Source organism: Anomaloglossus baeobatrachus, chromosome 3 (genome assembly GCF_048569485.1).
Source record: "Anomaloglossus baeobatrachus isolate aAnoBae1 chromosome 3, aAnoBae1.hap1, whole genome shotgun sequence".
NCBI classification, from domain to species: domain Eukaryota; kingdom Metazoa; phylum Chordata; class Amphibia; order Anura; family Aromobatidae; genus Anomaloglossus; species Anomaloglossus baeobatrachus.
The window spans coordinates 61,812,601-61,884,689 of record NC_134355.1 but is presented as its reverse complement, the minus strand read 5'-3'; positions in this window follow the sequence as shown (position 1 = coordinate 61,884,689).

Sequence of the window (72,089 nt, the reverse complement as noted above, 5' to 3'; positions counted from 1 at the left end):
CGGCTACGTATCTAATCCTCTTCTGTGTCATACTGTCTGCATGGCCGTGTATCTAATCCTATCCTGTGTGATACTGTCTGCACGGCTGTGTATCTAATCCTCTCCTGTGTGATACTGTCTGCACGGCCGTGTATCTAATCCTATCCTGTGTGATACTGTCTGCACGGCTGTGTATCTAATCCTCTCCTTGTGATACTGTCTGCACGGCCGTGTATCTAATCCTATCCTGTGTGATACTGTCTGCACGGCCGTCTATCTAATCCTATCCTGTGTGATACTGTCTGCACGGCTGTGTATCTAATCCTCTCCTGTGTGATACTGTCTGCTGAGCCGTGTATCTAATCCTATCCTGTGTGATACTGTCTGCAAGGCCGTGTATCTAATCCTATCGTGTGTGATACTGTCTGCATGGCCGTGTATCTAATCCTATCCTGTGTGATACTGTCTGCACGGCTGTGTATCTAATCCTTCCTGTGTGATACTGTCTGCACGGCTGTGTATCTAATACTCTCCTGTGTGATACTGTCTGCACAACTGTGTATCTAATCCTATCCTGTGTGATACTGTCTGCACGGCTGTGTATCTAATCCTCTCCTGTGTGATACTGTCTGCACGGCTGTGTATCTAATATTCTCCTGTGTGATACTGTCTGCAGGGCCGTGTATCTAATCCTATCCTGTGTGATACTGTCTGCACGGCTGTGTATCTAATCCTCTCCTGTGTGATACTGTCTGCAGGGCCGTGTATCTAATCCTATCCTGTGTGATACTGTCTGCACGGCTGTGTATCTAATCCTAACCTGTGTGATACTGTCTGCATGGCCGTGTATCTAATCCTATCCTGTGTGATACTGTCTGCTGAGCTGTGTATCTAATCCTATCCTGTGTGATACTGTCTGCTGGGCTGTGTATCTAATCCTATCCTGTGTGATACTGTCTGCACGGCTGTGTATCTAATCCTAACCTGTGTGATACTGTCTGCATGGCCGTGTATCTAATCCTATCCTGTGTGATACTGTCTGCTGAGCTGTGTATCTAATCCTATCCTGTGTGATACTGTCTGCTGGGCTGTGTATCTAATCCTATCCTGTGTGATACTGTCTGCACGGCCGTGTATCTAATCCTATCCTGTGTGATACTGTCTGCTGAGCCGTGTATCTAATCCTATCCTCTGTGATACTGTCTGCTGAACCGTGTATCTAATCCTATCGTGTGATACTGTCTGCACGGCTGTGTATCTAATCCTATCCTGTGTGATACTGTCTGCACGGCTGTGTATCTAATCCTCTCCTGTTGTGTGATCCTGTCTACTGAGCCGTGTATCTAATCCTATCCTGTGTGTTACTGTCTGCTGAGCCGTGTATCTAATCCTCTCCTGTGTGATACTGTCTGCTGAGCCGTGTATCTAATCCTATCCTGTGTGATACTGTCTGCTGAGCCGTGTATCTAATCTGTCCTGGCTGATGTTGTCTGCTGAGCCGTGTATCTAATCCTATCCTGTGTGATACTGTCTGCTGAGCTGTGTATCTAATCCTGTCCTGGGTGAAACTGTCTGCTGAGCCGTGTATCTAATCCTATCCTGTGTGATACGGTCTGCTGAGATGTGTATCTAATCCTGTCCTGGGTGATACTGTCTGCTGAGCTGTGTATCTAATCCTATCCTGTGTGATACTGTCTGCTGAGCTGTGTATCTAATCCTATCCTGTGTGATACTGTCTGCTCAGCTGTGTATCTAATCCTGTCCTGGGTGATACTCCTGCTGTCTTCAGTGACACTTTAGACATTCCTGGTCACCAACAAAATGGCTGTGCACTATGTCCCTACATGTCATTCTCTGTTATCTGTTGTAAACACTCAGATTGGTAGGGGGAAGGCGTGCCAGCACACACAGGAGAGCAGACTCCACCCACTTTACTGCAGCTGTAATGTGAGCTTTTTCTACAGTTGGATTTCTGTAGGATTTCATAAGCTGTTCCCCCTAGTGTTTAACAGTGGAAACAGTGGAAAATATCAAACTTTTTAATTTTTTTTTATATTTTGCTCAATTAAAAAAAATAATAATATTTAAACAAAACATTAAAATATTATTACTTTACATTTTTTCAGTTATTTAAATTTTTTTTCTGACGATACATTCCCTTTAAGAAACCGCCTCTCAGAGCATGTGTATGATGCACAAAACCCTGCTACACGAAGCTGCATGCCATTTCCTACATTCTGGTGCTATTACTTGCAATACAACAAGTTCATCTGCCCAAAAAGGGAGGAGATAGAATGAGATATTTACATAATAGGAAAGCAAAATAGATATGATTATTTGAAACAAGTATGCCAAAAGGAACTGATCTCATGTACATCAATAGATAATTACGGTATGTTCAATATTAGTGTTGCTTTATTTTGTGATCGTTCTGCTATTAGAAAGTGTCTGAAGATTAAATGGAACTGCCGTCATCATTAACCTGTACTGGTAGGAGGGTACATATTGTTTCAAATTATCTGTAAGGCAATACGTCTGTGAGTAAGGACCCCCTATGGTTCGAAACGCGTAAGTCTTGACCACATGGTTTTCTCAACAAGTCGTTTTTAACATGAAGAAATAAAGGCCATTTTTATCGTAATACATTTTGGAATGTGATGCTGGATCTTTTTCGCATTATATTTACATAGGTGGCTATGTGGGGGTTCATACTGTGTATAGTGGGCTGTGTTTGAGTGGACTTTTACTGCACATAGAGAGGCTGTGTGTGGACTCGTACTGTATATTGGGGGCTCATTCTGTATATAGAGGGAAGTGCGGAGGCTCATACTGTATATAGTATGCTGTGTGGACTCCATGAAGATGCGGGGGCTGTTTGTGGGATCATACTGTAGAGAGGGGACTACAAAAGAAAACAAGTGAGCCGGAGTATGAGCTGGTATACATGCAGCTTGTAAGCTCATGTTCACACTGGCCAAAAGACATAAAAACCAAAAGCCTGTTTGCATTTAGCCCAAAAAGTTCTACATTGATCTAATGTGACCATAGCACATTCTTTCACATACCAGCTATGACACTAACATGGCTTTTTGTAAACTGGACTTCTTACGTCTTGCTTTCAAAAATGACTTTCTTCTTGCCACTCTTCCATAAGGCCAGTTTTGAGGAGTATAGCCATCCTATGGACAGATCTCCCACTGTAGCTGTGGAACTCAGCAACTCCTGCAGTAACCATGGGCCTCTTAGCAGCTTCTCTAATTAGTGCTCTCATTGCTTGGGATGTCACTATAAGTATGCGGCCATGTCTTGGAAGCTCTGCAGTTGTGCCATACTTCTTTGATTTTTGCTGATGGATTGAACAGTGCTCCATGAGATGTTCAGTGCTGGGACTATTAATTTTTAACCTAACCATGCAACTTTATCCCAGACCTGTCTGGTGTGTTCCTTGGCTTTTATGCTGCTGTTTGATCCCTAATGTTTTCAAACAAACCTCTAAGCCCAGTTTCACACATCCGGCTGTTTGCCTTTTTGGCGGATGCGTTGCACTCCCGTACAGTGTAGACAGTACAATGACAGCGCTGTAACTTCCTCGTCACATGCTCCGGTCACATGAGAGCATGTGACCGGCGCTTGTCGCGCTGCCATTGTACTGTATACATTGTACTGGCGTGCACCACATCCGACAAACCTCCGAAAAGCCGGATGTGTGAAACTGGGCTAAGGCCTTCACATACAGTCAGGGCCAGAAATATTTGGACAGTGACACAAGTTTTGTTATTTTAGCTGTTTACAAAAACATGTTCAGAAATACAATTATATATATAATATGGGCTGAAAGTGCACACTCCCAGCTGCAATATGAGAGTTTTCACATCCAAATCGGAGAAAGGGTTTAGGAATCATAGCTCTGTAATGCATAGCCTCCTCTTTTTCAAGGGATCAAAAGTAATTGGACAAGGGACTCTAAGGGCTGCAATTAACTCTGAAGGTGTCTCCCTCGTTAACCTGTAATCAATGATGTAGTTAAAAGGTCTGGGGTTGATTACAGGTGTGTGGTTTTGCATTTGGAAGCTGTTGCTGTGACCAGACAACATGCGGTCTAAGGAACTCTCAATTGAGGTGAAGCAGAACATCCTGAGGCTGAAAAAAAAAGAAAAAATCCATCAGAGAGATAGCAGACATGCTTGGAGTAGCAAAATCAACAGTCGGGTACATTCTGAGAAAAAAGGAATTGACTGGTGAGCTTGGGAACTCAAAAAGGCCTGGGTGTCCACGGATGACAACAGTGGTGGATGATCGCCGCGTACTTTCTTTGGTGAAGAAGAACCCGTTCACAACATCAACTGAAGTCCAGAACACTCTCAGTGAAGTAGGTGTATCTGTCTCTAAGTCAACAGTAAAGAGAAGACTCCATGAAAGTAAATACAAAGGGTTCACATCTAGATGCAAACCATTCATCAATTCCAAAAATAGACAGGCCAGAGTTAAATTTGCTGAAAAACATCTCATGAAGCCAGCTCAGTTCTGGAAAAGTATTCTATGGACAGATGAGACAAAGATCAACCTGTACCAGAATGATGGGAAGAAAAAAGTTTGGAGAAGAAAGGGAACGGCAAATGATCCAAGGCACACCACATCCTCTGTAAAACATGGTGGAGGCAACGTGATGGCATGGGCATGCATGGCTTTCAATGGCACTGGGTCACTTGTGTTTATTGATGACATAACAGCAGACAAGAGTAGCCGGATGAATTCTGAAGTGTACCGGGATATACTTTCAGCACAGATTCAGCCAAATGCTGCAAAGTTGATCGGACGGCGCTTCATAGTACAGATGGACAATGACCCCAAGCATACAGCCAAAGCTACCCAGGAGTTCATGAGTGCAAAAAAGTGGAACATTCTGCAATGGCCAAGTCAATCACCAGATCTTAACCCCTTCAGCCCCGGGGCACTTTCCGTTTTTGCGTTTTTGTTTTTTGCTCCCCTTCTTCCGAGAGCCGTAACTTTTTTATTTTTCCGTCAATCTTGCCATATGAGGGCTTGTTTTTTGCGGGACAAGTTGTACTTTTAAATGAAACCATAAGTTTTACCATATGGTGTACTGGAAAGCAGCAAAAAAATTCCAAGTGTGGAAAAATTGCAAAAAAAGTGTGATGGCACAATAGTTTTTGGGATGTTTTATTCACGGTGTTCACTATATGGTAAAACTGATGTGTGGGTATGATACCTGAGGTCGGTGCGAGTTTGTAGACACCAAACATGTATAGGTTTACTTGTATCTAAGGGGTTAAAAAAATTCACAAGTTTGTCCAATAAAAGTGGCGCACGTTTTGCGCCATTTTCCGAAACACGTAGCGTTCTTATTTTTTGGGATCTATGGCTCAGTGAAGGCTTATTTTTTGCGTCTCGAGCTGATGTTTCTAATGGTAGCATTTTTGCGCAGATGCTACGTTTTGATCGCCTGTTATTACATTTTGCGTAAAACTTGCGGTGACCAAAAAACGTAATTTTGGCGTTTGGAATTTTTTTGCCACTACGCCGTTTACCAATCAGATTAATTGATTTTATATTTTGATAGATCGGGCATTTCTGAACGCGGCGATACCAAATATGTGTATATTTATTTATTTGTTAACCCTTTAATTTTCAATGGGGGGAAAGGGGGGTGATTTGAACTTTTAGGTTTTTTGTTTTTTTTTTTAAATTTTTTAAAACTTTTTTTTACTTATTTTATTTTATTTTACTAGTCCCCCTAGGGGGCTATAGCGATCAGCAATCCGATTGCTGATCGCTATCTGCTGATCACAGCTATACCGCTGTAAACAGCAGAAATAGTCACTTTCTTTCTTCCTCTGCTCCGTGCCGAGGAAGAATGAAAGTGAAACTTCGTAGCACCAGGCGTCATCACATGACCCTGTGCTACGATGGCAACCACCGAACGTCACGTGATCACTCACGTGACGTCCGGAGGGGGCGGCGGTAAGTAAAAAAGATGGCCGCGCGCATATAGATCTCGCTGCCAGACTTTGGCAGCGAGATCTAAGGGGTTAATGTTCCGGGTGGAATGCGATTCCACTCGGAACATGTAGGCACACATGTCAGCTGTTGAAAACAGATGATATGTGTGCCGATCCACGCCGCCTGCCCGCGGCAGGGGGCGGGGCTTACCGGCACACGATCCATGACGGATATATCCGTCCATGGTCGTGAAGGGGTTAACCCAATTGAGCATGCATTTCACTTGCTCAAATCCAGACTTAAGACGGAAAGACCCACAAACAAGCAAGACCTGAAGGCTGCGGCTGTAAAGGCCTGGCAAAGCATTAAGAAGGAGGAAACCCAGCGTTTGGTGATGTCCATGGGTTCCAGACTTAAGGCAGTGATTGCCTCCAAAGGATTCGCAACAAAATATTGAAAATAAAAATATTTTGTTTGGGTTTGGTTTATTTGTCCAATTACTTTTGACCTCCTAAAATGTGGAGTGTTTGTAAAGAAATGTGTACAATTCCTACAATTTCTATCAGATATTTTTGTTCAAACCTTCAAATGAAACGTTACAATCTGCACTTGAATTCTGTTGTAGAGGTTTCATTTCAAATCCAATGTGGTGGCATGCAGAGCCCAACTCGCGAAAATTGTGTCACTGTCCAAATATTTCTGGACCTAACTGTAGCAGCTGTAGTTATACTGAGAATAAATTACACACAGGTGAATTCAATTTACTAATTATTAGGTGACGTCTGGAGGTAATTGGTCTCTCAGGATTTAATTCCGAGGGCTGAATACAAATCCACATCACAATTTTGAGATTTTCATTTTCAAAATATTTAAAAAACCATGTATCCTTTCCTTTACACTTCACAAATACTTGCTACTAATGCGGGCGTCACATGGTATGATCTATCGTGCGATCGCATGAGCAATCGTACCCGCCCCCGTCGTTTGTGCCTCACGGGCAAATCGCTGCCCGTGTCACACAAAGTCGCTAAACCGCCGTCACACGTACTTACCTGCTGAGCGACCTCGCTGTGGGCTGCGAACATCCTCTTCCTGAAGGGGGAGGGACGTTCGGCGTCACAGCGACGTCATACAGCCGCCGGCCAATAGAAGCAGAGGGGCGGAGATGAGCGGGACGTAAACATCCCGTCACACGGAGCGATGTGTGCTGCCCCGGGTACAATGAACAACCGGCGCAAAGAAAAAATAAACGATTTATTAAAAATAAGCAACGTGTACACGACTCACGATTTGTAACCGATTTGTGAACGTTCAGCGTCGCTCGGAGGTGTCACACGAAACGACGTTGCAAACGATGCCGGATGTGCGTCACGAAAACCGTGACCCTAACGACATATCGCACGATAGATCGTCTCGTGTGACGCCCGTATTAGTGTTGGTATATCACATAAAATCCAAATAAAATACACTTACGTTTGTGGGTGGGGGATATGGAAAAGTTCACAGGGTATGGATACTTTTTGAAGGCACTGTACATACAGTACATGACTACATTCATAGGATGGTATTATATGATGGATGGTGTACAGAGCACAATCTCCGAATTAACATCAGGTTTCCTATCCAAAACTAACAGTCCCTTTCTGAGCACCGACCTTGTTAAATGTGAACCCCAAATTTGCATTTCCAAACCACAATGTGTTCTGGTTTGTGACCAAGGGAAATAGAAATAGCACACACTTTCTATATTTTGATTGTGGTTAAACACGTTCTGTAGAACAGGTGCACATTGCAAGGTCTAAGTTAAGGGAACACACAGCACATTACCCATACAACACTTTACAGTCCAGCCTTATGCATATGTATGTACATTATATGGATAAAAGTACTGGGATATGGGGCACACCTTTTAACTGTTCCCGCCTTGGCCAAATTTTATTTGTTTTTATGTAGTATAATTTCCAGGTCATTATGACGATTACGCTGAATCAAACTTGCAGAATTTTTTTAATTTAAGTGCTAAGAACAAAAACAGAAATGTGTAAAGAATAAAATATATATATTTTTTTTTTTTGCATTGGCATTTTCTGAGATTCGTACCACCAAACTTTGATAGAGCTGTAAGAGAGCTTGTTTTATTTATGGAAGCTGATGTTATTTTCTTGATCTCATTCTGGAGTATATACAATGTCTTGATTGCTTTTTATTGCATTTTTTAGTGAGTTGCAGCAACTAAAAAACAGCCAATCTGACCTTTCAACTCTTCAGAGTTTTTAAGTTTCTAAAACTTTTAATTTATTAAAAAATCTTTAAAAATCCATTATAGGTCTATGTCACTCAAACATGTTTCAGGCACTGGGAAAACATTTAAAATACAAACAACCAATCATGGAGAGACTGCTCATAATCAAAATACATTGAAAACAGGTTCTGAACTTCACATTTAGAAATACAAAATAAATAAATAAAAATCAATAAATAAACAAAGTATCATTCCTGAAACATCCCTCTTGGGTATTAGGCTATGTGCACACTAGAAATGTCCTTTTTCTCAAGAAACTTTCTTGAGAGACATTCTTTCTGGGAGTTGAAGATTCCCGCACTTGCGGGAAAAAAACGCACCAAATCCGCGGTAAAAACGCATGCGTTTTTACCGCGGATTAGCCGCAATTTTACCGCAATTTCACCGCGGATTTTCCGCAGGTTGTTCCTGACACATGCAAGTAAAGAAATTCCGGGGGTATTCCGCAGGTAATAATGGACATGCTCATTTTCTCAAGAAAGTTTCTCAAGAAAAGTTTCTCAAGAAATTTTCTTGAGCAAAATCCGCAGCGTGCGCACAGCTATTTTTTTTACACATAGGTTTTGCTGGGAAATGTCTGCAGAAAGATTTGTAATCTTTCTCAAGAAATTTCCGCGGCAAATCCGCGGGTAAAACGGTCTAGTGCGCACATAGCCTAAGTGTTCAAATGTGTGATCCAGAAAGCTTCTCTAATTAGAATTTTAACAGGATTTTAATGTTATTTAACTGAAGATTACCCCTGGATCTGCAGGTAGCTATAATTTTTGGAGGTGACAGATTCCTTTTCTAAAATGTTAGTGTGTATTAGAGATAGAGCTTTTGCCCACAAACTGAATGTTCATTTCCCTACCATGAGCCATCTCCAAAGGCGTTTCAGAGAATTTGGCATTAGACCCAACCGGCCTCTCAACCGCAGACCACGTGGAACCACACTAGACCCAGACCTCCACATCTAGTATCTTCCCATCCATGATCATCTGAGACCAGCCACCCGGACAGCTGCATGCTCATTGTCCTCCTCAGGGTCTCCACCTGACTGCAGTTCATCGTCGAGTTAAGTTGAGTGGGCAAATACTAACTTTTGATGGCATCTGGCACATTGGAGAATCCCGGTTTTCACTGTACTAGGTAAACGGTAGACTGGCAACTGGTGGTTGCACCAGATGCTGACTGGTTTTCTGACCAAAGGACCATTTATTACTGTAAAACTGCACAATTTAGAGTGGCCTTTTATTGTGGCCAGCCTAAGGCACACCTGTGCAATAATCATGCTGTCTAATCAGCATCTTGATATGGGACACCTGTGAGGTGGATGGAATTATCTCAGCAAATGAGAAGTGCTCACTAACACAGATTTGCACAAATTTGTGAACATAGAAAAAGTCTTAGATCTTTGAGTAAAGTTAATGAAAAATGGGAGCAAAAACAAAAGTGTTGTTTATTTTATGTTATATTTTTGTTCAATATATGTTGATTTCTAAACTTTTACGTATTGCTCCAAGGAGGAAGAAAATAATGCTACTTTTTTCAAACCTACCTGTAAATATTTTAGGAGCTACATCTCAATGATGATAATTCAGAGATGTTCTGCTCTATATTGAAACAGAAGATGCCGCCATCACTCCGTGCGCTTGGTAGACGTGCACTTTTCAACATTACAATGATCCAAAACACAAATCACAAAACACATCTGCTGCATCTCTGAAGAAGAACAGGGTGAAAGAGATTCAGTGGTCAAGTGTCTCCTGATTTGAGCCCAACCAAACTCTTATGGGGAATACTTGTTATCACTCTCCATCCGGCATCCAGGCTCTATAAGAGCTTGATCATAGAGAATGGAAAAATAATAAATGTTGTAATGTGTCGCCAACGTGTTCATTCCATGCCTAAAGAGTTACAATATTTTTAAGTGAAGTGATGTGACTCGATTTGTGAAGTCTTTGCACAGCTCTCATTTTAATGAACACCATTGTGAAAGAGTTTACAGCAAAGGATAACAGCCTAGGATCATATGAGTATGGGGAGATAAGGTATGCACACCAGTGACTATGGAAGGGGAATACATGTAATAGCAGAAACTGCTGTGTGAATACTGACTTGAAAAATTCAATAGCTATACGTAAGAATGAAATGTGAAAAATGGAACCTGCATTATTGCCATGAATATATGAATAAAGATAAATTTAGCTACTGAATTGATCAATGCAATAGAGCCCCAACACTACGCCAAAGTATTTCTCTACGTTGGGGTCCCTAGCTTGTGTGTGTCCTCTCATGCAGTTAAAAAACTTACCGTGTATGGGAAGCTGAGACCCAGGCTATATATACGATGTGGATTGGCAATAGGTGTGTATGGGGAGGGTTCCCAAACGAAAAACTACTAACATTAAGGAATAACGTTTGGAACTCCATTCTATGTCTGAACTGGGTGCAAAAAACCTAAAAAAACATCACTATGGGGAGATAAGGTATGCACACCAGTGACTATGGAAGGGGAATACATGTAATAGCAGAAACTGCTGTGTGAATACTGACATGAAAAATTCAATAGCTATACGTAAGAATGAAATGTGAAAAATGGAACCTGCATTACTGCCATGAATATATGAATAAAGAGACATTTAGCTACTGAATTGATCAATGCAATAGAGCCCCAACACTACGCCAAAGTATTTCTCTACGTTGGGGTCCCTAGCTTGTGTGTGTCCTCTCATGCAGTTAAAAAACTTACCGTGTATGGGGAAGCTGAGACCCAGGCTATATATACGATGTGGATTGGCAATAGGTGTGTATGGGGAGGGTTCACAAACGAAAAACTACTGGTGTGCATACCTTATCTCCCCATAGTGATGTTTTTTTAGGTTTTTTGCACCCAGTTCAGACATAGAATGGTGTTCCAAACGTTATTCCTTAATGTTAGTAGTTTTTCGTTTGTGAACCCTCCCCATACACACCTATTGCCAATCCACATCGTATATATAGCCTGGGTCTCAGCTTCCCATACACGGTAAGTTTTTTAACTGCATGAGAGGACACACACAAGCTAGGGACCCCAACGTAGAGAAATACTTTGGCGTAGTGTTGGGGCTCTATTGCATTGATCAATTCAGTAGCTAAATTTCTCTTTATTCATATATTCATGGCAGTAATGCAGGTTCCATTTTTCACATTTCATTCTTACATATAGCTATTGAATTTTTCATGTCAGTATTCACACAGCAGTTTCTGCTATTACATGTATTCCCCTTCCATAGTCACTGGTGTGCATACCTTATCTCCCCATAGTGATGTTTTTTTAGGTTTTTTGCACCCAGTTCAGACATAGAATGGAGTTCCAAACGTTATTCCTTAATGTTAGGATCATATGAGAGCTGCTTAATTAGAAAAGTATATGAAACTTTTTATAATTTTTTTATCCAAAGTCTCCTTTACAATATCGGGACTCATGTTAGTTTTGTACTAAATATACGGCTTCTACTTGAAATCTTATTACAGTGGTGTGAATTTGCCATAACAATGTTAAATCAAATGCTCTGAATAGCAGTTCATCACAGTCTCCACAAGAGGGCGCACAAAACTAAAGAATCCATTGCTCAAATTGATTTATTCAGCCATCATGGTGTCATCCTGATTGCTGTGCACTGTGCTTGAACTCAGATACAGAACCCGATGATTATGCCTAGTGCTTATTATTACATCAAGATATATTTTTTACAGTGTTTTATAAGACTTGTCTCCTAATCCTGCAATGGTGCTTTGTATATTGTACAGTAAAGCCTTTGATCTGTATATACTTCTGCATTCCAAAAAGATAATTCTGTATTTCGAATATATATCATATATATCATTGCATCATATATCACATCACGTCCTATAATATACAGTTAAACATTAACGCTCTGCTTAAAACACGAAAAATTACCATCTTATTAGATTTGTCAATAGTGACCACCAGGGATCACTGCAGGCTCTATGCATTTAGAAAAATGAATGTAGAAAAATGTATAATGCCCACAGTGAAACATGGTGGTGGCAGTGTCCTTATGGGGGCTGCATGGGAGATGCTGTTGTTGAGGAGATACATTTCATTGATGATAATTCACAGATGTTCTGCTCTATATTGAAACAGAAAATGTCGCCATCACTCCGTGCGCTTGGTAGACGTGCACTTTACCAACATGACAATGATCCAAAACACATGACTGCTGCATTTCTGAAGAAGAACAGGGTGAAAGTGATTCAGTGGCCAAGTGTCTTCTGATTTGAACTAAACTGAACACTTATGGGGAAGTCTGAAGAGACAACTTGTCATCACTCTGCATCCAGCATTAAGGCCCTAAAAGAGATCATTCTTGAAGAATAGAAAAAGTAATGTGTCACCAACTTGTTCATCTCATGCCTAGAAGACTTGGCGCTGTCCGACTCCTTAATTCACGGAGGTCATACAAAATATTTGATGTAGTAGTTGTTATGTTGGGTGTACTCATTTTTGCATCAACTAATAAGAGTAAAACAGAGGTTTTTGTAATGAAAGTTATATTATTAACTTACAATATTAAACTCACTATATTGAAAATGTTCTATAGAACTGTCTTGCCAAAATTTTGAAAATTGTTATTATGTTCATTGAGATATTGATTAAATTCTTACTTTTCAAAGGGGGTGTACTTATTTATGCTGAGCACTGTACATATATACAGTATATATATTTGTCTTTACACATTTACATTATGACCTAGGATAAATTTGTTAACAATAAATAAGTCCACTTGTACATGTCATTATTATGCGGCGATACCAAATTTTATCTACTTTTACGTTTTTGTGATTTTTTTTTCAGAATAAAACAATTAATAATTGACAAAAAGGTGTTTTAGCCCTTTAAGGTTTATTTTTTTTATCAGGAGACTTGAAATTGTAATGCTTTGATTACTTTTATAATACATAGCAGCACTCCTCTATGCCCGTAAGGGCTTGCTCACAATAACGTATTAATCAGATGAGTGATATCTGATTTTTTTTATTGGATACCACTTTGGACTAATGATATTCTATGGGGAAGTGCTTAGCAGTGTTTTTTTCTTCTACCGATTTGGCATGAGAAAAAAAATTGCAGCAAATCGAATGAGACTCACAAGTTAGTCTATGGGTGCGTGGAAAATATCAGACTGCGCTGAGATGACATCCGAGTGCAGTCTGACTTCCACAGACTCACAGCAAAGAGAAGATGGAGGAATTTTGTTCTCCATCTTCTTCTCACCTGTGCTATGATTCTCTGGGAGAATCATATCTCACTAAGCTGATACTCTGATCAAGCTCAGATCAGAGTGTGATCGGAGTGTGATTAGCATAATCCATCAGATTGATGAGAGACTCTGTGGCCATGTGCTCTTAGCCTTAGGGCACTTTGCACACTACGACATCGCAAGCCGATGCTGCGATGCCGAGCACGATAGTCCCCGCCCCCCTCGCAACTGCGATATCCTTGTGATAGCTGCCATAGCGAACATTATTGCTACGGCAGTTTCACATGGACTCACCTGTCCTGCGACCGTCGCTCTGGCCGGCGACCCGCCTCCTTATTAAGGGGGCGGGTCGTGTGGCGTCACTGCGACGTCACACGGCAGGCGGCCAATAGGAGCGGAGGGGCGGAGATGAGCGGGATGTAAACATCCCGCCCACCTCCTTCCTTCCGCATATCCTACGGAAGCCGCAGTGACGCCGGTAGGAGATGTTCCTCGCTCCTGCGGCTTCACACACAGCGATGTGTGCTGCCGCAGGAGCGAGGAACAACATCGGACCGTCGCGTCAGCGTAATCATGCCGACGCTGCACCGCCGACGCCGACACCGCCGATGCCGCCGACCGACGCGTCAGCGTAATCACGCCGACACTGCACCGATGATGCGATTACGACGCTTTTGCGCTCGTTAATCGTATCATCGAGCCTTTACACACTACGATGTCGCATGCGATGCCGGAAGTGCGTCATTTTCAATTTGACCCCACCGACATCGCACCTGCGATGTCGTAGTGTGCAAAGCCCGCCTTAGTGTTACATTGGCTGACAAAGGCAAACCTGGGAGCCATTGTTAGACCTTTGAATTCCATATGTTCGGTGGCGTAAATTGAAGTTCATGGGCCCCAATGTAAAAGCTCCAATTATTGCAAGTCGTTAATACGGTGGTATTGGTCTTTTCATATAGACAAAAGGGACTTTCTGGGCCCCTTAGACACCAGGGACTAAGTACGATTACAACTCCTGCGCCTATTGTAGTTACACCCAGAATCGGGCTGGCTATCAGAGAAACCTCCAGCAATACCAGGCTTGGCTGCGGTTACTTGCATTGAACTCCAGAGCTCTCACCTGAGCTCCGGAGTGCAGCCTCGACTGAACTCAGGGTTTGCAGTCCTGAACCACGAGCACCGACTGATTCCCCGGCGATTGCGGTTCAGTTCATGTCACAGCTGCGGACAGACCAGGCTGAACTCAGAAGCTCTTGTGACGTCCTGGCAAAACCAGGTTGTCACAGAGACTGTACAAATCTTCCAGGTGCAGGACTCCATCCTCCTTGGCATTTTGTATTTTCAGGTGAAAACCTGAAAAAGACATTGTGTGCAAGTGCCCTTACGAGTGGAGCCTTTGTAAAACGACCGTTTACTACATCTAACCTAAACCCACCCCCCTCCCCCAGGATCTGAGTTATCTCCAATCCGGGCCGCGGCAGTAAAATATTAGCTATTTATGATAGCTGACACCCACTACTGGTGGCAGTCATCGACGCTGTGATAGTTTATTGTGGAGCAGAAGGGGTTAAAAAAAGGAATAAGGCACAAATTGAATATTTTGTTATTTGTGTAATAATATAAAAGTAGAGAATTTACCAAGAAATTATGGATCAGCCTGATTATATCCAAGTTTCCATTGATCATGTGCACTTGTCAGCCCTTTTCAAATCCCACGTATATTGATTTTTTATTTTTTTTGTTCTTCCAGGAAATAGTTTTTCCTGAAAATGTCTTTCTGTTTACAGTATTGACAGACCCAAAATATCCTCCAATTTCTATATGGATAAATTCTTACCATCTGCTCATACGCCCCGGGTTTTACACATTAATATTTATTAAAATGACAGTATTAGAAGGGACATCCAAGAAATGTACTCTACCGCCATGACGGCACCTGTCATATAGCAGATGTGGGGGACAGATTCATTCATGGTTCTAAAAGGAGACATTAAATATAGGAATTCTGTCTTTATTTTTTAGAGATCTGTTTATATTGACTGGTATGATGGCGGCGTATCAGCTTTTTGGTCCTGTGTTGTAATCTGACCACTGAAATACTTTTTTTTTATAGTGATATCATATATGTTGCAGTTTTATTAATGAATAAAAATAATAAAAGAGATACAAATAAAATATAATTATTTTAAATAATTCTGCTTGAGTCATTTAACACTGTAAAGGCCAATGACAAATATATTAATTATATGGTCATTAAAGGGTTATTAAAAATATTATTCTTCTCAATCCTCAAAATAGGAGATAACTTACGGATCACTGGGGATCCAACCACTGAGTTCAGCTTTTTCCAGCAGTCCGATAGACAGCGAATGGTGGGAGATAGAGTATGCGCACCCCCATTCATAGTTAATAGGTAGATAATACAGTTAAAAAAAAGACAAATGTGTATCACGATCCTGTTGCCTGACAATACTAGGGCCCAGGGGGCATACACTGCGAGTAGAAGAAAAGCGATTCTGGCAGCTAAATAGGAAAGGGTTCTTTACAGTTAGAGCAGTCAGACTGTGGAATACCCTACCACAAGAGGTAGTAATGCCAGATACTATAACAGCTTTTAAAAAAGGGCTGGATGATTTCCTCAGTACACAAAACATTGTTGGTTATAAGTGATTTAGTGACAAAATGTAGAATTGGTGGAGGGAGGTTGAACTAGATGGACCTAGGTCTTTTTTCAACCTATATAACTATGTATTCCAGAATTTCAATCTAGACCTCCAGCAATCAGTAAATTATCCACTATCCTATGGTACTTAATATTGGTAATAATGTCAACAGAGTCTCCCTTAGGCCTCCTTCACACTTCCGTGTTTCCGGTCCGTGTGCTGTCTGTTTCATACGTATCGGGCCAACACGTTCACACGCATACTAATTAAAGTCAGTAGAGATCTTCACACCTCAGTGTTTTCACCTGGGCTGTGTGTCCGGGTCTCACCCGGAGACAAATCCGTTTTTTTCTGGCAGCATGGGTCTAATACGGACATCACACGAATGGCATCTGTGTGACACATACCGGAAAAAAGTCCTCCCACGCCACTTATAGCTTGTTGAGATACTGGTCCTTGTGCTGTGGTGTTCCAATATCTGGAGGTCTTCTGTGCGTTATTTGGTGTGTCGTGGAAATATTGTCTGTTTATTTCCTCCCTATTCTTTATTTCCCCCTAAGCACATATTGTCTAATATCTCTGTGAATGATTACGGTGAGTTTTGAGTTTTCCCTGTCTGTCTTTCTGTGTGGGATTAATCACTCCTGTCATTGCTCTCCCCAGATGTGGGAAAGAGGAGGGTATTAGGCTGTGTGCACACGATGCGTTTTTTACCGCGGAAACACATGCGACAGAAAACTGTTCCCAGGCCCTGCCCGTTCACCCCAATTCCCCCCGGTGTCATACATACCTGTCCGGTCGCAGCGCTGATCCCCCGCGGCTCCCTCCTCCTTCACAGTGCACGGTGGCCGGTCACATGAGCAGAGCAGCTGACAGCCAGCACAGTGTTCAGTGTGAGCTGTCCTGGCTGCTTGGCAGTCTGCAGCTGTGACCCGGGGAGAGTGGGTGCAGATTTTTGCACCCACTCTCCTCAAATGGAGGGTCTGCCCTCCTAGAAAATGGGGGATACGTTTCCTGAACGTGCCCCCATATTCTAGAAGGTCCAGAGGCGACGTGGGACATCCATATGGATTTCTGCGGACCCATTTTTTTTTATTAAATTGGAGAACAAGGGAATGATTTGGGGAGTGTTTTTTCTAATAAAACATTTTTTGTTGTCTTTTTTTGCTTTTGTTTACTGTCAATTAGTTATGTCGGGTGTCTGATAGACGCCGTGACATCACTAATTGCTGGGCTTGATGCCAGGTGACATTACACATCTGGTATCAACCCCATTTATTACCCCGTTAGCCAACGCACCAGGGCGCGGGATGAGTTGGGGCGAAGCGCCAGGATTGGCGCATCTAATGGATGCGCCACTTCTGGGGCGGCTGCGGCCTGCTATTTTTAGGCTGGGAAGAGTCCAATAACCATGGCTCTTCCCACCCTGAGAATACCAGACCCCAGCTGTCAGCTTCACCTTGGCTGGTGATCTAATTTGGGGGGACCCCACGTTATTTTTTTTTTATTCTTTATTTATAAATAAAAAAAAAAACATGGGGAGCCCTCCAAATTGATCACCAGCCAAGATGAAGCTGCCAGCTGTGGTTTGCAGGCTACAGCTGTCTGCTTTACCCTGACTGGCTATCAAAAATAGGGGGGACCCCACGCCATTTTTTTCATTTTTTTTTTTTTTTTTTTATTGGATAAATACTAAGCTAGGCACCCTTTAGTGCCACATGAAAGGTACTAAAGGTGCCAGCTTAGAATATGCAGGCGGGGGTGGGACGTTCTATATATTTGACATCCCTTCATCCATTGACGCTTTTTAGGCTGTGTGTCCACAATCAGGGTTTGCAGCGTTATGGGCGCTGAGTGTTTTCCCTGCGTCCATAACGCTGCGTTGTGCAGTAGAAGCACAGTGGAAGGATTTTTGGAGATCCCATGCCCACTGTGCTTCTTTTCTCCGCAGCATAAACTGACCGGTAGCGTGGCTTCCCGAGCCTCAGCATGTCAATTTATGCTGCGGAGACGAGTGTTCTCTGCAGGTAGTATAGAGCTCCACAGCAGCCTGAACCCAAATCGTGGGCATGGGCAGCTGCAGGAAGGCTGACACTGTGTACTAGACGCCGTGTCGCTGGATCATGGCCACATAGCCTTAGGCCCCTTTCACCCGTCAGTGATTCTGGGACGTTTGTGCTTTTTTTTAAACGTACCAGGATCACTGACATACGCAGACCCATTATAATGAATGGGTCTGCTCACACGTCAGTGATTTTTCACTGCACGTGTCTCCATGCGGCGTACCCGCGTGTGCGTGATTGCCGCACGGAGACATGTCCATTTTTTTCTGGCATCACTGATGTCCCACGGACCACACAGTGGTGTGATCCGTGAAACACGTGCCAGAAAAAAACGTGCTTTTAAAATAAAAAACATTTTAACTCACCCGGCGTCCAGCGATGTCCTCTGCAGCCCGTCCTCCCTGTTCCTTCTGTGCCGGCTCATTATTGTTGCGCATATTCATGATGCACGACACAGCCAACCCGGAAGCAGCTGCTGCGGGGGTCAGCGCCGGCCGGATGCTGCACCGCGGGAGCGATCAGCACCATGGAGAGCGGGAGCGGGTGCAGGTGAGTTAATCTCTAAGTGCAATCACGGCACACGGAGGGACATGTGCGTGTTTTACACGCCAGTGAAAAACGTCAATGTTTTTCACTGACATGTGAAGCGGGCCTAAAAGTGAGAATATTGTTGCTACAGCAACATTTTGGGTGAAGTAGCTGTGGATTCAAAATGCTTAATATACTCCTGAATAAAATCCTTGAGGGGTGCAGATTCCAAAATGGGGTCACTTGTGGGGGTTTTCTGACGTATAGGTACCTAAGGGGCTTGGTGCGCGAAGTTTATTTCAACTTTTCCAAAATTCAAATGGTGCTCCTTCCATTCCAAGCCCTCCCATTTATCCAAACAGAATGTGGAGAAGGAAATGACATCACAGGTTTTTTTTTCCAAAGGTCTGTGTTCAACCAACTTTATTATCACTGACAAGTCTTAAAAAACGCACCTAAAAAAACGCATGAAAAACGCATGAAAAACGCATGAAAAACGCATGAAAAACGCATGAAAAACGCATGCGTTTTCGATGCGTTGTTTCTCAAAAAGCATTGTTTACAATTCTCCCCTCTGCCAGAGGGTGCGTTTTTTTCCGCGCGGAAAAAAAAGCAACGTGTGCACATACCCTTAGAGCAGGGCTGGCCAGGAGCAGGGCCAGGCTGGTGGTTCAGACCTCTTCACCATTAGAAGAACCTCAGGGGTAATGGACAGCTAGGCCCCCTAGCCTGAGGGCCAGTCTAGGAGCCTCGGTCCCCGGTTATCCCCTTACTGCACATGACACCATCATACTTATTAGACTGCTGTTTCAAGAGGCTTGGTCTAATGTAATTTGATCCTTAAAGGCATTGCCTCATCTTATCAAATGTCTAAGATTGCGCAACTGTAATTTACCTCTTATTAAAAATCTTCTAGGTTCTCAAGTACTTAGGGATTTTTAATTCCATAGTAATATGTCCTTAGGCATGGCCGGTCTTCTAGGCAAGGAGCAAGTTTTAGCTATACAGCTTGCAAGTGCTGCTCTGAAGTTGGTTGGATTACTGCACCCCTGCGTTCCTCCAGTAGAAGCAAAGCTGCCTGTGCTAGCAACATCGGAGACCATACAGTTGTGGTCAGCGGCTCAGCCATGCTGCTGCCTAAAACTGTCACTCAGCAGCAGTGTACCACCCCGCGAGGAAGGGGAGCAATGCTCCTCTTAAAGAGGTTGTCCGGTCAAAAGCGACAAGTCTATAGTCACTGTATGTGTCACTCTATGTAACTGCAGACTTTTGAATCCTCGCATTGTATGCACTGTGCGCTGTGGGGATTCTCCGGTGTCAGCACCAGTAACGTCAGTCACATGTCCGCAAGTATGCAATATGCAAACTCACGGACAGAATCTGACTATAGACTGTTTCCGGTGCACTCAATGCACGTTTCGGCACTGACACCGGAGAATCCTCATAATACACAGTGCGCGCGATGTGAAGATTCACAAATCTGCAGTCATATCGAGTTACACATACACAAAGAGTGACTGCAGACTTGTCATTTTAGACCGGACAACCCCGTTATTAGACCCAGCACATCTACAGATTGCAACAGGGGTGTCCAGCTCAGAATATTAATGGCGTGCACTGCACAAAGATTTCAATTAGTGCATTGTATGTGATAACTTATTAAAAGCTAGTTATAACAACACTCATGACAATATATATCGCTTATGAGAATAATATTCATAGCAAGCAAATTATTAACCAGCCGAAATAAATGTAGACGTTCTGTGAGCAGCAGCAAAGAAGTAAAACAGAATCTATTATTGTGCGTTTTTTAGAAACTCTGAATAGGCTTCTGCAGGACAAAAAAAAACAAATAAATTACATTACATCCAATGAAATCCAAGCATACAACAAATACATTATTTAATGTTTCCAAACATCAGCAAAACTGTAAATGAAAGCGCTTGCAAAACCTTCATCTTACCTCCTCGCATTCTGCTTCTCCCACAAAAAATGACATTTACTATACGAAATAAATACAATAAATATTTATGCACACATTTTTCTCTTAGCCCGTGAAACTTTTAGTATTTTTTTTACTCATTTAAGCATATTTCCAGAGATTTGGACAAAACCTGTTAAGAGTTGACTTGGGAGTCTGAGGATGTATATTGCAACATATTAAAACTCCTATATGTAACCATCCTTGTCATGCAGTCATGTGAATATCTATTGCCACCCAGGTGTGATGGGGGGAAGCGTTCTCCTTCCTGTTTGATATTTTACCATTATTAGAAAATGTATCACTATAAGCTTTTGGCTTTAGTCTTTCTGAAGGAGATATTTGCTTCACTTGTAAGAATTATGATGGGTTATCTACTTTGGACCCTTCATTTTTATTAGAAAGGAAGCCCTGACAATAAGCTGAATGCAGGGTGGTCTTCTACTGGATCTCCATGATCACCGGAATTCACGGAGCAAGCTGGCAGCAAGTATTCAGTTCTTTTGCAGTGCCACCACCGGGGAAATAACATATTATGAGCCTCCTGAATTGTAAAGCGCTGCGGAATATGTTGGCGCTATAGAAATAAAGATTATTATTATATTATAGAGTGCCTATTGTAAAAGTAAACTTTTTGTCACTTTTCTTATGTGCAGAACATTCTGTATTGTTCTGCCATACTCTCCTGCAGAGCCAGTATATGTTGCCTATGGTGCAGAGCGTTTTGCAGGATGAATGCTCTGCGGGTTGTTTCACAGCACTGGGTTTCACACTGGTCCTGGGAGGTGCTCTCGCAGATTCTTCTTTAGGGAGTGTGTTAGCTCAGGACGCCGCCAGTCATACTTTCTCCTTACCGTTGTGCTGTTGGCTCCTGTGGTGCTCAGTTGTCAGATCTTGGTCTCTCAACTCCAGGCTGCTGTTTACCCATCTCTCCCTGTCCTCCCCTGTTTCTGTTTTGACTTCGGGGCTTCTGACCTCGGACTTCCTCCTGACCACGTCGTCGCCTGCTCCCTGTATCTTGTATGTACTCTCCTGGAACCATGACCTTCAGCTTGTACCTCAACCTCGTCACTGTCTGCCCTTGTGTACTGTCATGCCCTCCTGCTTTATGATGTCAGCCTGTCTGACTACCTCTCCATTTACTGCATACTAGTAGTAGATACATATTGAAAAAATATGTAGGAGGCTGATGAAAAGGTTTCCTTGAAACGTGCGTCGAGGTGTTTTGGTGGTTTTCTGACCTTGTACTATGTAAGTATTGCACGGATGATTAATGTATGGAGAGACTTTAACCTCTGGTAATAGGTAGCCGGTTTTAGGTTGAAATTCGGTGCAATTTAAATATATTCTTAGCCTTAATAGATATATTTATGTCATCTTTTTTGCACTCAAATTGTTGGAATAGTTTTTTTACCATAATTGTATATATCTGTCAGGGCCGGGAGTACTGGTGGGCCCAGGAGGTGGATCCACCGGACCTTGCACCCCACCGGAGGGCAGGGCACACGGCAGCCGGAGCACTGGCGTGGCAGGGACAAGTATAAACAGGTCACCAGAGTCACAGAGTTCTTTAGGACAGTAATGTAAACAGGCAAGGTACCAGAGTGCAAGGACAAGAAGTCAGTAGGACACGGTACCAGGGGACCTGAGCACCTAGCTCATAAGACTAGCTACAAGACACGTTGATCAGGCCCTGCCCACATGGAAAGGCCAGTCTTATATACCCAGCACAGCCTCATGTCATTTCCTGCTGCAGGTGTGCTGGGCCTATAAGACCAGGAGAGTGGGCGCGGCCTGGTCCTATACAGAACCATGTGGCTAAGACTCAGAGTCAGACTCATAAGACCAGGAGCAGGACACAGGAGAGCATGAGCGGGAGCGGCAGCCATGACTGGTGAACACATGGACTGGATCAGTGGGTAAGGAGCAGTGCTGGGACACGGGGAGCGTGACAATATCACTGGCTGACCTTCTCATGTATTTATAGTAGTTATTTCTACTTTTGATTTCTTTAATATTTATTGCCTTTTCATATCATTGTAAAAAATATTTATTCTTATTTATAATTATTTATATATATATATTTTTGTAGAATATTTATTGAAAAATAGGAATGAAATTTATAAATCAATTGATTGGTTAGGGAGTAAAATTATACAGAGGTTTCTCATATATTTCAATTCCATTAGTGCAATATACTTATTTATTGGGGACGGTGTTGGTACGTTGCTCAATTTGTACTTTTTTTAATACATTTGATATATTTTATATAAATTTAATATTTTGAGCAGTATATTTCTTCACCTCTTATATCAATTAGTTTATGGTCAAAAATTTCTCCATTATGTTTTTTCAGGTGATTTATTTTTGTGTTTTTAATGGGTTGTGAATAAATTAATGTTTAAGAATCTTTTTGAAAAATAAAAAATAAATATTTGGTGCAATATACTCTATTCCTGTTTGTTTTTGATTGCATACTAGTAGTGTCTAGCGCCACCTTGGGACAGTTATCACACTGTTTTAAAGTTATTGATGATCAACCATTGCAAAGTCATGAATATTTATAATATATGTCATTATCTTATTTTCTCCTCTTCTCTCCAAACACTTTGCTGTCGTGCTGTTTTAACTGCCTAGCTCAAAGTCCCTCAGGAATCTGCTTTCAACTGCTGCTTAGCAAGATTTGTCACTCTGTTTATACAATTCGATTCTGGGGCCTTTCCTCTCTGAGAACAGGGTGGGAAGTAAAGGGGCTCATGCAGGAAAAATCTCATACACTGCTTAGAAATAGAGCATTGATTCTTGAAGAGCTGTAGTTGAAAAAAGATTTTTAGGGAGCTTGAAATGGGCAGTTAAAACAGCAAAACAGCATATAGAGGGTCAGAAGGAGGGAGATTAAGGTAATGAAGTGTATTACAAAAATTTACAACTTTGCTTTGTAAAGAGGGAATCAACAACTAAATTAAAAAAAAGTATAGTTTCTATTTTAAATCATTGGTGTGTAATGCACTTTTGCCGCCGCTGCAGCGGATCGAACCACTCAGATCCATGTGAGTACTTGTGGCTCGAGGGTCTCCGGACCCGGGGACTTGGGGCCACTCTAAATGTAAAAGGGGGGAGTTATTTACAAGGGAGTTATAGCTCGTGATGCCACCCGTGGTGTATGGTAAGGAAGGGGTACCCCCGCTGCCGATGGGAGTACCCGGGGTGATGGAGTGGGGCAGCAAGGTGTCGTTTCCCTCCACGGGTAGGGGAAAGCCCCAGGACTCGGTGGGAAGGCCGGGGGATGCAGGGGTCACTCAGGTACTCACTCAGTCATTAAGCAGATGCTGACAACCGGGTAAACCAAGTCTCTGGCTGCCGTTGTCTCTCAGAGGGGAGCTCGTCCGGGTCCCGTCCCCTACAGTGTTGCCTGGTGATCCGTGACCTGCTTCCTGGCACAATGTTTAACTTCAACGTGGTGGCCCAGTAGTCACTGTGGCTAAGTGTGGGAGCCTGCTCTCAGGGCTCACGCTTGGGATTTTCTTGGGCTGCTTGTATGGAAGGCCCTATCCCCCTCGTTGCGCTAGTGCCCCAATTCTGGAGCGGGTGGGAACAGATCATAAAGGCTTCATTCTCCTTAGGTTAATTGTTGGGTTGCGTGAAGCTTCTCCCCGACCTAGGGTCCGTGTACTCTGCCGTGCCTCCGGTCAAGGACTGGTGATGGGACTAGACTGCTGACTATCCTCTTTGACAGGTCCAGGCACCTAGTTGCAATCCCCTGCGACTGGGGGTCCGACTCCTCTAGGTCCCGACCACCGTCTGCAACCTAGACAGCTTCTCCTGGAGCCACCACTCCCAATCTCCTCTGAGCTCCTCTCATCTCGAGGGCTACTTCACTTCTCTCTTCTCTACACTCCTCTACTCAACTCACCTCCCCTCCCAGACCCCCCAGGTGGGCGGCTCTATTCCGTTCAAGCCATCCACTGGTGTGCCTGGTGGGTGTGGTGCAGGGTGTATCTAGGATTTGATTTGCTGTTGGTGTCAACACTGTATGATAGGGACCCAGAACCATGAGGGACTCGGATACTGCACAGAAGGACAGTTTGTGCAGTACCCTGTGACGACCTGATAGTCCAGGGGCGTCACACATTGACCCTAGAGATAGAGCCTCATTCTCTCCACTAGGACAAATGTAAATCATAGAAGGGGTTTCCCCACCCATGACCCCTTATACTAAACACAATGTAGAGCTGCTAAAAAACAGCTGATTGTCCTGGCAGACTTCACCTGAGGGGCAGTTTCACCCAGGGGCAGACATGTTAATGTGCAGCTGCACAGGGACTCAAGAAGTAAAGGGGCCACTACCACTTCAAAATTGGCAATCAGCTTCTGTCATAGACAGAAATTTTGGACTTCAAAGGGCCCATATACTGTTTTGCACAAGGGCTCTTTTCTGTCTATGTCCACCACTGGCCTGACCACTTAAAAAGTGAGTGTCACATAATTTGCACATGAACTGAAAGAACATTTTCTACAAGAACATCCACCGGATTTTTTTATTTAAATTTTGGTGGCTCCTGATTGAAGGAATCCACTAAAAAGCAAGGTACTTTTTTTGGTACAGATTTCGGAGCAGGTGTCTTTTAGAATTCGAGCAGGATGCGGGAGCAATTTACAGCTAAGCATATATGCCCCATAAGCCATAATAATAATAAATCTTTATTTCTATAGCGCCAACATATTCCGCAGCGCTTTACAATTCAGAGGTTCATATTCAAACAAGGAAGAGTTTTAGAAAATACAATAATTAGAGCAAAAATGACAACCCTGCTCGTGAGAGCTTACAATCTACACTGAGATGTGGGGGGATGAGGTAAAAGTGCTTATTTATAATGACAATCCAGCCATCTCAAAGAAATGGGGGATTTATAAAGGCTGCCTGAACCAGTCAGCCAAAACTCTGAGATGCTTTGGGCTGCAGTGGAGTTTGACGGGGATTGACTTTCTGAAAAGTCGTAAAGGTTCTATGTGAATTTAGTTTGGCTAGGGATTGTGATAGGCCATCCTAAAAATATGTGTTTCTAGGGAGCGTCTGAAGCCGAGTAAGTTGTGGATTGTCCTAGTTTCTTTGGGTAGAGCATTCTAGATGATTGGTGTAGCTCGGGAGAAGTCTTGGATCCAGGAGTGGGAGGTTCAGATTAGAGTGGATGTTAGTCGAATGTCGTTTGCGGAATGTAGAAAACGGGTAGGGTGATAGACAAAGAGATGAGGGTGGAGATGTAGGGGGGTGCTGCATTGTGGAGAGCATTGTGGGTGAGTACAAGCAATTTGAATTGGATCCTGTGATATATGGGCAGCCAGTGCAATGACTGGCAGAGCGGAAGCATCTGAGTAATGATTAGCCAGATAGGTGACCCTGGCTGCAGCATTAAGGATGGACTGTAGAGGAGAGAGTCTAGTTATGGGGAGACCAATTAATATAGACAGGCATTTACAGCAGTTACTGTAGCCTGTCCATCCCATTGAGAAAGTGTAAAGGGTACTTTACACGCTGCAATATCGGTACCGATATCGCTAGTGAGCGTACCCGCCCCCGTCGGTTGTGCGTCACGGGTAATCGCTGCCCGTGGCGCACAACATCGCTTAGGGGCACTTTGCACACTACGACATCGCAGGTGCGATGTCGGTGGGGGTCAAATCGAAAGTGACGCACATCCGGCGTCGCTGTCAACATCGTAGTGTGCAAAGCATTTTTGATATGATTAACGAGCGCAAAAGCATCGTAATCGTATCATCGGTGTAGCGTTGGTCATTTCCATGAATTGGGAAAGACCGATATTACGATGTTGTTCCTCGTTCCTGCGGCAGCACACATTGCTGTGTGTGAAGCCGTAGGAGCGAGGAACATCTCCTACCTGCGTCCCGGCCGGCTATGCGGAAGGAAGGAGGTGGGTGGGATGTTTACATCCCGCTCATCTCCACCCCTCCGCTACTATTGGCGGCCTGCCGTGTGACGTCGCTATAACGCCGCATGACCCGCCCCCTTAATAAGGAGGCGGTTCGCCAGCCAGAGCGACGTCGCAGGGCAGGTGAGTGCATGTGAAGCTGCCGTAGCGATAATGTTCGCTACGGCAGCTATCACCATGATATCGCATCTGCGACGGGGGCGGGGACTATCGCGCTCGGCATCGCAGCATCGGCTTGCGATGTCGTAGTGTGCAAAGTACCCCTTACACCCGTCACACGGACTTACCTTCCCTGCGATGTCGCTCTGGCCGGCGATCCGCCTCCTTTCTAAGGGGGCAGTTCGTGCGGCATCACAGCGACGTCACACGGCAGGCGTCCAATAGCAGAGGAGGGGCGTAGATGAGCGGCCGGAACATGCTGCCCACCTCCTTCATTCCTCATTGCCGGTGGAGGCAGGTAAGGAGATGTTCATCGCTCATGCGGTGTCAAACATAGTGATGTGTGCTGCCGCAGGAACGACGAACAACATCGGGACTCACCAGACGATTTTTCATAAATGACCTCTCTCAGACAAACGATTTTTGCCTCTTTTGCGATCGTTTAAGGTCGCTCCAGCCTGTCACACGCTGCGATATCGCTAACGACGCCAGATGTGCGTCACAAACACCGTGACCCCGACAATATATCATTAGCGATGTTGCAGCAAGTAAATGGTCCTTAAGGGTCTCCAGGGCAGGGATGACTATGAAACTTCCTAGTTAGCTTAACAGTTATGACTTGAAGACATATATTGGAATTTCCTTGTGTTATCCTTGCCTGAAAAGTACAGCCTTACTTCAACGTCTTCTATGTTTGCTGCTGTTTTATTGCACACAGCATAGAGTAATTCACTGCATGCGAGGGGTGAAGCTATATTTAGCTGTGCGCTTTCTCCTGGACTCTCTATTATCTTCCATCCTAAATCGGCAGCGGTGCCCTTGAAGAAATATAATAGCAGTGGTATACGGCGTGCAGATTTGTCTGTGCGTTCTTCCAGGCAAGTGCACACATTTCTTTATAAAGTAGTAATACATTCATGTGGAATAGATTCTCTTTAGAAGAATAGAACTTCAGTTTCATTGTTTAATTTAGTTTTCACTTGATTGAGATGTGTTATCTAATATGTAGAATCTATTATAAAATCATCCTGAAATGCGTCTGACACCACATACCACTCCCCAAAGTAAGTGGGACCTCATGATGTTATTTACAAGCACCATTTTATGTAATTTCTTACCCTCCTTTTCAACCATGCAATTTTCCATTTTTGGTTTTTTCCTTCCCTTTTACATTTAAAAATGTAATTCTTGTATTTAGATTTTTTTTTTTTCAGATTATAGCATTTACCGATTGGGTTGATTTTAGGAGCTATAATATGTGTATTTTATCATTGTATTTTTAATGGTGGAATGGGTAGTGATTCAATCTCTTATATGTATTTTTATTTTTTTCATACTTTTTTTTTAAATTATTAATTTTATCTTTTATTGTGTTGTCTCCTTGGGGGACATGAATCTGTGATTATCTGATCGCTTGTACTATACACAGCAATACAGTATTGTTATGTATACCAAAAAGCACAGCATATGAACGGAAGATAAAGTACTGTCATTTCAGTAGATCCCCGTCATGACAACCCATCGGCACCCTGTGATCGCCTCGCACGGGTGTGAATGGGCCTTTAGAATAGAGTGCACTGTCAAAGTATCACACTGAGATTTTTACAAATGGAATCAACTGTTATGGTGGTGGCGAGATCTGTTCAGACTTCAGATTCTGACATTCCGCCTGATAACTTCTCTGATGTTTGTGATCACAGCAGGCAGACTCCAGTGTCGACCAACTGATTGGTAGTTCATAGGCAGCCTAGCAACAGTTAATCTCTGCTGGTGAACTTGTGAGTCTCCTTTGATCACATATTGTAGGAAAGCCAATTACATCTGCTCCCCTCCTATATATGCTGGTTAGATCCTTCCTTCTATGCCAGCTATAGTTTATCTAAGTTGATCTGTTGAGGTCTTGTGATCCATACTAATTGGTAGTTATAGTACTTGTTACTGTGTCCGGTTGTGGAGTTAACCCTTTTTCTCTTTTTGTTGCTACCTTCCTGCTCTTGCTTTTCTCCTCAGTCTCTCATTGTTTGTTTCTGTCTATTTGCAGTGTATCAGAGTTTTGGTTTTCCGCTGTCTGTTTTTATCTGTGCTTCCATCTCACTTTTACCTCTTCCTTCTCTGGTGGGAGGGTGGAATCAGATTAGTTCTGGTCAGGTGCATAGCCAGGCATGTGACTCCGACATCTCAACCATTAGGGGTAATCCTGAGTTGAGGGATGGCCTTAGGACCCCTAGCGGGAGGGATAGCATAGGAGCCCCTGTCCATCGCTTTCCTACAATCACATCGTGACACACAGATTGGCAGCGGTTTTTTACAGATTAACAGTAGCGGGAAAATCTCCCCTCCATTTGTGACTGTGTAAGGGGGCTCAAGGCTACGCCAACCCTACAGAAGTTGCTGGCACGCAGGAAGGTTCATAAAATGTATTGGTCTGTATTGTGTATTTTGGTAGATGGCCACAAGGTGGCAAGGTGGCCCTGTGACAGCTTTCCTGATACCTTTAGGTAGGAAGGGGTTAAGTGAAAGGAGGGGGTCAGGGTATACATAGGCAGGATGTGGAAGGAGGGCAGGAGAGTCCCCAATAGGAGAAAGAGATAACAAGCCCAAAGCTTTGATTATAAAAAATCCTAAGGGTCAAACCTTTGACACTGGACACATGAGGTCCTGCTCTTAAGTGGACTGTTGGAACTGCATCTCCAGAAGAGGGGTTGAGTCTAGTCAGTTGGGGTGGCTACCGTCTTTCCTGGATTGAAAACCCAACGAATTTACCTGCAAGACTGAAGGTCAGGGGGCTCTAAAAGGAGAAGAGTAGGTCCTGGCCAGAAGCACGGGCGGAGGAGTGCTGTTGAAAGAAGCCCCTTCAATAGCATCAGCTAAATCCCTGTGGGTGGGACTGAGTGGCTAAAAGACTTTTTGAATTGGCTGGTGCAGTGTGACATCAGACAGGAGAATGAGGGGCCTAGTAGTATCTGAAGGAGCACAGGTGCCAGGATAGCGGTCAGCTTGTAAATTTAATTGTGGAATGAAGTCTGGAGGGAATCCCGTCAGGGTCAGAAGCGGTGCTCATGTTATGCGAGTTGAAAGTACCCCTGTTGCAAAAGCAAGTAAAGTTCCACTGTTTAAAAGAAGTACATCTGTGTCTGATTCATTGACTCAGTGGAAGAATACACTGTGCTGAAAGCATCCCTGCAGTGCAGTGGCGACCGGGACGCAAAGGGTTACCGAACGGCTGCGCTGCGGCCTGGCAACCCCTGTTTACATGACTACTAATGCCTCACCTAGCCACCTTACAGCTGTTAGAGGCCGATGATGGTTGAATAATACAGTCATCATCTACCAGCATCAAAGACAGCGAGCTGATATATACCGGTATGTCGGTAAGGGCTTAATGTAATCTGAACTTTGCATAAAGGGAGAGATCTGTCAATCAAGCTGAATTGGGGTGGGAAGCGCCAAAGGTGAATGACTAATGGACAATTCTCCCTGACTTTGGCACTTCTTAAAAGTATGATTTCCATTTAACACTGCTTCACCTTACTGTAAAATATAAGTTATTGGAATAAGAGCGCAATGCAACTTTTTCATACTGCCCTTTAATTTTGTCCCAATAACTTGCTATGGGATTGTACGGTTCCTCTCTGTATCTCGGATTCTATACAGAATCCCGATAGCATATTCTAAAGATATGCTACTGTGGCACCCCTGAGGCTTCAGTCGCCACAGGGTACTGCACTTCCTTTAAGGTGCAGTGCTTATTCTGGTTCTGGAGGAGGTCAGTAACGGTTCTACACCACACACAATCAAACATTCAACCGGGTTGCCCTCCCAACTGGGGACCGGGTCATGGTTGAGTCAGCAGGATGCCGCCACACTTAGGGGGCTCCCAGGTCCACTGGAACTGGGACTCAGGGTCAGGGAGGGACAGTCACTAGGGGGAGTCAGGAGTCGCATACAGGAGTAGAGCATTCTCCAGCAGAAGAGAAAAGGATAGGACGTGTTCACCGGTAGCTCTGGTGGGACATAGGAGTTTTAAGTGGTTGGTGGGATGTGAGCCTCTCAGCTCCCCTGGGACCAGCGCCAGGAAGGGTTCAGAGCCCTCAGGGGGCATACACTCGAGGTTGAGCCCCAAAATCTGCAGGACAGGGAAGTTTCAAGTTTCCCCGGCCACCCCAAAGTTCCCAAAACACGGTGGCAGACAGGGTCTGGTGCTGTGATCAAAGTCAAGCCCAACAGAAACCCAAGTTACCTGCATACGGGATTGAAGAAGAAGTTAGCAAGAACCGGGGTCCCCAAGAAGCTGCATGCCATGGGGATCCGACATCTTAGGCGCATTTGAGATGAGCCCACTGACTACCACATCGGCTCTGACCTCCACTGGATTCGGGATCGGCCGAAGCCCTTCACGGCAGGTGACCGTGACCCTGCGGGCTGCATACTGACTGAGTAAAAAGACCTGGAACCGCAGCCGCTGACTGAGTCTCTTCTTTGCCGGCGCCAGCGCCAACGTCCTATGAGGTCTACTACCTCCAGCATCCTCCCTGGGGCCGGCTCCACCTGCAAGGAGTGAAACCATCTCAGCTGTGACATCATCATCCGCCCCAGAGCACAGCGACCGCAGCAGCGGTTAAATACTTGCCCGCAAACCGTAGGTGGTGTCACTCCAAACGATTACCCTCACCATCCACCCTTCTGCCCTCTTATTGTGGACACCCCGGGGCTCGGAACCGGGCCAGGCCACCTGCGACACCGCAGAGGACCTGCGTCTCCCGGCCCGGCGACGACTACAATGTAACCCCTTGCCCCCTGAGTGCTACACTACCACTTTACAAGATGTGATTAACCCTTTAAAGCACGACTCCAGCATTTTTTTATTTTTAGCGCTGTAGTGGTGCTTTTAACCTAAAGTCCTTCCCCTTACTTCTATACTCACCCTCTGGCATCTTCAGCTTTTACGGACGCCGCTCCGGTCCTGAAATGCCATCTTGTTGCATAACTTCTGACTGTCCAAAAGTCAGAAGTTATGTCACAAGGTCTGAATGTAACTCTATGAGAGCCAGAACGAGACTCTCATAGACTTTTTATTGAGCTGTGACCTACAGTGCACTCTATGAAACACTAGAGCAGCCAGAAGGTCACAAATTGATTGAGACATACCAGAACGATATTGGAAAAAGATGAAGACGCTGGGGGGTCCATATAAGATAGGGGGCAGGGAGACTTAGATTTAAAGCACCACTCTAGTGGTGAAATAAAAAACAAATGCTGGAATGGTGCCTTATATTCACTGCTTGTATTGTTATTTTTTATGTAGTGTCCCTTTAAAAATTACCCTTTTCATTTTTCTATTTTCCGTAGCTCAACTTGGACCTGATTGGTGAATGTCTGAATGAAAGGCCGAGCAGCAGCGACAATTTCTTCATTCAGTGTGGGAGTAAACATGAGGGAGACATTCCCATTTGCAGTTTGGACAGTATCCGTAAACACAGCAATTATTGCCATGTTTAATGAATTTGTGCATCACCCATAAAGCACAAATAAAACACTTTAAAATGTCAGTCCTCTTGTAACGATGCTCATTACATACTTACAGGTCAGTGTAAATCAGAGGATAGAAGCCAAGCGTGGGCCGGGGCTCTCTGTGCTGAAGAGGGTCATTATTTATTATTTTCTGTGTAAGATGCCTCTGGGACTTTAATCCCTCTTCTTCTTGAAACTGGGTTCACTGTGTATACATTTATATTTTGCCAAGATTCCCCCTGACAAAGAGCATTTTCTGGGCAATTAATCGAGAAGAAGAGGAATTAAAGTCCCAAAGGCATCTTACATGGAGCATAGTAAATAATGACCCTGTTCAGTAACACAGCGTCCACCACCTGTGCCCCATTGCTCCATATATGTATACATATAGGTGTGCGATTATATACACCTGTGGCAATGGGAGGGAATGGAAAACCTGAATTTAGTGATTAAGAGATATGTCCCAATAATATCTGATCTCTCTCTCGATCTCTCTCTCTCTGATCTCTCTCTCTCTTTGATCTGTCTTTCTCTCTGATCTCTCTCCTCTCTCTGATCTCTCTAATCTCTCTCCTCTCTCTCCTCTCTCTCCTCTCTCTCTCCCTCCTCTCTCTGATCTCTCTAATCTCTCTCCTCTCTCTCCTCTCTCTCTCCCTCATCTCTCTGATCACTCTTTGATCTCTCTCCTCTCTCTCCTCTCTCTAATCTTTCTCTGATCTCTCTCCTCTCTCTCCTCTCTCTCTCCCCTCTCTGATCTCTCTCTGATCTCTCTCTGATCTCTCTCTCTCTGATATCTCTCTCTCTTTGATCTGTCTTTTGTCTCTGATCTCTCTCCTCTCTCTCTCTCCTCTCTCTGATCTCTCTCCTCTCTCTCTCTCCTCTCTCTGATCTCTCTCCTCTCTCTCCTCTCTCTAATCTTTCTCTGATCTCTCTCCTCTCTCTCCTCTCTCTCTCCCCTCTCTGATCTCTCTCTGATCTCTCTCTCTCTGATATCTCTCTCTCTTTGATCTGTCTTTTGTCTCTGATCTCTCTCCTCTCTCTCTCTCCTCTCTCTGATCTCTCTCCTCTCTCTCTCTCCTCTCTCTCTCCTCTCTCTGATCTCTCTCCTCTCTCTCTCTCCTCTCTCTGATCTCTCTCCTCTCTCTCTCTCTCCTCTCTCTCTGATCTCTCTCCTCTCTCTCTCTCCTATGTCTCTCCTCTCTGATCTCTCTCTCTCTCTGATCTCCATCTCTCTCTCTGATCTCTCTCTCCTGTTTCTCCTCTCTGATCTCTCTCTCTGATCTCCATCTCTCTCTCTGATCTCTCTCTCTGATCTCTCTCTTTGATCTCTCTCTTTGATCTCTCTGATCTCTCTGATCTCTCTGATCTCTCTCTGATCTCCCTCTCTCTCTGGATCTCTCTCTCTCAATCTCGCGCTCTGATCTCGTTTTACAAATAAATTCAAAAAGGAATGAACGAAAGAGAAATATAAATCAAATCAATGATTGGTGTGACCGCCCTTTGTATTCTAAACAGCACTAGTTCTTCTAGGTACTTGCACACAGTTTTGGAAGGAGCTCGGCAGGGAGGTTGCTTTAAACATCTTGGAGAACTAACCCCAGATCTCTTTTTTTTCTTGTAATGCTGCACAGACTTGACTATTATAACTACACGGATAACTGACTATATTATCCTATAATTTTTTATTATTTGAATAAATTTAAAAGAAAAATCCTTTAAAAACAATTACATGAAATAACTACTGAAATAAGCACACGGAAATCACACGTGTGCCAAAACCACGGCACACAAAGGGACATACGCACCTTTGTCATGTCAGAAAAAAACGTGTGCGTTTTTCACTGATGTGTGAAAGAGACCATAGAGGCACAAGAAATCCAAGAATCTAACACCTAAAGGCCCGTTTCACACGTCAGTGAAAAACACAGACGTTCTTCACTGACGTGTAAAACACGCACATGTCCCTCCGTGTGCCGTGAATCACGGCACACGTGGGTTGTCCAAGTGCAATCCGGGCTCCGTTCTCCGTGATCGGTGATTGCACATAGAGATTAACTCACCTGTGCCCGCTCCCGCTCTCCATGGTGCTGATCGCTCCCGTGGTGCAGCATCCGGCCGGCGCTGACCCCCGCAGCAGCTGCTTCCGGGTCAGCTGTGTCGTGCATTCATGAATATGCACGACAATAATGAGCCGGCTCAGAAGCAGCAGGCAGCACAGGCTGCAGAGAGCGCCGCTGAAGCTGGCTGAGTAAAAATGATTTTTATTTGATATGCACGTTTTTTTCTGGCACGTGTTTCACGATTCACACCACTGCGTGGTCCGTGGGACATCAGTGATGCCAGAAAAAAATGGACATGTCTCCATGCGGCAATCACGGACATGCGGGTATGCCGCACGGAGACACGGTCAGTGAAAAATCACTGATGTGTGAGCAGACCCATTCATTTTAATGGGTCTGTGAATGTAAGTGATTCTGGTACGTATAAAAAAAGCACAAACGTACCAGAGTCACTGACGTGTGAAACAGGCCTAAGGCTATGTGCGCACGTGTGCGCTCTGCACCGCACAGAAAAGGTCCGGTTCAGAGCGCAGCTGAACAGCTGCGTTCTGAAGCGCATGGTGCCGTCAGAGAACATGCGCTCTGCATGCTGCCTCTCCCTATAGACAGCATGCAAACCGCACGAAAGAAGTGACATGTCAGCCAGGACGTCACAGGTACTACAGCAACACACCCCACACCCCGGATAGGCACACCGAAGTCAAACAAAAATCCTTGTTGCCTCCCTCCAGGGGCTGATGTCCACACCAGGGGGTGGGCCAGGCGGTTGGCCCCACCCACCGAGGAGTTCACAGTCCTGGAGGTGGGAAAAGGAAGGCAGTTTTAGTGGAGTTTGGAGTTTTGGAGTTGGAGGCGTGAAGTGGCAGTAGAAGAGACTGACCATGTCCGGGTGCGTGGCCCGGGCACATACAGCAAGGTTGGCAGACGGTGGTGACCGTCTGCAGGAGAGGCTGATTGGAGTGAACCGTAAGGACCGGGGACGGGTGGTGGCCCGACGGTACTGGACCGGGGAGCAAAGAGAAGCCAGCACCATTCGGCAGGGCTTACGGACCCCGACCAGGCTTGGAGTCGCCGTAAAACCGGTCAAATCCGTTAGCGAAGGGAACCTCCGGGGTTTCCCAGCAGTCAAGACCCGATTGAAGGCAACAGCTCAAACCGTGAAGGGAAATACAGTCACCGCCAAGGCTACAGTTCCCAGGGCCAGAGCCTGCGGGCAAAAGGGGCTCCCTCAGCATCCATCCAAGCTGGGGAGCGGGTTACCGGTGGGAAGCCATTGGAACCGTGAACACAACACAGGTGCAGGGAAAGGCAGTCACCACCAACCTACCGGGAGAGCTACCGCAGCCGTCTGTGGGACCCGTCCATCCAGCCGTTTGTTTTACTGGAGACTTTGCATTCGTCATTGGCTGAGTGAGTACCACCGTGCCGTGTGGCACAGCGCTGCCCCCGCGACCCTGCACCTCACCAGGCCCCGTAACCCGCCTGCCATCCCTTCCTCACCGGGCCCCGGGACAACCAACCCCCTACCCACAGAAGGGAGAAACAACATCCAGGCTGCTCCCTGTCATCAGGCCCCGGGATCCCCGTCGAGAGCAGCGGTGGTGTCACAACCTCACCACAACCGTGGGTGGCGTCACGGACAATATCCCTAAACCAAACCACCCCTTTCACTCACGGGCGAGGAGCGCCGCTCGAGTCCCCGGGATCCGGCCCACCGCTCGAGCCACCGACCGAGCGAGCAGCAGCAGCAGCCGGACCCGAGCAGTGGGTGAGCGCAGCGTCCCCTCCCCACCCGCGACAACTTGGCGTCACGAACAGGATCTTACCGCTCTGCCATCTGGTGGAGGTGCGCCTTATGACCGCCGGAAGTGTCCGGCCGAAAATTTGGAGAAGCCGCTATTTTGGGCGCGACAAATCCCCGCTCGAGCGTCTTCCCGAGCAGTGGAGGCGCGAAGGCCGAGGCCCCGCCCCGATAGAGGAGGAACCGGAGAAAGACTAAGGGGGACGGAAACAAGATGTCCGCGCCCGACGGAGCCGCTGGAGGAGCGGCGGTCGAAGCCGCAGTGGCACCCGTGGATGGGAATGGGCCTGCTCAGGTCCCGGCCGCACTGGCGGGGGGCGCCGTGGCCCCAGCTCTCGCTCAGGTGATGCCATTCTCCTTGCCCTATGTGCCAGGAGCTACCTGGCTGCCGCAGTATGATGGGAAACCTGACGCGTTGCAGGTCTTCCGGAAGAAACTGTACCCCCTAACTGATAAGCAACATGCAGCAGTAGTGCTGGGGCAGCTAACCGGCGCGGCTGAGCAGGAGGCAGAGACCTGGGCCGAGGGGGACCGGTCCTCTGTAGCCACCATCTTTGAGAAGCTACAGACTGCCTTCGAGACTCGTACCGAAGTCGAGCTGCGGATGCAGTTTTATCAATGCCAGCAACGGCCCGCAGATAGCATTCGGGATTACGCCTTACGTCTGCAAACCGCCCTCCGCACACTGAAGCGGGTAGACACCATCAACGATGCGGATAGCAACAAAATGTTAGTGGAGCAGTTTGTACAGGGGATGAGGTCCTCGGAGGACCGCAAACAACTCCGTCTGTGGGCCCTAGAACACCCTGATGTGTACTTTGCCGTGTTAAAGGAACGGGCCATTAAAGCTCTGCAGCCCCCAGCATCGGAAGTCCCTGAGACAGCCCCATGGCCAGCTGAGACGGCTCCCGTCGTGGTGGCCCCTGCCCTCCCCACACCTCCGGTACCTGCAGCCCCAAGCGGAATGATGGAGGAACTGGCTGCCCAAGTCCGCCGCATGGATGGGGACCTCGCCAAGATCCTCGCCGCACTCCAGCCTCCGACCAGGTCCCAGCCCCCGGGGAAGATGCAGCTCGCCGACAGCCCTGAGGACGTCCCCTGGATGCAGCGGAGGAGGGCCAATGACTCACGGTATGGACTTCCGATTTGTTACAGGTGCAGCAAGCCCGGCCACTACTCTCGACGGTGTCTGTTAAACGAGCAACCCCTGGGGCCACGGGCCAATCCTCAGGAGTAGAACCCAGTGGCCCTCCCGACTGGCGGGACCGGTACATCGGAGCCCGGCCCATCATCCCCCTGGCAGTGGACGGCATCCCGCTGATGGCTCTCCTGGACACTGGATCGCAGGTAACCACAATCCCATACACACTGTATCAGCGGTATTGGGGAAAGGACGAACTAGCCCCCCCAGATGCCAGTATGACACTAATTGCCGCTAATGGACTCCCATTGACCCAAGTAGGGTACAAACAAGTGGCCATGACTGTGGGACGAGCTGAACTGCAACACCAGGGTTTGATTGTGATAATGAATGAACCCAGTGATCATAACCCGAAGGTAGTGCTAGGTACTAATGTGATGGAGCACTGTATGAGTGATGTGCTGACCCTACTGCAACAGCTGGCCGCCACGGCGGCGGGGAGCCGACAGATAGCTGTGCAGCGTGAGATCCGGGCCCTGATGTATCGCCAGCATGTGAATAAAACAGGGGGAGAGATTTGAGGAGTGAGAGTGTTGGATGCGGCCCCTTTAATTGTGCCTTCCAGGAGCGAGATGATGATTTGGTGTAGGGCAGCGGTAGGGCCCCAAGGGCGAGACTACCCCGCCATGATAGAGCCCATGCCCTCCTAACACTGGCCCACATTAATGGCCGCCCGAGGGGTGGTAGATGTCAAGAAAGGGAGAGTGCCCGTACGAGTGTTGAACTGTGGGGAGGAAGAGGTTAGGCTCCCCCGGTACGCTACCCTTGCCAAATTGCTCACTCTAGATCCCTACACCATCCATGAGGCCGTTCCCCCGATCTCCCCACCTACCGCCAGTTCTCCCCCATCCCTGGGGGAGTTAGACGAGTGGTGTCAAGAGCTACACGTCGGCACTGAGGATACCCCCACACACCACAAGGAAGGGTGCAGGAGTATGAGCGAGATTTTAGCAAACACCCTCTAGATTTTGGGCAGATTAAAGGGGTCCAACACCACATCCCTACTGGGCACACCCCCCTATTAAAGAGAGTTACAGGCCTATTCCCCCCGCACACTACCAATGCGCCATGTTGAGGAACATGAAGGAGGCGGCGGTTATTAGGGACAGCTGTAGTCCCTGGGCCGCCCCGTTGGTGCTGGTTAAGAAGAAGGCTGGCACCATGCGGATGTGTGTGGATTACCGGAAAATCAACCAGATAACTGTCAGGACCGGGAGGACTGATGGGCCCAGGAGGTGGATCCACTGGACCGAGTATCCCACCGGGGGGCAGGGTACACGGCAGCCGGAGCACTGGCGTGGCAGGGACAGGTATAACCAGGTCAGCAGAGTCACAGAGTTCTTCAGGACGGTAAGGAAAACAGGCACAGGTACCAGGGAGCAAAGACAAGAAGTCTACAGGACACGGCACCAGGGGGCCTGAGCACCTAGCTCAAAAGACAAAGCTTCCAGACACGTTGATCAGGCAACGCCCCTATGGAAGGGCCAGTCTTATATATCCAGCACAGCCGTAGGTCACTTCCTGCTTCAGGTGTGCTGGGTCCATAAAACCAGGAGAGTGGGCGCGGCCTGGTCCTATACAGAGGCATGAGGCTAATACTCAGAGTCAGACTCATGAGACCAGGAGCAGGACACAGGAGAGCACGAGCGGGAGCGGCAGCCATGACCGGTGGACACGTGGAGTGGATCAGTGGGTAAGGAGCAGTGCAATGACGGTGAGGCCGGATCAGTGGGTACGGAGCAGTGGTGCGATGCAGGTGCGACTGGATCAGTGGGTACAGAGCGGTGGTGCAATGCAGGTGCGACTGGATCAGTGGGTACAGAGCGGTGGTGCAATGCAGGTACGACTGGATCAGTGGGTATGGAGCGGTGGTGCGATGCAGGAACCAGCTCAGTGGGTAAGGAGGGCTGCTGGGACACCGGGAGCGTGACAATAACGCATAAGGATGCTTACCCTCTGCCCCGCATGTGTACTCACAGACGTATGAAGCCCACCTGGAGCACCTAGCCGAGGTGTTCGCATCCCTTGCTATGTATGGGATGAAGTTGAAGACCTCAAAGTGTCATCTGCTGAAGCCCAGAGTGCAGTACCTTGGACATGTGGTTGGTGCGGAAGGTGTCGCCCCCGACCCCGAGAAGATTACCGCTATCCAAGACTGGCCGAGACCGACCACGGTGAGGGAAGTGAGGCAGTTCCTGGGCCTGGTGGGATATTACCGTCGCTTCATCAAGGGGTACACGAAGATGGCTGCCCCCATGCAAGACCTCCTCGTGGGACAGACCAAGGGGGTAGACCCTTTGGAGCCCCATTGGTGTGGGAAGAAAAGCATGAGGAATCCTTCCGCCAGCTGAGAGCGGCTCTGACCGGAGAGGAGATCCTAGCGTACCCTGACTACAGCCGCCCATTCATCCTCTACACCGATGCCAGCAATGTGGGCTTGGGGGCTGTTCTGTCCCAGGTCCAAGATGGAAGGGATAAGGTAATTGCTTATGCTAGCCGAAAGCTCCGGCCGACTGAGAGGAACCCTGAGAACTACAGCTCTTTCACTTTCAAGCTTGAGCTCTTAGCACTGGTGTGGGCTATCACCGAGCGGTTCCACCATTACCTGGCAGCAGCCCAGTTCACCGCTTACACGGACAACAACCCACTGACCCATCTAGATACAGCCAAGCTGGGTGCGTTGGAGCAGCGGTGGGTGGCCAGTTTAGCCAACTACGATTTCACCATCAAATACCGGGACAGCCGTACCAACGTTAATGCCGATGCACTTTCCCAGATGCCCCACCTGTCAGAAGAGGGGCCAGAGGATGACGACCTCGAAGAGATCGAGTTGCCTGCATTTCACCGGCCGTTAACTGAGAAGGTGCATGTCCATCAACAACGGGTGAACCTGGACCCGCTGCCCAGTCAGGAGTGGCAGGAAGCTCAGGCCGGGCACCTGCTGTCCACCTGATCAAGACCCTGGTGGAACAGGGTTCTGCTGGGATAGACCCTGCCGCCCCTGCCGAAGCCCAACGTCTATGGTGAGAACGGACCCGGCTGTACCTACACCAGGGGAAGTTGTATCGTGAGCTGATTAACCCGAAGACCCACAAGAAGATTCGCCAGCTGGTGATTCCCCAGGCTAACGTGCCCACCGTCCTGAAGGCATACCATGATGGTGCTGGGCACTTCGGGTGGAAGAAGCTGGAGATGTTGTTGAGAGAGCGGTTCTACTGGAGTGGAATGCGGGAATCCGTGGAGGCCTGGTGCCGAGAATGTGGCCCCTGCACATTGAGAAGGAAGGACGAGGCCAGCCAGAAGGTACCCCTACACCCGATCATTACGCACCAACCGCTGGAGCTGGTTGCCCTCGACCAAGTAAATCTCACCCCCACCCGAAGTGGGTACACCTACGCTCTAACCATTGTAGACCACTACTCTAGGTTCATGGTGGTTGTCCCAGTCAAGGACCTAACCGGCCGTACAGCCGCTAAGGCATTCCAGGCTTATTTCTGTCGACCACATGGGTACCCCGAGAGGGTGCTTACCGACCAGGGCCCGGCCTTTGAAGCAGAGGTATTCCAGGAATTCTGGCAGTTGTACGGCTGCAAGAAAATCCGGACCACGCCTTACTATGCCCAAACCAATGGCATGTGTGAAAAGATGAACCACTTGGTCCTGGGCCTACTCAAGACGTTACCGCTGGATGAGCGGAACCTGTGGCCGGAGAAGCTACCTGACCTGGTCAATATGTATAACAACATCCCTTCCAGCTCTATGAAATGCACTCCAGCATACCTGATGAGAGCTCGTCCCGGCCGGCTACCAGTAGATTTGGAAATGGGCTTGGAAGTTCCAGAAGCACTCCCTTCGACAGCTGAATGGGACACTCGGCGGAGAGCACAGTACCGACAGGTGCAGGAATATGTTGAAAAGAACTTGTGCCGGAGTCGGGGACAACAGGAGCAGTGCTTCAACAAGAATTTGGAGGTTGGTGACTGTACACATTCAGTCATCAGGCCTTGTCCACAGGCTTTTTACTTCATGCAGCATTTGCTTGGACCTGTCCCGCCCACAGCCATGACTCAGTCATGGGTACGGGATTGAAATAGACCTGGTGAGTGCTGCTAAGAGCAGTTCTACTATTCATATGTGAGGCCGTATGGCACATTTTATAAAAATATTTTAGTGTAGGACTGCCTCAAATGAGATTTGCCGTGACGTGGCGAGGCAGCTCAAGAAATTGCAATTTTTTGCCAAAAATCTCAAAATTTTATATTAAGTACAGTTTGGAATTTTTAGTGCTGGAGTGCACATTTGGTGCTGGCTTTTTGTTTTTTCTTCAACAAGAAGGCGCCTGCCGATTCCTTCCAGCCTGGGGATGTAGTGCTGAAGCGAAAAAGAAGGACCCACAAGCTGGATGATCAATGGGAAAAACCCCGTATGTGGTACAGCCCACAGGATGGGAGAATAGGAAGGCCTACCAGATCAGCCGTGACCAGGGGGGAACTTTGGCCACGGTTTCCCGAGACCATCTAAAGAGGTGCCCACCAGCCTTGAGGGTAGCGGATGAAGCTCCGGTTTCCAGACCGGCGGAGAAAGAGAAAGAGGTAATCCACACCATGATGGGTGATTTTCCAGCAGACTGGCCTACGCAGAATGGCACGGTGATCCTTCCAGTGATACTGTTCCCACAACCCGTGGATGAAGAAATGATGGAAGCGGTCAACCATGAGCCAGTGCCCAGGGATGTACCTGTACCCAGCTCCCCTACGCCTACGCCTGCCCCACACGATAGCAGGGAGAAGGAACTGATTGTTCCCTCTGCCCCACTGCCTGTCACCGCTGACACCGGACCCCGAAGGTCCACTCGTCCCAACCTAGGTAGACCCCCACTTAGGTATAGGGAGACTACTCTGTAAAAGGGGGGGGGGGCTTTATGCGTTGGAACCACCAGTTTAAAAGTTGTGAATGAAAAGTAATCAACAGAAGATGTAACCTGGGCGGTGGCCCGATGGTAACGGACCGGGGAGCAAAGAGAAGCCAGCACCATTCGGCAGGGCTTACGGACCCCGACCAAGCTAGGAGTCGCCGCAAAACCGGTCAAATCCGTTAGCGAAGGGAACCTCCGGGGTTTCCCAGCAGTCAAGACCCGATTGAAGGCAACAGCTCAAACCGTGAAGGGAAATACAGTCACCGCCAAGGCTACAGTTCCCAGGGCCAGAGCCTGCGGGCAAAAGGGGCTCCCTTAGCATCCATCCAAGCTGGGGAGCGGGTTACCGGTGGGAAGCCATTGGAACCGTGAACACAACACAGGTGCAGGGAAAGGCAGTCACCACCAACCTACCGGGAGAGCTACCGCAGCCGTCTGTGGGACCCGTCCATCCAGCCGTTTGTTTTACCGGAGACTTTGCATTCGTCATTGGCTGAGTGAGTACCACCGTGCCGTGCGGCACAGCGCTGCCCCCGCGACCCTGCACCTCACCAGGCCCCGTAACCCGCCTGCCATCCCTCCCTCACCGAGCCCCGGGACAACCAACCCCCTACCCACGGAGGGGAGAAACAACATCCAGGCTGCTCCCTGTCATCAGGCCCCGGGATCCCCGTCGAGAGCAGCGGTGGTGTCACAACCTCACCACAACCGTGGGTGGCGTCACAGACAATATCCCTAAACCAAACCAGCCCTTTCACTCACGGGCGAGGAGCGCCGCTCGAGTCCCCGGGATCCGGCCCACCGCTCGAGCCACCGACCGAGCGAGCAGCAGCAGCAGCCGGACCCGAGCTGTGGGTGAGCGCAGCGTCCCCTCCCCGCCCGCGACACAGCGATTCGGGCAGCAGCCGAATCGCTGCGTTCTAATATGCCACGTGCGCACGGCTCCTGCACAATCTCCATAGATTGTGCAGGGGGCGCAGGACGCATGCAGTTACGCTGCGGTGCAGAACGCAGCGTAACTGCATGCAATACGCACACGTGCGCACATCCCCTAACACTGCGTGGTCTGAGTAAACTGGCAGTATTTTGAGTCTCAGTATAGCTAGGTAAAAGATGCCATTTAACAAGTAATAAAATCCTGCTTATAGCTCACTAACAATATCATATGTGTTTAGTATAAAGTAACCAAGTGCCAAATTAGAATGGGGCATTAATAATAGTTTAACCCTAGAACGTGCAAATGTGATGCCCTGGCCTATCAGGTCATCACAGGGTATTGTGCAATCTGCCCTTCTGTACAGTATCCACCTCCTCCTTGGTTACGGGCCCCTGACCTTTGGTGTTGCCAAAAAAAGCTAATCAAAATCCTAGAAATACTCTGCACCACACCGACCAGACACACCAGTGGACGGCCTGAGTGGAATAGGGTCGCCCACTTGGGGGGTTGGTTAAGGGGGGGTCAGGAGTGTCAAGAGCAGAACAGTGCAGTTTTGGAGGTGAAAGTGAGAGGAGGTCAGGAGCTGGGCTCCTTGGAACTAATAGGTGGCAGACGTTGGTCTGGGCCTGGTGGGAGCTGGACCCCGGTCACAGGGGATCATGACAAGGGGCACGGACTATCAAGGAGGACAGCAGGCTGCCTTGTGCCATCACCGGGCAGGGGCCAGGGCACGACGGGGGTACGTGGACCTTAGGTCAGGAAGTAGCTTCAGGCGTCCTGGCAATTTACGCGACGAGGACAGAGCCTTCAAGATCCGTTCTCCACCCGCTCCAAAATCTGGGTACTAGCACAACGAGGGGGATAGGACTTTCCCACTATACGGTCCAGAAAATCCCAAGCGTAAACCCTGAGAGCAAGCTCACCCAGTTAGCCATACTGGTGAGCGGGACCTGATCAGTTTTATACTCAAGGGACCAACCAGGAAACACTAGGTGCCAAAGCAAAGGTCACAGACTAACAGGCAACACCAATGGGCACGGGATCCAGGCGTGCTCCCTCCCAGAGGCAGCAGTGTCAAGAACTTTGGTTTACCACAGTTGTCGGTGTCAGTGTTACTGGACTGAGTACATAAGTGACCCTTACCATCCCAACGGCACCTCCCCGTCGCCCACATCGAGTCCCGGGGCATCTCCCCTACCCGTGGAGAGGTTAAACACCTGGCTGCCCACACCATCGCCACCGAGTACTCCCAACGGCAGCGGTGGTACTCTACCTTACCACACACCACGGGTGGCGTCACGAACTTCAAACAAAAACATCCTGTGTAAATATTTCCCCTTTATTCCGAGTGGCCGCGCGACCCAGACCCGTCGGGTCTGGAGATCCCTTGAGCCACCGTGGATCCGGATCCGAGGAGCCCGGCTTCTGACGCGGGGGGGCACATAACCATAGAAATCAACCATAGAAAACAAGTAACGTAGCAGATCTGCGAGGCCCCAGGTATACGTTCTTGGGTTAATAATTGTATAAAACCTAAGCAGTAATATGCTCTGTACTTACTAATCTAAATAGTGCACATAGTGGGAGTTCTGCCGCCAAATTTCTGTTTTTCTAGTCTTGTGGGTAGAACCCTGCTTATTTCAGTAGTTATTTGATGTAATTGTTTTTAAAGGATTTTTCTTTTAAATGTATTCCTTTTTTTTTTTTGCACAATATACTCAGTTGTCCGTGTAGTTCTAATTATCATTAGAGTTTGTCTGCTTATAATGATTTGACAGATATATATGGGTACCCCCTTTTTGTAACAGACTTGATTATGTTGGGATCAGGGCTCTGTGGGGGCCAGATCATCACTTCCAGGACTACTTGTTTTTCTTTACTCTGAAGATTGTTCTTAATGACATTGGCTGAATATTTAGGGTCCTTGTGCTGCTGTAGAATACATTTGGAACCAATCAGATGCCTCCCTAATGGTAGGGCCTGATGGATGAGAATCTCTCTGTTTTCTGAGTATTCTGGACACCATTAAGTATGAACAATGTCCATCTCTATTTGCTGAAAAGCAGCCCCATACTTGCACGGAGCCTCCACCGTGCTTCATTGCAGCCTGCAGACACATTATTGTCCAGCCAAATATTATCTTTTTGATGTAAAAGTGGTGGACTATGGTTATTGCGTTTCTACCCCTAGGAACGCCAATTGCATCATTGTATTGTAATGTGAATTACGTCTTACATCTTTTGTAAACATTGTGTCATGTCGATTGCATTGTATTGTGATATAAAGTGTGAAACGCATAAATAATGTGATATGTTCCTGTATAATGCAGATTAAGGTGTAATGTACTGAATAAGAAGGTAGTGCTATATAGGGTATTATACTGTATATAAGGTATATTGCATAGTGTATAATATAAAAATGTATATGGTAAGATATAGTAATTTATAAGATGTAGCAGAGTTGATAATGTAATGTATGTATATTAGGCTAAGGTGAAAAGTAATATAATGCATGATAGAGATAAGTGTTAGTAACGTAAGGTAAAATTTGCAAAGCATAGTAGTGTTGGTAACACATCATAATGTTTACGTAAGTGAAAGGTTAAGTCTGCCCAGCAACAAACCACAGGGACAGAAGCAGTTAACTGTTGGGACTATCCAACCTCTGAAGGGTCAGCTGACAGGGAAAGGATGGTTCTTTCTAGAATTATAGTCTGTCGGTCGTGAAGGTCGTATACAGTGGGTGGTCTGTGGCAACAGAGCAAAGGAGACAGAAGGCAAGATAGCGTGATTCTCAAGAGAAGCCGGAGACACAAAATGTGAATACAGTTGTAACTAGAATCCTATCTTCGGATGTAGTGGCTCCAGGTTATAGGAGCCGAAGGACGGAATCCTTATATATAGAGCCCTTAACCATCAAGGTACCAGATGATTTCTACTGGTGCAAGACTCTAGTGGCTTGGCCCCTTAACTGAAACTGAAAAAAAAAGGGGTCCATCTTATACTCTGGTGGCATCATACCGGAGGGGGGTGGCAGCGGTGGTGGAGTGGTGTCACAGGAGGCATGGGTGGTGCTGTAGGGCGATGCTGCAGGCGCTGCGGTGGGGGCTGTGCTGGCTGCGAGGGCCCTGCTGGTTGCAGAGGCTGTGGTGGCTGTGTGGAGCAGGGTGGTGTGGTGGGTGTCCCAGATGCTCTATCGGCGGTGCGAGCTACAAAGAAATGGCGCCCAGAGTCGGCGTGTGTGCAGATTGAGCTCTCTGCTCAATGACAAGCTGAGATGCGCATGCACCACCTCTGGGCACAATTTTCCTTAAGTCCGCTGCTGGAAGATCAATGGGCTTGCGCAGATCAGATCTTGAGCCGAGAGCTCCATTTGCGCACACACCAACTCCGGGCATCGTTAGTTGAAGCCCGCACCACTGACAAAGCATCTGGGATACCTGCCGTGGCACCCTGCTCCGCATCCCCAGCACAGCGCCTGCAGCCCCAGCATAGCACCCATTCGCCACCTCCTGGTAAGCTACAGTACATTCGGATTATTAGACGCACCCCTCATTTTCCTCCGAAATTTTTGAGAGGAAAAGTGCGTCGTATAATCTGGAAAATACAGTTTTTCTTTGGCTATGATCAGATCAGAGTAGCATATAATGAAATGTACCTTATTAGATAATGAGAACTTACTTTACATAAAAAGCCCTTAATGGACATTTTGCCACTTAACATTCTGAAATCAGCATGAAACGTTCTCCGGCATTCTCTACCGGTGTCCGGGCTCTGTGCCCTCAGCTTTCCCAGCCTCGTTCTTCCAGTAGATGGTGTGTTAGTTGCATGAAGCACTTTCGTCTGATCTCTTTTCTCCAGAGATACGCTGGCAGGAAAACTCTGTTCTCTGGATTCTCTGAAGTATTTCCACTGAAGAAAGAGCAGTAACTGTGTGAGAAATCAGTACTGAAGTCCCTGTAGCAATCAGAGTTGACCAAAGCCATTGTATCCTAAACCATGAGTTTTCTCTCTATTTGGCAGCATTTAGAGGTAATCGAGGCATTTTCTTTGTTTTCTCAAATAAAACAAAGGGAAAATCACTAAAGGAGTTAGTCCCCCTCTAAAAACATAAGTGATAAATATGTTAACAGGGGCATCTAACGCTGGGACCCTCGCCCATCATGTGAGTAGGGGTCACAAGCTTTCAATTCAACACACGTGGGACTAAGGCCCCCTTTACACGTCCGTGAAAACGCATGTGTTTCATGGACATGTCAAAGGTGCGTTTTCCCCTCCGTGTGCCGTGTTTATGGCACTACGTGTGTTCTCCGTGTGTTATCCGTGATAACACACGGAGAACGAGAACTTTCAACTCACCTGTCCATGGCGTCGCTGTCCGTGGTACTGATCTTCGGTCTCCAGTCCTGCCGACTCCCCGCAGCTGCTGCTTCCGCCGCAGTGAAGTGAATATTAAATGAGCATAATAAGCGGCGGTCGGAAGCAAGTGACAGCAGCGGCAGAGACAGGAGGGCAGGAGAAGGTGAGTAAAGTTTTGTTATTTTTTTCTCTGACACGTGTGTTTCTCCGGCGTGTGTCACACGGGACCGCATCCACACTACATCCGTGTGGTACGTGTGCGGGCCGCGTGACACCCGTGCTGCCGGAGAAAAACGGACATGCATCCGTGTGGAGCACACGGGCTCACGTCTGCTCCACACGGAGGCACGGGCCAATGGCAGCACACGTGCATGCACATAAACCCATTGATTTTAATGGGTTTACGTGTTCCCGTGTCTCTGGTGCATGCAGGCACAGACCTAGCAAGTACCGGAGACACGTGCGTGTGAAGGGGGCCTAAAGTAGATAGCAAATATGTAATCGGCCATGTCCAACAGATCTGTGAGGGTTATTATCTTAATAAACAAAAAACCTGTCTCCTATCTATCTATCTATCTATCTATCTATTTTTTATTAATATAAAAAATAAACAAAAGAAGGCAGCAACCCAAAATAGGCAAAAAAAGTGGACTTTAATTAGCCCATGAAGCATTGGTTAAATTAAAGTTCACTTTTCTTTTGTCTATTTTGGGTTGCTGCCTTCTTTTACTTATTTTTTTATATATATATTTGTCACACCCACCAGGTGTAGGATGCATTCAGACCTACGTGCATCTGAAGCACAACAAAAAAAACACCAAAAAAGAGTAGCCTGCAGCTACTCCTTCATTCCTCACCAGTCCCTGTATAGTCTCCGCATCTTTCGCCGAACAGGAACCTGGGACCCTATAAAGGCCCTATAGTAACCCTGACTAGTGAGGGGCAGGTGGGGTTCACTAGACCTTACCGCTGCACTAACAACACACCAGGGAAACAAAGGCAAACAGAGGAAAAGATAACAACAAAAGGATATTGTCTGAACACAGGAACCAAACTTGTACAACCTTTCTCAGAGGCGGCCAGGACACAAATGAGTTTGTATCTTTAGCAGGGAATGCTGGGATACACTACTATTTGAAGCTGAAGGGCGTGACTACTGAGTAAGTGCAGCTGATCACTTAGCAGGGAACTGCTTAGGAAAAGCTGCAGTAGCAAAAACTGGCACTGCAGTGCCAAAAGAAATGAGACCTATTTAAAGGGAATTTGTCACCAGATTTGGCGACTATAAGCTATGACCACCATCAGTGAGCTCTTATATACAGCATTCTAACATGTTGTAAATAAGAGCAGAGGCTGCTGTGTAGAACGTAAAAATCACTTTAAAATATTCACCTAAGGGCCGCGCAGGCGCACTACAATTCTTTGATCTGCCCTGCGCAGGAGCTCAATGCTGGCTAGTGTGCATGACGTAGGATGCGTCATGCACCCAGGCTTCAGAAGGACAAAGATGGTCGAAAGAGGAGACGCCGGTAATGGAGAACAGAGACACCTATCCGACCAGTGTGCACCGCACCGACCATTAGGTGAGTATTATAAAGTGATTTTTTACATTCTACAAAGGCTGTCACTAGTCTCTACATGCAGGGAGATGATATGTGACAATATTATTACAATTGGATATTTGTTTGGGAGGCCATGGACTCATCACATTTTTTTCTATTGTGCTGTTCCACTTTTATCTATCTATCTATCTATCTATCTACCTATCTGTCGCGGGCGGAGGAGGGGACGCTGCGCTCTCCCACTGCTCGGGTCCGGCTGCCGCTGCTGCTGCTCGGTGGTGGCTCAAGCGGTGGGCCGGATCCCGGGGACTCGAGTGGCGTTCCTCGCCCGTGAGTGAAAAGGGGATTGGTTTTGGGGATTTATTGTCCGTGACGCCACCCACGGTTGTGGTGATTTTTGGTAACACCACCGCTGCTCTGTATGGGGATCCCGGGAGCGGTGACAGGGAGCAGCAGAGTTGTTAGTTCTCCCCTCCGTGGGTAGGGGTTGGTTGTCCAGGGGCCCAGTGATGGGGTGGAGGATGAGTGATGGCAGGCCGGGTGCGGGGCCTGGTGAGGTGCAGGGTCGCAGGGGCAGCGCTGTGCCGCACGGCACGGTGGTACTCACTCAGCCTGAGACGATGACACAGTTCTCGGTAAAACACACGGCTGGATGGACGGGTCCCCCAGACGGCTGCGGTTGCTTCTTCCCCGTAGGTTAGTGGCGACTGTCTCTCCCTGCACCTAAGTTCAATGTTGGTAGCGATGGGTTCCCACCGGTAACCCGCTCCCCGACTTGGATGTGAGCATGGGGAGCCCCTTTTGCCCGCAGGCGCTGGCCCTGGGAAACGGTTGCCCTTGACGGTGGCGGTGTCTCCCCTTCACGGTTGGACGGTTGCCTTCTATTGGGACTTGACTGTTTGGAGACCCCGGAGGTCCCCTTCACTGACGGATTTGGCAAATTCACGGCGACTCCTAGCCTTGCCGGGGTCCGAAAGGCCCCTGCCAATGGTGCTGGCTTCTCTTCGTATACCGGTCCGGTACCGCCGGGTCACCACCCGTCCACGGTCCTTACGGCAAACTCCAATCGGACTCCACTGCAGACGGTCACCACCGTCTGCCAACCTTGCTGTCCTGTCCGGGCCACACACCCGGACTCTGTCAGGCAGTTGCTTGCTACTTTTCTCCTCACACTTGCTCCTCTACCACTCTCACTCCTCACTCCTTCCTAGCTTAACTCTGACTGTTCCTTTTCCCTCCTCCAGCACTGTGAACTCCTCGGTGGGTGGAGACCAACCGCCTGGCTCCACCCCCTGGTGTGGACATCAGCCCCTGGGGAAGGCAACAAGGATTTTTGTGTCTGGCTTAGATGTGCCTAACCGGGGTGTAGGGTGTGGTGATGTCATCACCTGTGACCCCTGGCTTGTCCAGGGCGTCACATATCCCTCTATTATCTATCTATCTATCTATCTATCTATCTATCTATCTATCTATCTATCTATCTATCTATCTATCTATCTATCTATCTATCTATCCATCTATCTATTCTCTATCTATTCTCTTCTATCTATCTAGTTATCATCTATCTATTCTCTATCTAAGTGCCAAAGTGCTATTATATGTTATATAATGATATATCAGGGCCTTGTGCAAATTTATCAGACACACCCAGGCTTGGTGATTGAGGGGCTGAAAGGTCTCACGGTCACATCAATAGACTCTGGCACTCTGCAGACAGGGCCTTGTTATAGATTTTGCATTAGGACCCAGGAGCTTCAAGTTCTTCCTCTTACAAAATATCCATGAAGAAGCTGAGTGCTGAGCTGTGACCGTCCATTCACTGCGGGTGTAGAGGTCTGCGCGGATGAAAGAATTTTTACACAAGTTACGTTTCAAATTGGGTTGAAAAGGAAAATAGACCTGCAGTATCCAACCTTGGCAAAGCGAGAAGTGCAGCGCCTTGGGCCCTATCATTGTAATTCTATTGAACCTCAATGCGCAAATGCGTTACGAAGACTTGACCTGCTAAGAAACACCTAATTTACCCAAGGAATTGCTACAAGAGAAATCCATTAAAATTTATTGCACACTATGAGAAAGTCCACGCTGCACAATCCCCTATCAGAATAGATGGGGACATATTTCTGAATGAGAAAAAACTACAATGAATTAGTAAAGTTCTTTGGATAATGGTTAATATTGCTCAATAATACTCTAGATAAAGAAGAAAACATTGCTGCTGTCTTCCAAAACCAGCGCCGCACTTGTCTATAGGTTGCAAGTCAGCTCCATTGAAGTGAATGAGACTGAGCTGTAATACTGCACACAGCCTGGTGACAGGTGTGGTGCTATCTTTTAGAAGAAATGCTTTTTTGGACATCCCCTTATATTCCTCCGATATATATTTCTCACTGCTTTGTAGCTTGATACTGTAGAAAAACTATTCCTTTGGTTCTGTTACGGTGACCATATTTTCCTCTCTTGTTCTTAAGTGAAATTTTCTGTAAGTAATAAAATTGCAAGATAATACTAGAGAAATTTGGAAGACACCGGTTAATAAGGCTGCTGGATGGTATCCCTGCGAACCGCCCCCTACCTGCGGGCCTCCCGGACTCCTCATTTGATTAGATTTTTTATGTGTGAACTAAGACTACCACCTTCAGCAGCACCTGTACTGCATTCCATAAAGGTGTATCTTATCCCCTGACTCCCTCTGTGTACCCCCCAAAAAACCTTTTGATATTCTCTGTGCTGTATGTAAATCCGAACGGTTGGGTCTAATGGGCGTCCTTGGTGTGGTGTCCATCCTTCTTCTCCACCTCTGATTGCCATTCTTCTCCACTGAGTCATCCTCCATGTAACTGGGGGAAATCTCGTGCCTGCGCATACGCATTGTTGGCTCGTGCATGTGCAGTTTGCACTGCCCTACTGCTTGCTGGCAGAGTCTAAAACATAAGCGTGCATGCACGAATCAGCAATGTGTCGGTGAAGGCGTGATATTTTACCCAGCTATGTCGTCATCCGTCTAGCCGGAGGAAATCTGGCCCTAGCACAAACACTTTACTGGCTCGCCCATGCACACTTGTGTTTTAGGCTTTGCAGTAGGGTAGAGCAAATTGCACATGCGCAAGCCGGTGGTGTGTGTGCGCAGGCGCAGCGCAGGCGCATATTTTCCCCCAACTATGTGGATGATGCAAGAGGTGTTCCACATGAAAATTAGAGGGAAAAGGATGGCGATCAACGTCGGAGAGGAGGAATAGATGCCTCACCAAACATGCCCATCAGACCGGACCGTCCAGATTTACATACAGCAGAAGAGAATATAAAAAGTTTTTTTGGGGGTTTGCAGGAGGAGTCAGGGGATAATGTAGACCTTTATAGAATGCAGCACAGGCGCTGCTGAAGGTGGTAGTCTTAGTTCACATGTAAAAAATCTGGTGACAAGTTGCCTTTAAATAATACAGACATAGTTAGTAAATTGCAAAACTTATCTCTATGATGTTACTGAATAAAACCCACTATACCCAGACCAATATACTGATGAGAAAAATACCACATAATGATAAAATTAGGCCCGTTTCACACATCCGGCATTTCGCCGGATCCGGTACGCATGCAGTACAGTACATTAATTTACAGGGGAAGCGCAACACCATGTGGTTGTGTGCTTCATGCACAACAGCATTTGTCCGCATGGTGTCGCGCTTCCACTCTAAATGAATGTACTGTACTGGATGCGTGTCGGATCCGGTGAAATCCCACATGTGTGAAACGGGCCTAATACCTCCATACTGATCGCTAACAAAAAAACACGCTGCTAAAACTGATATTACCGCCATCCCATGACCACTTAGTGACAGAGGCCAGTTATACTCCAGCGCTCTGTAGATGGTATAAATGTGACACCCTGGACTAGTCAGGTCGTCCCAGGTAGTCACACACAACAAACACCCCCTCCCGATTAGGTGACATCAGTCAAACTAAAAACCTTGTCACCACCCTCCAAGTTTGATGTCCACACCAGGGGGGCGGAGCCCACCGAGGAGTTCACAGGCCTGGAGGCGGGAAAAACACGAGACACAAGTTCAAGTTGTGAGAGTAGTTTTGACAGTGAAAGAGGGAGGTTGAGTCCTAGGGCAGACCTGCGCCCAGGCCTGCCATAGACTACTCCGGTGGCTGGGTTGGAGCCCAGTCACCTTTGGCAAAGAGGCAGTCGGTGGTGGCCGCCTGCAGGAGCTGGGATTACAGCCGGTGGAACCGTAGGGACCGGTGTCGGGCAGTGGCCCGCCGGTACTGAACCGGGGAACCGATTAGAAACCGGAGCACCAGGAGGGGTACTCAGACCCAGACGAAGCCCTGAACCGACAGGGCCGAGTCAAATCAACTGATTGCGGACTGGACTTTAGGACCTATCCCACACAAGTCCCGTTAGAAGACAACAGCCCAACCATACAGGGTAAAGCCACCCCCAAGGCAAAGAGACCCAAAGGGCCAGTGTCTGCGGGCAAACGGGCTCCTACGGCATATACAAGTCGGGGAGCGGACTACCGGTTTCTAGGCATAGGAGTCAAACATTTACACACAGAGGTGCAGGAGAAAGGTGGAAACCACCAACCTATACCGGGAGAAGCTTCAGCCGGCTGCGGGCCCCGTTCATCAATCCGTTTGGTTTACCAGAGACTCGAGTGTATTGTGTCAGAGTGAGTACACCAGTGCCTTCGGGCCGCGCACCGCGCTGCACTGCATCAGCGTCCAGCACGCATCACCCGCTCCCCCGCCTCAGCACCTAACTCGGGCCCCCGGGACCATAGCTCCCCTACCCACGGAGGGGTCAACATCAAGCTGCGCAACACCGTACCCGGGAGGCCTAGTTAACGGCAGCGGTGGTGTCCATCCATTCACCACAACCCGTGGGTGGTCACAAACTTACAACCCAAACCAAACAACCGCGGCCCCGGCCATGGAACTCCTCGCCCCAAGTCCCCGCGTGTAACGCCAACTCTCTTGCAGAGCGATGTGACCCCCGGGTCCGTGAAAGGCTCGAGCCACCACCCACAGTACGAGCATGGATCTGAGAGGCTCGGCGGTCGCAGCCGAGCCCGCGGGGCGGTACATAAGTATATACAATACAGTTAAATCCAGTGAGTCAGTGATAAAGTCATTCATTTTCTCTTTTCTTCTTCATCCAGTGCAGATTGCTCATAATATCTTCCTACCATGGTTTGTCTCTGTAATATGTAACACACAGGCATCCATGATTGATCACTTCTAGAGCACCCCGTCCACTTCTTTTCAACATGGTGCCATTGTGGGGGTTAATAAGTAATAACCTCTTTGAGTCCCCTATATATTAAAATTAACCGGACAGATGATTCTTGCTGTCCGAACCAGGGGCAGGATGAATCAGACACTTGCTGCATTATTGCAGCTGAAGCGATGAATCGAGGGCCTCCGCTCTGCAGAGCAAGTCATGGGATCAGACGGACTATCGGATAAACGAGGGAAAAAGGAGCAAAGGCGGAAAAACAACCAACAGTAGAAAAGTATACTGTTTCACTGAAGCGACTGACCAGGTCGCAACAACGAATACAATATACAATATATAATATAGTTTTAATAGCAGTACAGCGATATGCATGTATTCAACATGAAACAATCCTGTTCTGTCCTCTATTATAACTGGTCTCCCCTAAAGAGACCGTGCTGATACCACACTGGCTATGGAGGCCTAATATGTGTCCCTAACCGCTACACCTGGGAGTACACTCACAGCACTGTTCGCAGGACTGGTCCACTCTGAGACTTGATGGAACGGTGGTGCGCACTTCACTCTGGGCGATGCAGGACTTCTCTTCCCACGATTCACCGGGCAGCTGGGCTCATCAGGCGATGTCTCCTAGCAGTCCGGATACCGACTCTCCTGTGTGCGTCCCTCTGCACGTCTTGGAACTCTCTCACACTGTCTGCCACTTCCTGCTTGTCCCTGCACTTTTCTCAGGGCAGACCAAAACAAACACACAGCAGCAGGGGAGATGCGGGCCGTTCCATTGTGCTCTGCAGGAGAGCAGTCTCTTAAAGCCACAGTATAACAGAGTCTTAGGGGTACTTTACACGTTGCGACATCGCTAGCATCGGCTAGCGATGCCGAGCGCGATAGTAATCGCCCCCGTTGTTCTTGCGATATGTGGTGATTGCTGCCGTAGCGAACATTATCGCTACGGCAGTGTCACACGCACATACTTGCTTGGTGACGTCGCTGTGACTGCCGAAATATCCCTCCTTAAGGGGGGAGGTGCGTTCGGCGTCACAGCGACGTCACCGCGACATCACTAATCGGCCGGCCAATAGAAGCGGAGGGGCGGAGATGAGCGGTACATAACATCCTGCCCACCTTCTCCCTTCCGCATTGCCGTCGGGACGCAGGTAAGGAGATGTTTGTCGCTTTGGTTGGTTTACACACAGCGGTGTGTGGAGCTGCAGAAACGACAAACAACATCGTACCTGCGGTCGACCCGACATTATGAAAATGACCGACACTACACAGATCACCGATTTTCGCCGCAGTTGCGATCGTTTATTGTCGCACAAAGGATTTACATGTTGCGATGTCATTACTGGCGCCGGATGTGCGTCACTAACGACGTGACCCCGACGTTATTTCGGATGCGATGTCGCAGCGTGTGAAATACCCATTAAAGTTCACAGTTAAGCAACATCTTTAGTAAGGGCTGCACTCGCCTATACAGCCATGTATGTTTCACTCTAAAACATTGCGGCATTTCAGTTAAAATGTAAACTACCGCAATAATGCAGCTAGTGTCTGATTCATCCTGTCCCTGGTTCAGACAGCAAGAAACTTCTGTCAGGTTCCTTTTGAGCAAAGTGGCTGAGAAAAGTGACTGCAAATAGGCAAATGGTATACTTGCAATGGTGTGATGACTGCAGAAACCACCAAAACTTTACTCATGGTTGGACAAGCCGAATAATAATTCCCGCTTGAAGGCTTGAATAGGTAATTCGGGGCAAGGAGCAGCATCATCAGACACATCTCCACTTGAAGATAGTGCTGGCCTCAACTTGGGCGAGCCTGTCATGGTCGCACGCTCTACATACTCGACATTCACTCCATTCAAACAGCGTCCTTCAGTACCCCTTTCTCAAGATTGCTAGGTATCATATTGGTTGGACTTCTATTAATCAATAAACTATCCCCATTGATCTCTTTCTATATATTTTATCAGTTGTGTAGGTAACACTTTCCATTATTTGTAGAATGACTATTGAAATGTACCCCAGAAGAAGCTAAAAGATGAAACCCAAGGTCATGCAGGAGCTCCATGTTATATTAAACTTGATGATGTGTCTCAGTAAATGTTACTTTTATGAGTATGATTAAAGAGAACCAATCATCAGGGGTCCTGGGTTCAAATCCCAGTAAGCACACCATCTGCAAGGAGTTTGTATGTTCTCCCCGGTTTCCTCCCACACTCCAAAAAAAAAACCATACTCACAGGGAACTTAGATTGTGAGCCCCAATGGTGACAGTGTTGCCAATGTATCTAAAGCACTGTAGAATTAACAGCGCTATATAAATTAATAAATATTATTATATTATTATTATATATTGTGAGGTAGCGTGGTCGGCTGCGCAGCAGAAGACACGGGATCCAGGCATTAAGGTTCACAGCACACGGTTTAATGTCCAAACAAAAGTCCACAACAATATACATGTGCCTCTCCAGCAGAGAACTCAGGGAGTTGTGTTCACTCCCTCACACCCGGCACACCTGCCCTCGTTCCTGTTTCCATTTAACCCTTCCTTCAGCCTGTAGGGAAACAGCATTAACCCTGGAGTGGATTTACTTTCTATCATGGAGTGAGCACAACCGGGGCGAGACATACCGGCCGTCATAGATAACCCCGGTCACAGTCTCACAATCCCCCCCCCCCTCAGTTCAAGCGTGCGGGGTTGAACTCCCGCCATCAAACACGGGCCGCGGGACAAGGCATCGGCGTTGCCCTGCAACCTACCGGCCCTATGTTCAACCGTAAACCGGAAGTTCTGCAGAGAAAGGAACCACCGGGTAACCCGGGCATTCCGTTCCTTGGCGGACCTCATCCAGACCAGTGGAGAGTGATCCGTCACCAAGCGAAACTGCCGTCCCAGCAGGTAATAGCGTAGGGACTCCAAGGCCCACTTGATCGCCAGGCACTCCTTCTCCACTACGCTATAATTCCGCTCGGGAGGGGTGAGCTTCCTACTTAAGAAGGTGACGGGGTGTTCCTCCCCCTGAACCACCTGAGACAGCACTGCCCCCAGGCCGACCTCTGAGGCGTCAGTCTGTACTATGAACTCCTTCCGGAAATCAGGGTGTACAAGAACGGGCTGTCCGCATAGGACCCCCTTCAGGGCCCGGAAGGAGTCCTCGGCCTGCGGAGTCCAGCGCACCATGACGGACTTCTTGCCTTTGAGAAGGTCCGTCAAGGGGGCTGATAGTCCCGCAAAATCCTTTACAAACCTCCTGTAGTACCCCACGATACCCAGGAAGGCCCTAACCTGCTTCGTGGTCAGGGGTCTAGGCCACTTCTGGATCGCCTCAACCTTGTCAATTTGGGGCTTAATCACTCCTTGGCCTATCACGTAGCCCAAGTAGCAGGCTTCCGTGAGTCCCAACGCACATTTCTTGGGATTGGCTGTCAATCCGGCTGTTCGAAGCGCGTCCACCACCGCTTGTACCTGTTCCAAGTGGGTCTGCCAATCTGAGCTGTAAATAATGATGTCATCAAGGTACGCTGATGCATACGCCTGGTGGGGTTCCAGCACTAAGTCCATCAACCTCTGGAACGTGGCCGGAGCGCCATGTAACCCAAAAGGCAAGACAACATAGTGGAAGAGACCCTCCGGCGTAACAAAAGCGGTTTTCTCCTTGGCGGACTCCGTTAGTGGCACCTGCCAGTACCCCTTGGTCAGGTCGAGCGTGGTAAAATATCGCGCCTGTCCCAGCCTATCAATCAGCTCATCCACCCGGGGCATGGGGTAGAGATCGAACTTGGATATTTCGTTCAATCTCCTAAAGTCATTGCAGAACCTTAAGGAGCCATCGGGTTTTGGTATTAGGACAATCGGACTAGCCCATTCACTCCGGGATTTTTCGATGACCCCCAGGCGTAACATTGTCTTTACTTCCTCTGATATGGCTTGTCGTCGAGCCTCCGGTACCCGGTATGACTTCAGGCGTACCTTCAGGTGGGGCTCGGTGACAATATCATGTTGTATCAGACTGGTCCTACCGGGCAGCTCGGAGAAGACATCGGGGTTCTGCTGAACCAACCGTCTGGCCTCTCGCCTCCGTGTCTTGGTGAGGGCTTCTCCAATCCTTACTTCCGGTTCGTCCTCTCCGGAGGTCGCTGGAGCCGGATGTGAACGACCCGAAGAGGAGGGAGATGGGGAAAAAACAGCCATCAGGCTTTCCCGTTCCTGCCAAGGTTTTAATAGGTTGACATGGTATATTTGTTCAGGTTTCCGCCTACCGGGCTGCAATACTTTATAGTTAACCACCCCGACTCTTTCCTTTATCTCGTAGGGGCCTTGCCACTGAGCCAGGAATTTACTCTCCGCCGTGGGGATTAATACCAACACCCGATCCCCGGGTTTAAAGGTCCGCACGGTGGCTTGTCTATTGTAGCGGCCGCTTTGCGCGGCCTGAGCCTCCTGTAAATGCTCCTTCACAATTGGCATGACCGCGCTTATGCGGTTCTGCATACCTAAAATGTGTTCAATTACACTTTTATGGGGGGTGGGCTCTTGCTCCCATGTGTCCTTTGCCAGGTCCAACAATCCCCGGGGATGTCGCCCGTATAACAATTCAAAAGGCGAAAACCCCGTGGATGCCTGTGGCACCTCACGGATGGCAAACATCAAATAGGGAAGCATCATATCCCAGTCTTTCCCGTCTTTTGAAATCACCCTTTTGAGCATGGTTTTCAGGGTTTTATTGAAACGCTCGACTAAACCGTCCGTTTGAGGATGATACACAGACGTACGCAACTGCTTGATCTGGAGTAGCCGGCATAGCTCTTTGGTCACTTTAGACATGAATGGGGTCCCCTGATCCGTAAGGATCTCCTTGGGCAACCCCACCCGGCAGAACACAGCAAACAACTCCCGAGCTATAAGCTTTGCTGCAGTATGTCTGAGGGGTATCGCCTCGGGATACCGGGTGGCATAGTCAACGATCACTAGGATGTGTTGGTGCCCTCGAGCGGACTTTACGAGGGGCCCCACCAGATCCATCCCTATCCGTTCAAAAGTGACTTCTATAATGGGTAACGGTACCAACGGACTGCGAAAATGGGTCAGGGGTGCGGTAAGCTGACACTCCGGGCAGGTTTCGCAGAACCGTTTTACCTCCCCAAAGACCCCGGGCCAATAGAACCTTTGCAATATTCGCTCCTGCGTTTTCTTGACCCCTAGGTGGCCACTCATCAGGTGTTTATGAGCCAAGTCGAGGACCCGCCGGCGATACGGCTGGGGCACCACCAACTGCTCTACCCCCACGCCCCGTATTTCATCTACCCGGTAGAGTAAATCCTGCTTAAGAGCGAAATGGGGGTACCTTACCTGGGCACCGGGCAGCTGTGCCACCCCGTCAACTACTGTCACCCGACTCCGGGCATGTATTAATGTAGGGTCCTGGAGTTGGGCTGTCCCAAACGTATCCGGGGACGCCTCCAACTCCGGGATGGGTTCGACCGTCTCAGCCTCTCCTGCCAATACCTCTAGGGGCTACCTATCGGGTTCACATTCTGTCCCTATCATGGGAACCCCTACGGCAGGTGTCCCGGATTCAGGATTGTAGGGCTCAGGTCCCGGACTGACCAATATCTGAGGAGACTTAGGGGGTCCCTTCCATAAAGTCCAAAAATAGGGCAGATCCCTTCCTAGGATCACGTCATAAGGAAGAGTGTTAAGAAGTCCCACCTCATGTTGCACCTGACCGCAAGGTGCTGTGATGGTGACAATCCCCGTGGGATAGTCTCGGCGGTCCCCATGTATGCAAACCACCCCCACGGTACGTCCTGTGGCCTTTACTTTAGCCCTTAAGGTGGATCGCACAAGGGTCACTAAGCTTCCGGAATCCAACAATCCTGTAACCGGACATCCATTCACCTGTATTTGGCACAAGTGGGGCTCAGTCTCTGGGGAGACCAGGTCAGCGGTACACACCACCTGAGCATACATTGAACCCCGCCGGGTAACCCCACAATCTATGGGCTTCGTGGTCAGTGGACACTGGGCTTCCATATGTCCCACCCGCTGGCACCGCCAACATCTAATAGGGAAGGAAACCCCCTTGACAAGTTGTCGTTTAGGGTACAGAACCTTCCGGACCTCAGGAACGGCGGGCGCGGCCTCAGCCGGGATGGTAGCGGACTCCTGCACCGTTGTCAGCGGTGGGTCCTTGGCCCTAGGCTTGGAGGGGCCGGACCGACGGGCGGTACGCAAAGTCTCAGTGTCCCGTATCAAGTCTTGCGTAGCCACATGCTGCTCTACCAGGGACACTAATTGGTCCAGGGTACCCGGGTCACCCTGTCCTACCCACCGTTGAATGATGACGGGTAAAGTGCGCACAAAACGATCCACTACTACCCTTTCCACCATTTGCGCCGGGCTCAGAGTGTCAGGCTGCAACCACTTTTTTACAAGATGCAACAAGTCATAGGCCTGGGAGCGTACGGGTTTGGCTTCCTCATAGAACCACTGATTAACCCGCTGAGCCCGTACATAGGTATTCACCCCCAACCGAGCCAGTATTTCGGCTTTCAGGGTCGCATAGTCAATGGCGTCATCGGTACAGAGGTCCAGGTACGCTTTTTGGGGTTCCCCCGTCAGATAGGGCGACAATACCTCAGCCCACTGGGGGGTCGGCAGCTTTTCCCGCTCGGCCACCCGCTCAAACACCGCCAGGAACGCTTCCACATCATCCCCCGGGGTCATCTTTTGCAACGCTTGTCTCACCGCTTTCCGGACTCTGCCGTCGTCACCCGGTCCCGGGGTTGTTGCTGCCGGTCCGGCACGGATCGACTTGGCCAGGAGAACCATCTGTTCTTGGTGCCTTTTTTCCTGCACTTGCAAGGATTGCTGCTGACGTTCCAACGCCCGGAGCAGGTGTGCATTGGTCTGTTGCTGCTGTGCATTAGCCTGAGCCAGCTGCTTTAGTATGTCCTCCATGGCGTCACCGGGTTTGGGCTGTAGTATAGCCGCTCGAATCCAGGACATGTGCTACCGGGTCACCAGGGATGGATGCTACACCTCACCAGGCTGGCATGCCCGCCGATTCTCCACCATATGTGAGGTAGCGTGGTCGGCTGCGCAGCAGAAGACACGGGATCCAGGCATTAAGGTTCACAGCACACGGTTTAATGTCCAAACAAAAGTCCACAACAATATACATGTGCCTCTCCAGCAGAGAACTCAGGGAGTTGTGTTCACTCCCTCACACCCGGCACACCTGCCCTCGTTCCTGTTTCCATTTAACCCTTCCTTCAGCCTGTAGGGAAACAGCATTAACCCTGGAGTGGATTTACTTTCTATCATGGAGTGAGCACAACCGGGGCGAGACATACCGGCCGTCATAGATAACCCCGGTCACAGTCTCACAATATGTATAATTTTTGTATATAACCTAAAGCCAGTGCTATACTGACACTATCAGGCTGATTCTATACATACCTTTAGTGGTCAGCTCGGATGTTTTAAAATCCAAAAAAGTAAAGTTTATAAAATCGGTAGCTTCTTGAGTGACAGCAGCTGAGGATCAGATAATACCATGTTTTTCCAAAAATAAGACACTGTCTCAGGCCTCATTCACACGTTCGTGAAAAACCACACACATTTTTCACGGACGTGTCAGAGGTGCGTTTTGCCATCCGTGAGCCGTGTTTATGGGCTACGTGTGTTCTCCGTGTGTTATCCGTGATAACACATGGAGAATGGGAACTTTCTACTCACCTGTCCATGGCTGCTGTCCGTGGTGCTGATCTTCGGTCTCTGGTCCTGCCGACTCCCCACTGCTGCTGCATCCGGCCGCAGTGAAGTGAATATGCAATGAGCATAATGAGCGGCGGTCGGAAGCAAGTGACAGCAGTGGCAGAGAGAGGAGGGCAGGAGAAGGTGAGTAAAGTTTTGTTTCTTTTTCTCACAGACGCATGTCTTTTCTCCGGTGCGTGTCACACGGAACACATCCGTGTGGTCCGTTTGCATTACATGTGACACGTTTGCGTTCCGTGTGACACCCGTGATGCCAGAGAGAAAACGGACATGTCGGCGTGAGAAACACACGGACACACGTAAGTACGGAACGTACACACGTTCTGTAGGCAAATACTTACGTGTGTCCAAAACCATAGGAATACATAGGTCTACGTGTGTACGTGTCTCTGGTACGTGAGAAAAATGCCAAACACGTACCGGAGGCACGTACATGTGAAAGAGGCCTAAGGCCCTGCTGTCTCTGCCGCTGCTGTCACTTGCTGCCGACCGCCGCTCATTATGCTCATTGAATATTCACTTCACTGCGGCCGGAAGCTGCAGCAGTGGGGAGTCGGCAGGACCAGAGACCGAAGATCAGCACCACGGACAGCGATGCCAGGGACAGGTGAGTAGAAAGTTCCCGTTCTCCGGGTGTTAGCACGGATAACACACAGAGAACACACGTAGCCCATAAACACGGCTCACGGAGGGCAAAACACACCTCTGACACGTCCTTGAAAAACGTCTGTCAGGCATCTGGGTAGGAGCCCAGATTCCTTGTGACCAGGAGGCAGATGGTGGTTGCCGCCTGCAGGAGCCGGGAAGACGGCTGGTGGAACTGTAAGGGACCGGGACAGGGTAGTGGCCCGCCGGTACAGAACCGGGGAACCAACTGGAAACCGGAGCACCAGGAGGGGTACTCAGACCCAGCACGAGATCCAGAAGCCACTGGACCACGTTGAATTCACTGATTGAGGTCTGGACCTTAGGTCCTTTCACGTCCCAAGACCCGAAAGACGGCAACAGCCACCGAGGGGGATAGAAAGCCACCGCACAGGCAGAGAGATCCCACGGGCCAGCGCCTGTGGGCAAACGGGTTCCCTGACACACATAAAGTCGGGGAGCGGACTACCGTTGCTGAAGCATAGGCAGTCAAGTTCTACCACGGAGGTGCAGGAGAAAGGCGGGAACCACCAACCTGAGAAAGGGGCAAAGCGCACCCCAGCTGCGGGCACCAACCACCATCCTTTTTGGTTTACCAGAGACTCCGGTGTATCTGTCATAGTGAGTACAACAGTGCCCTCGGGCCGCGCACCGCACCACACCGCCCACACTTCGCAACCACCGGGCCCCGGGACCATCACCCCCTGCCCACGGAGGGGTCAACACCAGGCTGCATAACACCGTTCTTGGGAGCCTAGTTAACGGCAGCGGTGGTGTCCACATTCACCACAACTTGTGGGTGGCGTCACGAACTTACACCACTAAACTCCACGGCCTCGGCCGTGAACCTTTCCCACTGAAATCCCTACACGTAGCGCCAGCTTCCTTTCAGAGCAACGTGACTCCCGGGTCCGGGAGGAGCTCGAGCCACCCACCGACGAGCACGGATCTGAGCAGCTCGGCAGCCGGCCGAGCCCCGGGGCGGTACATTTCCACTTTGCATGCATGTATGCTAAATATGGGATTAATCCAGCTCCAGTAGCTTGTTCCTGTGGACCAAATGAGTTTGGTGTGGACCACTGAGCCCAGCAACTCTACATCATTTTTATTCAGTTGATTTTTAGCAGTGATAAAGCTACAGAATCCAGCAACTCTTTCGAAAGGCAACATATACAGTATCATGCACCTACATTGGGGATGAACGGGATGAAGGGGATTGGGGGGGATAAGGGTGAGGGAAATTTTCAGAGGTTTACAATTAAAATCATCTGTGCAGTAATTTTTTTATATTCCAGTTTTTCTAATGGTTCACGTAAACGTGATTTTAATGTTACTGCTCCCCTAGATACTATGGAAAACAGGCACGGTAATATCTGGAGTTCTTGCAGAAGTCATTGTTTTTTCAGAAACAGTTCCTGGAAATCTTCTCAGAATTGTTGCTATGGAAAACTGTATTGTGCTGTGAGATGAAGGCTTTCTCTGCCTTTTTTTAAATTAAAATCAGTGGGGAAAAAACAATAAAAATATCAGGTGCAGATGTGGCTATTGCTTAAAAAGGTCACATCATAAAATATATGTGGCAATACATATATAATAAATATGACACCATATAACTAGAATAGTGTAACATATGTTCCGTTTATGTGTCTAAAGGCCACTTTACATACAGAGATAAATCTGTGGCAGATCTGTGGCAGATCTGTGGCAGATCTGTGGCAGATCTGTGGCAGATCTGTGGCAGATCTGTGGTTGCAGTGAAATTGTGGACAATCAGTGCCAGGTTTGTGGCTGTGTACAAATGGAACAATATGTCCATGATTTCACTGCAACCACAGATCTGCCAAAGATTTATCTGTGTGTAAAGTGGCCTTTACACAAAATAAGAGAGTACACTATGTAATAAGCAATGGCACTATACATAGCAAGATAGAACACTTTATAATAAGAGACGATACTATACATAATAAGGCCTCTTTCACACGTCCGTGTCTCCGGTACGTGTTTGGTCCGTTTCCTCACGTACCGGAGACACGGGCACACGTAGACCCATTAAAATCAATGGGTCTGCGCTCACGTGCGTGGTCTGCCATGGACCTTGTGTACGCGTGGAGCATACGTGTGTCCGTGTGCTCCACACGTCAACATGTCCGTTTTTCTCCGGCATCACGGGTGTCACACGGAACGCAAACGGACCACACGGAGGTGTTCTGTGTGACACGCACCGGAGAAAACACACGTGTTTGAGGAAAAAAAAAACTTTACTCACCTTCTCCAGCTCTGCAGTCTCTGCCGCTGCTGTCACTTGCTTCTGACCGCCGCTCATTATGCTCATTGCATATTCACTTCACTGCGGCCGGAAGCAGCAGCAGCGGGGAGTCGGCAGGACCGGAGACCGAAGATCAGCACCACGGACAGCAACGCCAGGAACAGGTGAGCAGAGAGTTCCCGTTCTCCGTCTGTTATCATGGATAACACACAGAGAACACACGTAGGCCATAAACACGGCTCACGGAGGGCAAAACACACCTCTGACACGTCCATGAAAAATGTGCGTTGTTTTTCACGGATATGTGAAAGAGACCTAAGAGAGGACACTAACCAAATGTATGTAGTAAACCTTTATGCTAATGCTGTATAACAAAAGGACACTATGTAATAACAGGGCTATACATAATAAGGCAAGACATTATGTAATAACATATTTTGCTATACAAAACAAGACAGTACACTGTGCAATAAATTTCAGTGCTATACATATTATAAAAGGACACTATATAATAATAGATGGCACTGTATATACTCTGAAGATACATTATGTAACAATGGATGGTCCTATAGGTAAAATAGGACACCATATTTTAAAAAACAAAGCTATAAATAATAAGGCAGGATGTATTGTAATACAGGACGGCACTATATATTATATAGTATGAGATTACACTATATAATATTTGACAGTGCTATATATAAGAAGAGAGGATATTTTATAATAAGCGACTATAGTGCTATAAATAATAGCATAGCATGCAGTATAACAATGGATGTGCTGCACATATTAAATATTTAAAGGGAATCTGTCACCAGGCTTTTACAATGTAAAATGTAATCTGAAGACAGCAGGAGATAAACAATGACACAGAGTTCAACAATGTGACATTTATTACCCTGTGTGCTGTTGTTTACTTATAGTGAAAATTTTTATCTTGGGATTAACATTGCTGAACTACACTTACCACTGCGACCGCCCACATGTTCCTGCTCTCCCGGCCTCTGATGCGGCTCCCAGTGCTTGCGCATGTTGTACAGGTCTCATGGCAACATGTTTAGGACTTGTGTTTGCTCCCCACTTCTTAAAGGGCAGCGCGCACATTCTGGAAGTGTCCCCAGCCTATGGCTGGGAGGCATGGGATATTTAAGGCACCTTCCCCTGCTGCAGTACTGGGGACTGCCCTGTAGTGGTACTTGGTGTCTACCAGCATCCCAACCCATCCTCACCATCGGAGGATCTGGTAAAAATCCGGTAGACACTTAGTCACTCCCCTCTGGTAAGACCATGGACCCCACTGACTCCAATTCCCCTCCACTTTTGGACTTGTTTCAGGAGATGACCTTCCAATGGGAGCAGCAGGACCTAATCCTGACCTTCCTGTGGTTGGTGAACATTCATTTGAATGACCTGGCACTGACAGCCTCTTCTACACTAGCTCATACTCTAGCCCAGGCTGCAGCAACCACGACAGCTGATACTCAGCCTGCGATTTACGTATCTGGACCTGGACTGCGTCTGTCTGCCCCACCACAATTTCACGGAGACCCTAAACAATGTTGTGATTTCTTTAACCAGAGCATACTGCATTTTGAACTGCAGACACACCGGTTTTCTTCTGATCATGCCAAAGTGGCGTTCATAATGTCCCACCTGAGAGGAAAAGTATTTGCATGGTTTAAACTTTTATTGGAGAGAGGGGATCCAGTCACCTCAGATCTGCAGACCTTCCTGGGGGCTTTCAATGGGTCGGGCCATGTCACCTTTGCAGCATCTTCCCTTCTCAGGCTGTGACAGGGTAGCCAGACTGTAGGTCAATATGCAGTGCAATATGACATTGCCAACGACAAAGCACGGCAAAACGCGAATTGGGATCCCTATCTTACCTTGGTATGAGATCTGTACATGGTCTCTGATCTTCAATTTCACCACTGTCACTTTATTAGGATGGGACAATGAGGTGCTGGTAGTCGCCTTCTGAGAGGGCTGTTCCGGGAGGATCAAGGATGAGGTGGCTGGCCGCGACATCATCGCTACTCTAGACTACATGATTTCCTTGACTATTCAGATTAATCTCAGGTTCTAGGAATGTGCCAGAGAGGTGATGTGCATGAGGAGACCAATGCATCTGGCCCTATTCTTCCAGAGCTCTCTTATTTACCAACCCTCTGCGTCTGCCATTACTCCTGTAACGATGGTGGTCGACCGCGTTAAGCTGGCTGAGCAATGGCAGGAACACCGTCATGCCAAGGGATTGTGCTACTACTGTGGTAGCACGTAACATCTCATCTCCCGAGAAGTCAGGAAACTCCCAAGACTAGGGTCTGTTGGAGAAGTTGCCCTGGACAAGAGTAATTCCTCTCCTCCATGGACTCTGTCTGTAACCGTGTCACATGGAATTACCCAATTTGTTAGGATGGCTGACTTGGATTCTGGATCAACTGGTAATTTCCTTTGCCATTGTGGATCAGTATCAGATTCCAGTTCGACAAGTCCAGAGTCCTTTGATGGTGTCATCAATCAATGGAAGGGCCCTATCCGAAGCCGTTCAATTTGGCACTGAGCAGGTGGAGCTTCTGATAGGAATTCTGCATGCTGAGAAGATTGCCTTTTATGTGCTTACTAGCCTGTCTCAATTATTTCTCCTGGGCCTGCCTTGGCTACGTACTCATAAGCCCGTCTTAAATTGGAGATCCAGAGAGGTGCTCTTTTGGGGACAGTATTGCCAAGAAAGGTGTCTCATCCTTATATGGCTAGTTCGAGAGCCAGTGACACCATATACTCTGCCGGCTCTTCTCCTGCGTACTAGTCTTATGCTAATGTCTTTGATAAAAAGGAAGCGGAGATGTTGCCTCCACACTGGTTGAATGATTGTCCCATTGACATACTTCCGGGATGTTCGTCTCCCTGAGGCTCTATCTACCCTCTTTCTCAGGTAGAGATCTAAGCCATGTCCGATTACATCAAGGAGAATCTGACAAGGGGATTGATCCAAAAGTTTTCCTCCCTGGCAGGAGCCTTTTTTTTATTATTATTATTTTTAGAAGAAAAAGGATGGAACTTTCCAGGCCTGTATAGATTATAGATGTCTCAATGCTTTCCGATTAAAAATAAATATCTAGTGCCACTAATTCTGGCATTATTTGATCGTTTTAGAGGCGCCAGGATCTTCACCAAGCTTGACCTAAGGGGTGCTTACAACTTAATCCATATTCACAGAGGAAGACCGCTTTCAACATCCAGGATCATAACTACAAATACCAGGTCATGCTGTTTGGGCTCAGTAATGTACCAGTTGTCTTTCAAGAGTTTGCGAATAGTATCTTCAGAGATTTCTTTTACTATTGTTTGGTGGTGTACCTGGACGATGTTTTGTTCTTTCTCCTGACCTAACTTTTCACAGGAAGGACGTCCACCAAATCTTGCAAAGACTTCAGGAGAATTGACTATATGCCAAGTTTAAGAAATGCGTCTTTGAACAGTCCTCTCTTCCCTTCCTTGGATATATCATCTTCAATACGGAACTACAAATCTTCATTCCTCAAATTCAGCGATTATTAGGATTTGCAGGCTACTACCACCAGTTTATTCCTCATTTCTCATCTCAGACTGCCCCAAATTCAGTATAAACAAGAAGAGAAATGGCACAAAAATGGAATGCATAAATATCAATTTTATTAGCACCGATAAAAAATATGTGAATATCAGGCTAGTCATAAGAATTGCATAATCAAGTAAGACAGAAGGGGGGGGGGGATGAAGTCACAAAGCTGCAAATGGATACAAGACTTGGTATAGAACACAATTGATATAAAACAGTCCACCCGCCCCAAATTCAGCAATGATCTGCAAGGGCGTAAATCTGAAGATCTGAATTCCGGAGACCGAGACTGCATTTCTCTCCCTGAAAAAAAAAACCTTCTGCTCTGCTTCTGTGCTTCATAGGCCAGAGATCTATAAGCAATTCTTCCTGTAGTTGGATGCTTCATCCTAAAGGGACAGGGATGGTCTTCGCTCAAAAGTCTTTGTCCAGTCGAATGGTGACCTGTGGTTTCTTTTTTAAGGCCTTCTTTGCTCCTTAACACAACTATTTGGTAGGAGATCGAGAGTTTTTGGAAATGAAAATGGTTGTAGAAGAGTGGCATTACCTACTCGAAGGAGCAGTTCATCCAGTTATTATTTACAGCGACAATAAGAACTTGGCCTACCTACAGTCCACACAAAGCCTGAATCCGTGCCAAGACAGATGGTCTCTGTTTTTTGCTTGCTTCGACTTTGTCCTTCATTTTCGACTGGCAGACAAAAACATAAAGGTGGATGCCCTCTCTAGGTGTTTCCTACTCTCTGATCAAGAAGAAGAGCCCTAACATATCATGAAGCCTTCCTAGTTGATTACTTTGGCCCCAGTAAACGTGTGTCAAATTCCAGCAAGGAAAACTTTTGTGCCTGAGTCAGAAGGAAAACAAGTTCTGTTGTTGGGTCACTTTAAGATGACTGGTCATGCCAGGCAGAAAAAGACTACTCAACTCATCTCACGTCAGTATTTGTGGCCGTCCATGCAAAGAGACATTTTGGAAATAGTTTCTGCCTTGCCATCATGTGCTTGAAGTATAACTCTCAAGCAACTAACATCTGGTCTGCTTCTAACAACTCCTGTTCCCACAGTTCCCTGGCAGCACATAGATATGGATTTTATTACAGATCTACCAGTGTCCTCTGGATGCCCATTCATCTGGGTGGTGAGGGACCACTTCTCAAAGATGGCTCACTTCATTCCTCTGCCTGGTCTCCCTTCTGCTCCCGAACTTGCAAAGGAGGTCATCCAGCACATCTTCCATCTTCACGGGTTCCCTCTTCACAACAGCTCAGACATCCAGGGCATCCAGTATACATCCAGACTTTGGAGAGCTACTTGTAAGCTTCTGAATGAGTCCTTGAATTTCTCTTATGCACATCATTCACAGTCCAACGGTCAGGTGGAGGGGGTCAACCAAATACTAACACATTTTCAAAAGCATTTCACAAATGTGCACTATGATGACTGGGTCAAGCTATTACCATGGGCAGAATTCTTGTACAATAATCACATCAGCGAGGGTTCCATTAAGTTGCCCATCTTGGTTGGCTATGGTCAGCAGCCTTACTTCCTTCTTCTTGTGTCATCCATTTCCGGTATTCCTGCAGTTGACAGTGTCACTAAGGAGTTCTCTAAAATCTGAGAGAACGCCAAAAATGCTCTTGAGAAATCTTCTGAGCGGATAAAGAGACATGTAGACAAGCGATGCATTGATCCACCACATTTCTGGCCAGGGGATAAAGTATGGCTCTCCCCAAGATACAACCGACTCAAGAATCCGTCTTATAAGTTGGGTCCACGCTTTATCGGTCCCATCAAGGTCATCAAGCGTATTAACGCTGTGTCCTACAAGTTGAAACTTCCTGCCTCGTTACATGTGCCCAACTCCTTTCACATATTCTTCTCAAACCAGTCACCATATGTCGCTTCTTCAAGGACCCTTGTTCCACGACTGCACCGGTTTACTCTAAAGATGTCTATGAAGTGAAGAATATCTTGGCAATGAAGAAGATTAAGAGTAAAACTTTATTCCTGGTTGACTGAAAATAATTTGTCCTTAAAGAGAGATTATGGGAGCCCATGAAGAATATTTATGCTTCTTCTGAAGAAGTTCCTTTAGGGCTTGGTGAGAAGGGGGCGTAAGGAGGGGAGTACTCTAAAGGGTACTTTACATGCTGCGACATTGCTAGCGATCTCGTTAGCGATGTGAAATTCTAGATCGCAAGTGCAAAATGACATATGTGCGATCTCGAAAGATCGCACTTGCAATCTAGAATTTCACATCGCTAACGAGATCGCTAGCGATGTCGCAGCATGAAAAGTACCCTTAACTCTGACGGACATGCGTGCTCGCACTCCCCACTTCTTAAAGAGGCAGCATGCACACTCTGGAAGTGTCCCTAGCCTATGGCTAAGAGGCACTGGCTCTTGTACTATAATCCTGATGGATATTGCATTCATTGATTCTGAATTTACCCTGACTGGGGTGAGGGCCAGTGGGACACTAGTCCCAATACTACAATAAAGAAACACAAGTAAGGTAATACAAATGGGTGAGGAAAGACACAACAAAAAGCTCTTCATGATTTCTTCAGCAGGAAACTTCACAAATGCAACTGAAATGACACCCCAGTTATGCAGAGATGAGCTCCTTCAAGTGGTCAGTATAGAGAATATCTATCACCAGCATCGAGTAAAGCCAGGTGTGGGTATATATAGCGGAAGGGCTACTGCTGTGATTAAGTCTAAGGCTAAGGAGCCCACGGTACAATGTACCAATGTACCAATGTAATAGGTCATTTTATGCATGTGCGATCTCGAAAGATCGCACTTGCGATCTAGAATTTCACATCGCTAACGAGATCGCTAGCGATGTCGCAGTATGTAAAGTACCCTTAAGAGTAATCTCAGCCAACAGGGAAAAGTCCTTAACCCCTTCAGCATCAAAAAATGTAAATCCACTCCAAATAAAGATGTCTCCTGCGAACTCGACACACTCGTGACACCATGGGAAGATAACAAAAAAACTGGAGGAGGAGACCGCCAGCGAACCGGGGGATCAGTGTGGCCATGAGCCAACATGACAGTAAAATACTGCCAAATTTTGTTTTAAAAAAATGCTTAAATTAAAAACGTATCCATTAAATAATTATAATAATTATTCCATATTGGCCTCACATGTAAAACTGTCATTACCTAATGTGTGCCATGTTTATCAGTTCCTAGCAGACAACTTATAGCCTAACACATAATATAGATCTCAGGAAGCCTTTTTGTATCAGTAAATTACAGGTTTTCACTTTTTTATATTAAAAATGACTGCTGGATATATTAATTATGCAAGTTTATTAACATTTCAGTAATTGGATTAACAATGATCAAAGTGAGAAATGATTT